The 60948-nt window shown below is 44.1% G+C and overlaps 2 protein-coding genes across 2 annotated transcripts in view; both read left to right on the top strand.

Annotated features, from left to right (window-relative positions):
• The window catches only part of XPNPEP2 (X-prolyl aminopeptidase 2), a 35175-nt gene extending 20158 nt beyond the window's left edge, over window positions 1-15017 (top strand). The window contains exons 15-21 of the mRNA XM_040405527.1: window positions 1782-1842; window positions 3749-3818; window positions 6525-6629; window positions 6923-6982; window positions 7668-7744; window positions 13651-13749; window positions 14314-15017. Coding sequence (XP_040261461.1) covers window positions 1782-1842; window positions 3749-3818; window positions 6525-6629; window positions 6923-6982; window positions 7668-7744; window positions 13651-13749; window positions 14314-14505 — 664 coding nt within the window. The 3' untranslated portion in view covers window positions 14506-15017. The remainder of the gene's footprint in view (window positions 1-1781; window positions 1843-3748; window positions 3819-6524; window positions 6630-6922; window positions 6983-7667; window positions 7745-13650; window positions 13750-14313) is intronic.
• Window positions 15018-21785: 6768 nt separating this feature from the next.
• SASH3 (SAM and SH3 domain containing 3) lies at window positions 21786-59500 on the top strand. Its single transcript, XM_040405387.1, has 8 exons — window positions 21786-21955; window positions 37621-37716; window positions 48344-48496; window positions 49287-49416; window positions 51652-51809; window positions 52090-52296; window positions 52664-52814; window positions 57379-59500. Exons 1-8 carry the CDS (start codon window positions 21908-21910, stop codon window positions 57597-57599), a joined length of 1164 nt encoding a protein of 387 aa, XP_040261321.1. The 5' UTR covers window positions 21786-21907; the 3' UTR covers window positions 57600-59500.
• The last annotated feature ends 1448 nt before the right edge of the window (window positions 59501-60948 follow it).

The following is a 60948-nucleotide window of genomic DNA, read 5'->3' on the forward strand; positions in this document are numbered from 1 at the left end:
TAATAGAAATAACAGCTGTAGTCTTAGTATCAGTTGAATTAGAAGAAGGGGTAGTAATATCAATTGTAGAAGTGGTAGTAAAAGTAAAAGTGGTAATAATAATAGTAGTAGTAACAGTAGTAGTAGTAAAATAATTATTAATATTATTAGTAGTAATATTATTATTATTATTATTATTATCAGTAGTTGTAGTAACAGTATTTTTTTTAGTTTTACTATTAGTAGTAGTAATAGTAGTAGTAGTATTTATTATTAATAGTGGTAGTATTAGTATTAGTAGTAGTAGCATTTATTATTAATATTAGTAGTAGTATTAGTAGTAGGAGGAGTTGGAGTAGTGGTAGTAATATTAGTAGTAGTAGTAGTAATATTAGTATTAGTAGTAGAAGTAGTAGTAACAGTATTTTTAGTATTACTATTAGTAGTAGTAATAGTAGTAGTAGTATTTATTTTTAGTAGTAGTATTAGTAGTAGGAGGAGTTGGAGTAGTAGTAGTAATATTAGTATTATTAGTAGTAGAAGTAGTAGTAACAGTATTTTTAGTATTACTATTAGTGGTATTAGTAACATTAATAGTAGTATTTATTAATAGTAGTAGTAGGGGAAGGAGTTGTAGTAGTAGTAATATTATTATTAGCAGTAGTAGCATTAGTAGTAGTAACAGTATTATTGGTATTACTATTAGTAGTAATAGTATTATTATTACTAGTAGTATGAGGAGTTGCAGTATTAGGGCTCACGCACACGAACGTATTTTCTTTCCATGTCCATTCCGTTTTTTTAGCGGACTGTATGCGGATCCATTTACTACAATGGGTCCGCAAAAAAAATGGAAGTTACTCCGTGTGCATTCTGTGTCCGCATTTCCATTCCCCAAAAATATATAACACGTCCTATTATTGTCTGCATTACGGACAAGGATAGGACTGTTCTACTAGGGGCCGGCTGTTCCGTTCTACAAAATACGGAATACACACAGATGTCATAATACACACGGTCGTGTGCATGAGCCCTTAGTAGTAGTAACATTAGTATTAGTGGTAGTAGTAGTAGTAGTAGTTGTAGTAGTAGTAATAGGAGCATTTGTAGTAGTAGTAGTAGTAGGAGCATTTGTAGTAGTAGTAGGAGCATTTGTAGTAGTAGTAACAGTATTATTAGTATTACTATTAGTAGTGGTAACATTAGCATTAGTAATAGTATTATCAGTACTTTTAGTATTACTATTAGTGGTATTAGTAACATTAGTAGTAGTATTTATTAATAGCAGTAGTAGGGGAAGGAGTTGTTGTAGTAGTAATATTATTGTTATTATTACTGTTATTATTATTATTAGTAGTAGTAGTAACATTATTATTGGTATTACTATTAGTAGTATTAGTAGTAACATTAATAGTAATAATAGTATTAGTAGTAGTAGTAGTAGTAGTAGTAGTAGTAGTAGGAGGAGTTGTAGTATTAGTAGTAGAAACATTAGTATTAGTAGTAGTAGTAACAGTATTATTAGTATTACTATTAGTAGTGGTAACATTAGCAGTAGTAATAGTATAATCAGTAGTAGTAGGAGTAGTTGTAGTATTTAGTAGTAGCACTACTAGTAGTATCACTAGTAGTATTAGTAGTAGTAGTAGGGGGAGGAGGAGGAGTGGTTGTAGTAGTAGTAGTAGTAGTAGTAGTAGTAGTTGTAACACTAGTAGTAGTCGTAGTAATAGTAGCAATTTATACAAAAAACGATAACCTGTAATAATATTGTATCCACATCTTTTTATTTCAATGTTTCTCAGCGATGGAACCACAGACATCACGAGGACGGTTCACTGGGGGACGCCGACGGACTTTGAAAAGGTTAAACGTCAAATGTCTGTTATTTGTGGGGACATGAAAAATGTGAGAACGGTGGCAGTTATATCCGAGGAGTCCTCTGTGTACACAGTGGTGTCATGGAGAACGCTGGGGTCAGGGTGTTGTCATTTCCAGTAAATTTACCCCTTATCCCAGTTCATATATACAGTTGCAAGAAAAAGTATGTGAACCCTTTGGAATGATATGGATTTCTGCACAAATTGGTCATAAAATGTGATCTGATCTTCATCTAAGTCACAACAATAGACAATCACAGTCTGCTTAAACTAATAACACACAAAGAATTAAATGTTACCATGTTTTTATTGAACACACCATGTAAACATTCACAGTGCAGGTGGAAAAAGTATGTGAACCCTTGGATTTAATAACTGGTTGAACCTCCTTTGGCAGCAATAACTTCCACCAAACGTTTCCTGTAGTTGCAGATCAGACGTCCACAAAGGTCAGGAGTAATTCTTGACCATTCCTCTTTACAGAACTGTTTCATTTCAGCAATATTCTTGGGATGTCTGGTGTGAATCGCTTTCTTGAGGTCATGCCACAGCATCTCAATCGGGTTGAGGTCAGGACTCTGACTGGGCCACTCCAGAAGGCGGATTTTCTTCTGTTTAAGCCATTCTGTTGTTGATTTACTTCTATGCTTTGGGTCGTTGTCCTGTTGCAACACCCATCTTCTGTTGAGCTTCAGCTGGTGGACAGATGGCCTTAAGTTCTCCTGCAAAATGTCTTGATAAACTTGGGAATTTATTTTTCCTTCAATCCGTCCAGGCCCTGACGCAGCAAAAGTAGCCCCAAACCATGATGCCCCCACCACCATACTTCACAGTTGGGATGAGGTTTTGAGGTTGGTGTGCTGTGCCTCTTTTTCTCCACACACAGTGTTGTGTGTTTCTTCCAAATAACTCAACTTTGGTTTCATCTGTCCACAGAATATTTTGCCAGTACTGCTGTGGAACATCCAGGTGCTCTTGTGCAAACTGTAAACGTGCAGCAATGTTTTTTTGGACAGCAGTGGCTTCCTCTGTGGTATCCTCCCATGAAATCCATTCTTGTTTAGTGTTTTACGTATTGTAGAATTGCTAACAGGGATGTTAACATATGCCAGAGACTTTTGTAAGTCTTTAGCTGACACTCTAGGATTCTTCTTCACCTCATTAAGCAGTCTGCGCTGTGCTCTTGCAGTCATCTGTACAGGACGGCCACTCCTAGGGAGAGTAGCAGCAGTGCTGAACTTTCTCCATTTATAGACAATTTGTCTTACCGTGGACTGATGAACAGCAAGGCTTTTGGAGATATTTTTATAACCCTTTCCAGCTTTATGCAAGTCAACAATTCTTAATCTTAGGTCTTCTGAGAGCTCTTTTGTGCGAGGCATCATTCACATCAGGCAATGCTTCTTGTGAAAAGAAAACCCAGAACTGGTGTGTGTTTTTATAGGGCAGCGCAGCTGTAACTAACACCTCCAATCTCATCTCATTGATTGGACTCCAGTTGGCCGACACCTCACTCCAATTAGCTCTTAGAGATGTCATTAGTCTAGGGGTTCACATACTTTTTCCACCTGCACTGTGAATGTTTACATGGTGTGTTCAATAAAAACATGGTAACAATTAATTCTTTGTCTGTTATTAGTTTAAGCCGACTGTGATTGTCTATTGTTGTGACTAAGATGAAGATCAGATCACATTTTATGACCAATTTGTGCAGAAATCCATATCATTCCAAAGGGTTCACATACTTTTTCTTGCAACTGTAAGCAGGATCTACTCGTATGAAAGGTGGAAGGTGGGAACCTGCTTTACCATGAGAACAAAGCATTCTAGTTAAAGGATAACCCCGACCACTAAAATCTTCCTTTTCCCGTTGTGTCTCTATCATCCTATAGGAGGCGTACACGCGGGTCCTAATGGGGAATCTCGAGCTGAGCAGACTGGTGTTTCCACCTCGCACTCCCGGTATCTTCCGACTGTTACTTTCTACGAGTTATATTCCCTGAAGAGCTCCTCCTACTCAGCTTATAACTCACAATCTAAAGGAAAGGGGCGATAATATTATATAAAATGTATCAAAAGATATGAAACAAAAAGTGTCAATATTCACGGCCACCAATAAGAGTGACACCCGCACATATCCCCAGGGAAGCGCAGAGCCGGCAATGACACTTATATTACCAGGGATCTGTCTGACCTACAGGAGACCTAAATAGCAGAGACATCGCCTGCAAACAGTGGCGTCCCTTCAATGGAGGCCGACAGCGCATCTTACAGTGCCCGGGGTGGGGAGCTGCACTGGAATACTTTGCTGTCACCTATCAGATCTGTGTACCCCCTGGCCAGCAACCACTCCCCTATGGTCTCTATGATATTGATTATGTGTTCAAATACAAGTTCCCTTTAATTACTCTTCATTAGAGATGAGCGAATTTATGAAAAGCTCGATTTGGCTGATTCACCGAAGTTTACAAAAAAAGCTAATTTTTTGTAAGTAGCGGGTGCAATAACAGGGAGCTGCGATAGCGCCACCCCCGTCATTGTACCCCTCAGATGCCGCGTTCATAGCTGATCGCGGCATCTGAATGTAAAAACAGTGTAAAATGAACATAAAAAAAAAATAATTCATCAAACTTACCGCCTCCATTTGCTCGTGACGGGTCTGCGCATCCATCTTGCTTGAAGATCTGGGGCGAAATCTTGCGCGGCACGAGATTACATCATCACGCCAGCCAGCGTGGTGACGTCATCCATCACCACGCACGGGATTTCGGCTGAGATCTTCAGTCAAGATGGAGGCTGGTGGCCCGTCGCAAGCAAATGGAGGAGGTAAGTATGAATTTTTTTGTTTTGACACTACAGACAGGTCCATAAATATTGGGACATCGACACGATTCTAACATTTTTGGCTCTATACACCACCACAATGGATGTGAAATGAAACGGACAAGATGTGCTTTACCTGCAGACTGTCAGCTTTAATCTGAGGGGATTTACATCCAAATCAGGTGAACGGTGCAGGAATTACAGCAGTTTGCATATGTGCCTCCAACTTATTAAGGGACCAAAAGCAATGGGACAATTGGCTTCTCGGCTGTTCCATGGCCAGGTGTGTGTTATGCCCTCATTATCACAATTACAATGAGCAGATAAAAGGTCCAGAGGTCATTTCCAGTCTGCTATTTGCATTTGGAATCTGATGCTGTCAACTCTCAAGATGAGATCCAAAGAGCTGTCACCATCAGTGAAGCCATCATTAGGCTGAAAAACACAACAAACCCATCAGAGAGATAGCAAAAACATTAGGCGCGGCCAAAACAACTGTTTAGAACATTCTTAAAAAGAAGGAACGCATCGGTGATCTCGGCAACACCAAAAGACTCGGAAGACCACGGAAAACAACTGTGGAGGATGACCGAAGAATTATTTCCCTGGTGAAGAAAACACCCTTCACAACAGTTGACCAGATGAAGAACACTCTCCAGGAGGTAGGTGTATGTGTGTCAAAGTCAACAATCAAGAGACGACTTCACCAGAGTGAATACAGAGGGTTCACCACAAGATGTAAACCATTGGTGAGCCTCAAAAACAGGAAGGCCAGATTAGAGTTTGCCAAACGACATCTAAAAAAGCCTTCACAGTTCTGGAACAACATCCTATGGACAGATGAGACCAAGATCAACTTGTACCAGAGTGATGGGAAGAGAAGAGTATGGAGAAGGAAAGGAACTGCTCACGATCCTAAGCATACCACCTCATCAGTGAAGCATGGTGGTGGTAGTGTCCTGGCGTGGGCATGTATGGCTGCCAATGGAACTGCTTCTCTTGTATTTATTGATGATGTGACTGCTGACAAAAGCAGCAGGATGAATTCTGAAGTGTTTCGGGCAATATTATCTGCTCCTATTCAGCCAAATGCTTCAGAACTCATTGGATGGCGCTTCACAGTGCAGATGGACAATGACCCAAAGCATACTGCAAAAGCAACCAGAGAGTTTATTAAGGGAAAGAAGTGTAATGTTCTGCAATGGCCGAGTCAATCACCAGACCTGAATCCGATTGAGCATTTCACTTGCTGAAGACAAAACTGAAGGGAAAATGCCCCAAGAACAAGCAGGAACTGAAGACAGTTGCAGTAGAGGCCTGGCAGAGCATCACCAGGGATGAAACCCAGCGTCTGGTGATGTCTATGCGTTCCAGACTTCAGGCTGTAATTGACTGCAAAGGATTTGCAACCAAGTATTAAAAAGTGAAAGTTTGATTTATGATTATTATTCTGTCCCATTACTTTTGGTCCCTTAACAAGTAGGAGGCACATATGCAAACTGCTGTAATTCCTGCACCGTTCACCTGATTTGGATGTAAATCCCCTCAAATTACAGCTGACAGTCTGCAGGTAAAGCACATCTTGTTCGTTTCATTTCACATCCATTGTGGTGGTGTATAGAGCTAAAAATGTTAGAATTGTGTCCATGTCCTGTTATTTATGGACCTGGCTGTGTTTCAGGTTAAATCCTGAAATTTGGATCGAAATCCACTTGGTGGGATTCGATTCGCTCATCTCTACTCTTCATGTTTTCTTTTAATTCTATTAAAAAAAAAAAAAACGTGATAACGATTCAATGCAACATCCTGAGTCCGGTGACTGATGTCTGGATTTTTGGATTGTAGGTAGAGCCATTGAATCGATAGCCAGACAAGCGCTGTGGGAGGTGGGACTGAACTTCGGCCACGGAACTGGACACGGCATCGGAAACTTCTTTGCTGTTCATGAATGTAAGTCAGCGGCTGAGAGAACAGAGTAAGAGGAGGCTTATTATTAGTAGTAGTATTTATTAATACTATGTATAACATTTATATTGATACTAGGAGCAGTAATAATATGAATTATGATCACTTTGTGTAATATTTATATTGTTACTATCATTACTATTATTATAACACTGCAGTCTCTACCCTCAATACTTGGGCTGTAGTTTGGAAGCAGGTGGAGCCCATTCTTCTCACATACATTTGCTTCTGTCTTCTTCTGCACTTTTCCTATTTCACAATATTTCTGAATATTTTAGGGCCGGTGGGATTGCAGAGCAACAATATCGGTTTTACAAAAGGAATGTTCACCTCCATCGGTAAGGCCGTCTTCTCCTGACTGGATCTATTACTGAGACACTGGGACTGGCACTATTACTTTGCGGTACTATCTCGGCCTGAGGAGACTTATGAGCCATAAATGCTCCTCTGGAATTCTGGGAAGAAAGGGATGCAAATGAGCTCTTAACAAGCTCTTCCTTTGATGCCGCCAGATGTAAGGCAGCTATCCTACAAGCCAATGTTCAACCCTGTAAACAGGCCTTGAGACATGACTCGGATATTAAATAAGCCAGCATCTCATCTGCAGACAGCTGTTTCGGGGTGATTGCCCCTCATCAGTGCAGAGCAGAGAGTATTGGCTGGACTGGTTGAGGGGCCTAGGTCAGGATTTTGGGGGTACTATCTCTCCTTGAGCTTTCTAAGAGCTCATCCCTTTCTTCCCAGAATTCCAGAGGCGCATGTATGGCCTATAAGTCTCCTCAAGCCGATTAAAGCACTCTATCCCCCAAAACCTGACTTAGACCTCTTACCCAGTTAAGCCAGTTCTCTCTACTCTGCACCGATGAGGGGCAATCACCCCAAAACAGCTGTCTGCAGATGAGGCGCTGGCTTATTTAATATCCGAGTGTGGTCTGAACTGTTATTCAAACAATAGTGTGGAGGTGAGACTGCAGCCTTTGCACCCTCATACCTTCACAATATCCCTTTAATTTTTCCTCCTAGAACCCGGATACTATCATGATGGATATTTTGGAATTCGGATTGAGGATATCGCGGTGGTGGTGGAAGCAGACACCAAGGTATCTTACTTTAGGATTTACAGGAATTGTCACCGATGCTTTAGTCATTTGCGTCTTGCATACATAATCCGAGGGTCAATGGCGTATAGCGTGTAAAGAGACAGCTCTGACGAAGCCTCATTCTGGTTAATCTTAGACCGTCCACAGTGGATTAAAGGGATTGTCTGAAGGTTTACATTATAAAATGAAAAGGTTCTTCATGCAATAAATAATTAAATAAATCAACAGTCATGTTACCGACCCCCGACTCTGCCATTCTGATGCTTCATGGCCCCCCCCCCCCCCCACCGGTCTCTTCTCTTGTAATGTAGAAAATGCCTACTCAGTCACATACGGGCTGAAGCTCCAGAACAGGCTACTCAAACACAGACCCCCAACTAAACTAATAAGGTGTCATGGATGAGATTTGCAGATAGCTGGAACTTATAAATAAACGAGCGACTGGCTTGATCCCAAACTAAGGAGCTATTAGGTGAGCCCTATAAAACCCTAAGAGCTCTCCCTGACTGCTATGCACATACAAGGGTCTCGATGGTAGACAATTGCATGCCCACATACCTAAGCCTGTGTGACACCTGAAAACCCTATAATAGTGAGGGGACACGACCACCGGCTCCCTGCACTTAATACGGAGGGAGTCAGGGTCACCTAGAATCAAGCCAGCAAGCAAACACAATAAAGTAAAGGACTTATCTGAGCAAACAGCAGACGCAGCCTCCAGCAGTGAACACCTCATCCAGGAAGTAGTATAAACCGCAAAATGAGGCAGTATGGGAGGGATTATAAAGGAAGACGATTATGTCTAAATAAGTGACACCTGGCAGAAGGAAAGGAGATGAGAAAGTGAAACCAAAACAAAGAACATCATACAAGAGGTAGAGAAGAACGTCTGCCAGACCTTCTCACAGAAGTGGCGGTGACATAAGGACTCCTAAACTATTACAGTCCCTATATTAAGATTCCCCTAAACCAATACAGACCACAGACCAGTTCCCCTGAATAAATGTTAGGCTGGTGGTCTGTATCTGCCCTGCGTTCCTGGGAAGGTGCCTCCATGGCTTCACTCTCCCTGTGTGCATTGTGACTAACGCTCGGTGAACTTCTCTTCAGCACTGCTACATTTAATCCTTTCCTCTTGCTCCCTGTTCAGCTGCTGACTAAGATGCTGATCAGTCCCCCTATTTAGCTGGGCAATGGTTTCACCTCCTTGCCTGAGCTTTGGGTTTTCTAGTGTCTTGTAATCAGCAAAGGTGATTAATGATTCTGCGCTATGCTGCCGCCCATACTTTGGGAATGCAACAGTATTCTAATTACACACGTACTCAACCTGACCTGACCATGGACTGCATTCAAACTAATATTGGTGCCTGATCACTTGGTGCTTTACACCAGTGTCTCTGACCCCCATGAGTCAGCTGCCAACTATACTAAGACTACGTCAGGAGGTAGCCGGCTGGTTGGTTCCCTGCAACGAAGTCCAGATCACTGTACAGGGGTTAAATAGTGAATACCAGGGGCAGCGCCCTTAGATTTAGCTCAAAGTAAAACTGATTAGTTGGCACCGTGGGGCACATTTATTAAGACTGGTGTTTTAGACTTAATAAGCCCTAAAGCTGATGGTGGATCGCTGAAGTTATGAATTGGCGCCGGCCTCTACATAACTTTGGCGCATCCAGCGCAGATTCTAAATGTAAGCCAGCTTCCTTGCTGTCTTAAATTTAGACCATTTTCTATGCCTGAACCAGGTGTAGAAAACCGTAAATGATAAGAGTCTACTGGCCGGTCCCCACCCGCACCCGACCCACGCACACTTTTTTTTTTAGAAAAGTCGCAAATTCCGTTGCACCATGGTGTGCGACAGAATCTGCGACAGATATATACGCCACAAATGTGGCATATATCTGTTCATAAATGACTCCTTGTAGGTCCACACCCACTTCCCTTTACAAAAAATACAGATCCTCTAATTAAATACAGACCCCAGATTCCCTGAATACATACAGATCCTCTAATAAATTCAGACTCTAGACCAGACCCCTAAATACAGACCACATACAATCTTAATGCAGCCCCCCCAAAACTAATGCCCCTAAACAAATACAGACCCCCTCCCCCTTAAGCTATTGCAGTTGCCAAATCAGACCCCTAAGCAAATACAGACCTCAAACCAGATCCCCTTAGAAAAATCAGACCCCAGACAAAGCCCCTAAATAGGGAACCCAGATCAGACCCCTGACGACTCTGTACAGACCCCATAACTGTACACAGCAATGCACACTCTCCTCCTCTGCAGATTCTCCTTGCTGCCCTCTGGCTTCAGGACCTGCAGGTGACCTTTTCTGTCAGGGTCCTTGTGCCCATCCTGCACACGTTTATGTCTGGGATTGGGCATTTTTGTTGTAACTTTGCCTCAATTTCAGCAAAAGCCGCAAGACAACCACAAAGTTCATTGAAAATTTGGGTACCATGGGTGGTCATGAGCCACAGCGCCCATATTTTAGGAAGATTATCCACTAGTGGGAGTTAACAATAAAGTACCAGAAAGGATCCAATATGGAGACTGTAGATGGAGATCAGATCTTACCAGAGTTCAACAGAAACAGTTGTTTTTATAACAACGGATTTTATAACATCTGATCATAAAACTGCTCCACGTTCACACCAAGGATAATAATAAAAAGGTGTGAAGCCAAGATTTGCTCAGCGTTTTCCCAATTTCAACAACATGATGACACTTCCCTAATTTATCTCAAATCTATCTACAAGATGATGAAATGCGTCACTTCTCCATCCTTTACTATAAAAACTTCCGTAAAATCCGACATCGATATGGTGGTAATTATTGCACAGTAGAAATACGCCAATTAAAAAGCATTAATCAGACAACGATCTGTCAGGTTCTGATAAATTCTAGTGAGCGGCATTTAGATATATCTGTTACACCTTGCTGACAACCAATATGGCCACTGTTATAGCCCCTTCAGAGGTTGTCACCTCATAGCAGCCATATCGTGTATTACTTTTGAAAAACATGGCTGGCGGAGAGTTTAGATCGGATTCAGGACATTGGTTCATAGGACATTGATTATTTGACACAGTGAACTTGATCAGAGGAGGACAGATCATACAAATTTGGAAATTTCCTGCTGATACCTAACTATTTGGTTTATGATTTTGTAAGGGGAAGGGGAGAAGTCTAAAATAAATTATATATATATATATCTCTTATCTCTTATATTATAAAAATGAGTTTCTGTCTGTCCCGACGTCTGTCCGTCTGTTCTTCATGCGCGACCAAACGACTGGAGCGAAATTCACCAAATTTGGCACACAGGTACATCAGGTGACTAGGAAGGTTTTAGACCAGGTCTCAGCTCTCTAGGACGTACCGTTCCTGAGGTATTCCCTAATAATTACCTGCATTAGCAAATAGAAGTCAGCAAGTCTTTCTCTTCATATCCCAACTGCCATGCACATGGTCACATGTCCCTTATCAGCCAATAGAAGCTTGCAGGCCCTTAGTCTTCACATACACACAGTTTTACTCCATAACAACCCAGCCATTTTTCTTCACTGCTGTAGGTCAGCTTTAGGCTAGGGCTACACGACGACATGTGTCGTATGACAATTTTCATAATGATAGTCTATGGTGTTGCACTGCATCTTGGATGGATTTTTTGCGACTGTCGTGTCGCAGTCGCAGCATGTCGCAGTGCAACACCATAGACTATCATTATAAAAATTGTTGCGTGACATTGGTGCGACAAAATGTTACGCGGCACATGCCGTCGTGTAGCCCTAGCCTTAAAGGGGCATGGCGCTGTGGAGGTCACTGTTAAGGGGGCAGGGGTCACTATTAAAAGAGCAGCTGCTGTGGAGCTCAATGTTAAAGGGGCGGTCACTGTGGATGTTGCTGTTAAGGGGCAGGCCACTGTGGAGGTCACTGTTAAAGGGGCGGTCACTGTGGATGTTACTGTTAAAGGGGCAGGCCGCTGTGGAGGTCACTGTTAAAGGGGCGGTCACTGTGGATGTTACTGTTAAAGGGGCAGGCCGCTGTGGAGGTCACTATTAAAGGGGCAGTCACTGTGGATGTTACTGTTAAAGGGGCAGGCCGCTGTGGAGGTCACTGTTAAAGGGGCGGTCACTGTGGATGTTACTGTTAAGGGGCAGGCCGCTGTGGAGGTCACTGTTAAAGGGGCGGCCACTGCGGAGGTCACTGTTAAGGGGGCAGGGTACTGTGAGGTCACTGCTAAGGAAGCAGGGTATTGTGGAGGTCACTGTTAAGGGAACGGGGTACTGTGGCAGTCACTGTTAAAGGGATGGGTGCTATGGAGGTCTCTGTTAAGGGGGCAGGGAACAGTGGAGGTCACAGATAAGGGGACGGTACCCTATGGAGGTCCGTGTTAAGGGGTGGGATGCTGTATAGGTCACTGTTGGGGGGCGAGCCCCTGAGGAGGTCACTGTCAAGGGAGTGGGGTCCTGTGAAACTCACTGTTAAAGGGGCGGGCTTAGGGTGACCATGGCATCACCCAAAAAATCTGGACCTCACCGGCCACGCCCCAAGCCACGCCTACATCAATGAAGCCACAACCTTGCATCCGTGAAGACACGCCCCCATCGCCGGCCACGAAAAAAAAGGGGGGAGGAGAGGGAAGAAATGAGGTGAGCTGGGGGCAGCCGGGGTGCTTCTCTCCCCCTCAGTCAGCCACAGCTACTGAAAGGGTGGACATCCCTGTGTCCGTCCAGGCCCTGCAACGGACGGAGGACAGGGAGCCTGAAAAAGGGACTGTCCGGCCTAAAATCAGACATCTGGCCACCGTAGACGGGCTGCTGTGAAGGTCGAAGTTAAGGGGATAGGCTGCTGTGGAGATGCCATTTTAAGCAGGCGGGGCACTGTGGGGGTCAGTGTTAAGGGGTGGGGGGCTGTGGAGTTAACTGTTAAGGGGGTGGGGTGCTGTAGAGGTCACTGTTATGGGGGATACTATCGATATCTTTTAACGACACACATAAACATTAAATGAAATAGATGAAGCTTCTGCTAGTAAATATATATATATATAAAACAATAAAAGACAAAACAAATAAATAAATGAAATACAAAACACTAAACAGACTAAAAAAATCCATAAATTGCATAATTTTCAAAAATTATTTAAATAAGGCCTCATGCACACAACCGTTGTTTGGGTCCACATCCGAGCCCCCGTTTTGGCGGCTCGGATACGGACCCATTCACTTCAATGGGGCCGCAAAAGATGCGGACAGCACTCCGTGTGCTGTCCGCATCCGTTGCTCCGTTCCGCGGCCCCGCTAAAAAAATATAACATGTCCTATTCTTGTCTGCGCTTTGCGGACAAGAATAGGCATTTATATTGACGGCCGCCCTTTCCGTTCCGCAAATTGCGGAAGGCCACAGGCGGCTTCCGTTTTTTGCGGATCCGCGGTTTGCGAACCGCAAAAACCGGCACGGTCGTGTGCAAAAGCTGAATGTACTAAAATATGTCAGGAAGGAGGAGGTAAACTGCGCGGTCTTGAACTGATTAAATATGCACCAAATGCATAGCCCCAAAGCAAGCGACAGTGCGCCATACATCACCGATTAAATCACTTAAAAATATCTGATCACACCTCATGGTACATAGGGGACCTCACCTACACTTTTCAATACAGTGCAAAAAAAAGTGATGGGAAATACCTTCACATTGCTTCCTGCTGATTGCGATGATGGCCACTAGAGGGCAGACTGCTTACATACTGTGGATGACTATATCTTCAATTCTTGGCAACTGCCATCCTTTTAGTTATATAGTTGTCTCTGTGGCACATACCTATAGTAACAATTAGTGTATGGAACACTGATTAACCCTTTTTATGCTTCCCTCCCTCTTTTTACTCTCTGCCCGCAGAACACATTTGGAGGGGAGAAGTATCTCACGTTTGAGACTGTGACCTTAGTCCCATATGACAGAAAGTTAATAGACACCAGCCTGATGACAGACGTGCAGGTGAGTGGTGAGCGCAGACAGACACGTCTCATGGAGAACTAGAGATCATAAGGGATCAATTACCTATAATAGAATCCAGACAAATGCATTAATGCTACAACTTGTTGTGTGTAATTCCCATTTATTGCCTGACCAAGATTGGGGGCAGTGATCACGACAAAGAGGTAGTGGTCATTTCACTGCGGCATAGGTCATATTGTTGGGGCACAGATCAAATGGTCGAGGGCATTGAGTTGAGTTATTGGTTATATGCAAGAGTGTTGATCGTTCCACTGGGACATAGATCTGATAACTGAGGACATTGTGCTGGGGCCCTGATCATATTATTGGGGGCATAGATCAGATTATTGAGGAGATTGAGCTGGGGTACTGATCATACTATTGGGGGCTACATCAGATATTTGAGAAGATTGGGATCATACTATTGGGGGCATAGATCATGTGATTGAGGACATTGGGTTGAGGCAATGGACATCCTATTGTAAGTAAAGCTCAGAGGGTTGAAGGCATTGTTCATAGAAACAAGACTTACAGCATGTATCTTCTTACTATGTTTGTCCTTAGATTAAACATGTAGACAAACACTACGAGAAAATCCGAAAAACTCTGGGACCTGAATTACAAAAACAAAATCTTAATGAGGCGTTCAAATGGCTGGAGGAAAACACAAAGCCATTATTGTCCCACGGAAACTTCATCACAGCCTCTATTGGTATCCTCATCGGAACCTTCATCACCAACCTAGGTCTGCAGTAGACTCTATCATAAGAGCTCCTTCACATCTGCATTGAAAGCTCTGTCAAGATTCCGTCAAAAATACTGGACAAAAAAGTCCTGCATGCAGGACTTTTTCGTCCAGTAATAAAAATCATCCCATACGAAAACCGAACGGGCATTGTAGTCTATGCAGCAAGTTCAGCTGTGTTCATCAGTTATGTGCCAGATCTGGCACTTCTCCTATTTTTGTTATTCTCCTTCTCTAAATCAAGAACGGTGATGTGAAGGAGCCCTAAGAGAGATCTGCAGATAAGATGGTTGTCATCCTGTGTACATACCACAATGGGGCAGTTACTGTGAATATTGCAGATGTAAAGATGCAGTTGAGACAGAATGGACATAGACATCCTGTGGGCTGAAGAAGTATTCATGAGAATGTATTTCATTACACTGTACTGAGGTATGAGGCGCCTTGTGCATCATACCTCATGTTATCAATGGTTCCTGTAACTGAGAGACTTTAAGACAAGTTTTAAATAAAAAATGGTGGACAAAAATAATGGTGTGACCTGTCATTTATGTCTATTATATTATTGTACTAGCTGATGACTCGGCGTTGCTCAGGTATTTATTTATTGCAATTTTATAGTAAATATCAGTGACTTTCACAATGGCCGCCCCTTTAACAGTGACTTTCACAGTGACCGCCCCTTTAACAGTGACTTTCACAGTGGCCGCCCCTTTAACAGTGACTTTCACAGTGGCCATCCTTTAACATTGACCACCCCTTTAGCAGTGACTTTTACAGTGACCGCCCCTTTAACAGTGACCACCCCTTAAACAGTGACCTCCACGGTGACCGCCCTTTTAACAGTGACTTTCACAGCGACCACCCCTTTAAAAGTGACTTTCACAGTGGCCGCCCCTTTAGCAGTGACTTTCACAGTAACCACCCTTTTAACAGTGACTTTCACAGTGACCGCCCCTTTAACAGTGACTTTCACAGTGACCGCCCCTTTAACAGTGACTTTCACAGTGGCCGCCCCTTTAACACTGACTGCCCCTTTAACAGGGACTTTCACAGTGGCCGCCCCTTTAACAGTGACTTTCACAGTGACCACCCTTTTAACAGTGATTTTCACAGTGACCGCCCCTTTAACAGTGACTTTCACAGTGGCCGCCCCTTTAACAGTGACTTTCAAAGTGACTGCCCCTTTAACAGTGACTTTCAAAGTGACTGCCCCTTTAACAGTGACCACCCCTTAAACAGTGACTTTCACAGTGACCGCCCCTTTAACAGTGACTTTCACAGTGACTGTCCCTTTAACATTGACCGCCCATTTAACAGTGACTTTCACAGTGACCGCCCCTTTAACAGTGACTTTCACAGTGACTGTCCCTTTAACAGTGACCACCCCTTTAACAGTGACTTTCACAGTGGCCGCCCCTTTAACAGTGACCGCCCTTTCAATAGTGGCCCCTGCCCCCCATGCATGCAGCAGTGTAGTTGTGCCGTCATACGTCATATGACTGAATATTTAAGGACCTGCGAACTGCTAAAACCTGTGATCAGTTGTTATGGCAACCTGGAGTAGGACCTGCAAGCTTCTATTGGCTGATAGGATTTCTTTCCAGGTAGCAAGGGACGTGTATACCAAGTTTTGTTGAAATAGATAGTTGCGTTTTTGAGTTTTCGCGGAACATACAAACATACATACGTCCTTTTTATATATATATAGATAAATCAATGTGTTGCTATCCGCCATAGCCTTCAGTGAGAGGGTCGCACACATTGTAGCCACCTCTCTAGTGTGTATTAAGTTCTTTGCATTTCCTTCTAAATGTTGATAATGATACATTTCCTACCATTTTTCCGCTGCAGAGTATGTGTGAGTCCTTCATCGAGCTGCTGGTGCTGCTGAATCTGAGATAAATCTGTCCATTTCTAATGGTTCTTTCTGCTCTTCCCCACCTTATATTCAATGCGAAAGATGTCAGCAGGGAGGGGGAGGGATTGTATATGATACATCAGAGTGTGGAGAGCAGGGAAAGCATCCATCAAGGGCAGCTCACATAGACTGCAGAGAAGGAGGATAGTACATACAGGACTGTGGGGGGGGGAAGACAGCAGCATCCTGGACACACAGATCCAGCATGTCTAACTGGGAGGGGCCCAGAGATCCAGCATGTCTAACTGGGAGGGGCCCAGAGATCCAGCGTGAATTACTGGAAGGGACCCACAGATCCAGCATGTCTTACTGGGAGAGGCACACTGATCTGGCATGTCTTATTTGGGGGGAGGGGGGGGGGAGCACAGATCCAGCATGTATTACTGGGAGGACTGGCAGGCCCCTAAGCCAGGGGGGCACACAGGGACCCTTTGCCAGTGGCGCACAGCCACATATTTTTCGCTTTATAAGACGTAGCGCGTCTTATAAAGCAAAACTGAGCATGTGCAGCCATCTCAGTGAGCGAACAAAGAAATAAGAAAGAAAACAAACAGGAGGTGGCGCTATACAGATACATTTTATTGAACAACTCAGTGGCTATGGTAATTTTTTAATTACATGCAATTATAAAAGCAATCACATCCAGATACTGGCTTGAAAACTGTAGAATATTTTTCGTGGGAGAGCCCCTTTAACTGAAAACCGTTTTGAATTCATGAGAAAGAAGTCGTGGTTTAAGATGCAATTGTGACACAAGGTAAGCCGACCAAGTGTCTGTCCCCGGTGCAGGTCTAGACAGCCGGTGTAAGGTGACTCCACTGTTACAATGTAGTGGGCTGTGGTGACACAATATTATTATGGGGACTAAGAATAATGGGGATCAGGAACCTTACAGGGTGTGACAGACAAGTGGAATTTTTTGGGTAATATTGGGTAAAATTGCCACCTGCAGAGAAGTGTCAGAGTCAGACACTTCCTGTAAATCTGTAGAAATAGACATCATCTGATTAGAAACAGAAGCAAATAATGTCTGTAACAGAAGGAAGACAAATGTACAGGAAACAATGAGCTACATTACCCAGAATGCAACACTGTGCTCCAGACACAGCCAAAGACACACCGCAAAATGTTCACAAGCAAATAAATTAAGAGGTTCAGCTGCTAAGAAAAGTAGTAAAAATTACATATTATTTTCCTGAACATACAGGGCAGTATTATAGAAGTTACTGAATATTCCTACAGATAGAAGGTAGCATTATAGTAACTGTATCCTTACATATAGGAGCAGTATTATAGTAGATATATTCTTGTACATAGGAGGCAGTATTATTGTAGTTATATTCTTGTACATATGAGGCAGTATTATTGTAGTTATATTCTTGTACATAGGAGCAGTATTATAGTAGTTATATTCTTGTACATAGGAGGCAGTATTATAGTAGTTATATTCTTGTACATAGGAGCAGTATTATTGTAGTTATATTCTTGTACATATGAGGCAGTATTATTGTAGTTATATTCTTGTACATAAGAGCAGTATTATAGTAGTTATATTCTTGTACATAGGAGGCAGTATTATTGTAGTTATATTCTTGTACATAGGAGCAGTATTATAGTAGTTATATTCTTGTACATAGGAGGCAGTATTATTGTAGTTATATTCTTGTACATAGGAGCAGTATTATAGTAGTTATATTCTTGTACATAGGAGCAGTATTATAGTAGTTATATTCTTGTACATAGGAGCAGTATTATAGTAGTTATATTCTTGTACATAGGAGCAGTATTATAGTAGTTATATTCTTGTACTTAGGAGCAGTATTATAGTAGTTATATTCTTGTACATAGGAGTAGTATTATAGTAGTTATATTCTTGTACATAGGAGCAGTATTATAGTAGTTATATTCTTGTACATAGGAGGCAGTATTATTGTAGTTATATTCTTGTACATAGGAGCAGTATTATAGTAGTTATATTCTTGTACATAGGAGCAGTATTATAGTAGTTATATTCTTGTACATAGGAGCAGTATTATAGTAGTTATATTCTTGTACATAGGAGCAGTATTATAGTAGTTATATTCTTGTATATAGGAGGCAGTATTATAGTAGTTATATTCTTGTACATAGGAGCAGTATTATAGTAGTTATATTCTTATACATAGGGGGCAGTATTATAGTAGTTATATTCTTGTACATAGAGGCAGTATTATAGTAGTTATATTCTTGTACATAGGAGCAGTATTATAGTAGTTATATTCTTGTACATAGGAGCAGTATTATAGTAGTTATATTCTTGTACATAGGAGCAGTATTATAGTAGTTATATTCTTGTACATAGGAGCAGTATTATAGTAGTTATATTCTTGTACATAGGAGCAGTATTATAGTAGTTATATTCTTGTACATAGGAGCAGTATTATAGTAGTTATATTCTTGTACATAGGAGCAGTATTATAGTAGTTATATTCATGTACATAGGAGCAGTATTATAGTAGTTATATTCTTGTACATAGGAGCAGTATTATAGTAGTTATATTCTTGTACATAGGAGCAGTATTATAGTAGTTATATTCATGTACATAGGAGGCAGTATTATAGTAGTTATATTCTTGTACATAGGATCAGTATTATAGTAGTTATATTCTTGTACATAGGAGCAGTATTATAGTAGTTATATTCTTGTACATAGGAGCAGTATTATAGTAGTTATATTCTTGTACATAGGAGCAGTATTATAGTAGTTATATTCTTGTACATAGGAGCAGTATTATAGTAGTTATATTCATGTACATAGGAGCAGTATTATAGTAGTTATATTCTTGTACATAGGAGCAGTATTATAGTAGATATATTCTTGTACATAGGAGGCAGTATTATTGTAGTTATATTCTTGTACATAGGAGCAGTATTATAGTAGTTATATTCTTGTACATAGGAGCAGTATTATAGTAGTTATATTCTTGTACATAGGAGCAGTATTATAGTAGTTATATTCTTGTACATAGGAGCAGTATTATAGTAGTTATATTCTTGTATATAGGAGGCAGTATTATAGTAGTTATATTCTTGTACATAGGAGCAGTATTATAGTAGTTATATTCTTATACATAGGGGGCAGTATTATAGTAGTTATATTCTTGTACATAGAGGCAGTATTATAGTAGTTATATTCTTGTACATAGGAGCAGTATTATAGTAGTTATATTCTTGTACATAGGAGCAGTATTATAGTAGTTATATTCTTGTACATAGGAGCAGTATTATAGTAGTTATATTCTTGTACATAGGAGCAGTATTATAGTAGTTATATTCATGTACATAGGAGCAGTATTATAGTAGTTATATTCTTGTACATAGGAGCAGTATTATAGTAGTTATATTCTTGTACATAGGAGCAGTATTATAGTAGTTATATTCATGTACATAGGAGGCAGTATTATAGTAGTTATATTCTTGTACATAGGAGCAGTATTATAGTAGTTATATTCTTGTACATAGGAGCAGTATTATAGTAGTTATATTCTTGTACATAGGAGCAGTATTATAGTAGTTATATTCTTGTACATAGGAGCAGTATTATAGTAGTTATATTCTTGTACATAGGAGCAGTATTATAGTAGTTATATTCTTGTACATAGGAGCAGTATTATAGAAGTGATATTCTTGTACATAGGAGGCAGTATTATTGTAGTTATATTCTTGTACATAGGAGCAGTATTATAGTAGTTATATTCTTGTACATAGGAGCAGTATTATAGTAGTTATATTCTTGTACATAGGAGCAGTATTATTGTAGTTATATTCTTGTACATAGGAGCAGTATTATAGTAGTTATATTCTTGTACATAGGAGCAGTATTATAGTAGTTATATTCTTGTACATAGGAGCAGTATTATAGTAGTTATATTCTTGTACATAGGAGCAGTATTATTGTAGTTATATTCTTGTACATAGGATCAGTATTATAGTAGTTATATTCTTGTACATAGGAGCAGTATTATAGTAGTTATATTCTTGTACATAGGAGCAGTATTATAGTAGTTATATTCTTGTACATAGGAGGCAGTATTATAGTAGTTATATTCTTGTACATAGTAGCAGTATTATAGTAGTTATATTCTTGTACATAGGAGCAGTATTATAGTAGTTATATTCATGTACATAGGAGCAGTATTATAGTAGTTATATTCTTGTACATACGAGCAGTATTATTGTAGTTATATTCTTGTACATAGGATCAGTATTATAGTAGTTATATTCTTGTACATAGGAGCAGTATTATGTAGTTATATTCTTGTTTATAGGAGCAGTATTATAGTAGTTATATTCTTGTACATAGGAGGCAGTATAATAGTAGTTATATTCTTGTACATAGGAGACAATATTATAGTACTTATATTCTTGTACATAGGAGCAGTATTATAGTAGTTATATTCTTGTACATAGGAGGCAATATTATAGTACTTATATTCTTGTACATAGGAGCAGTATTATAGTGGTTATATTCTTGTACATAGCAGCAGTATTATAGTAGTTATATTCTTGTACATAGGAGCAGTATTATAGTAGTTATATTCTTATACATAGGAGCAGTATTATAGTAATTATATTCTGGTACATAGGAGCAGTATTATAGTAGTTATATTCTTGTACATAGGAGCAGTATTATAGTAGTTATATTCTTGTACATAGGAGGCAGTATTATAGTAGTTATATTCTTGTACATAGGAGCAGTATTATAGTAGTTATATTCTTGTACATAGGAGCAGTATTATAGCAGTTATATTCTTGTACATAGGAGCAGTATTATAGTAGTTATATTCTTGTACATAGGAGCAGTATTATAGTAGTTATATTCTTGTACATAGGAGCAGTATTATAGCAGTTATATTCTTGTACATAGGAGCAGTATTATAGTAGTTATATTCTTGTACATAGGAGCAGTATTATAGTAGTTATATTCTTCTACATAGGAGCAGTATTATAGTGGTTATATTCTTGTACAGAGGAGCAGTATTATAGTAGTTATATTCTTGTACATAGGAGGCAGTATTATAGTAGTTATATTCTTGTACATAGGAGGCAGTATTATAGTAGTTATATTCTTGTACATAGGAGCAGTATTATAGTAGTTATATTCTTGTACATAGGAGCAGTATTATAGTAGTTATATACTTGTACATAGGAAAAGTCCCTATTGTTGACCAGTGTAGATCACTTTGGGCTCATTAAGGTAAGTGATGAGTGTGATATTAGGGTAATCTGCTGCTGCTGTCTCTTCGGGGGGTGTCGTGACTGCTGCGGTTTCCTTCCTCATTTACAGGTCTTCTTAGGCCCGCGGTGACGCTCTAAAGTGACTTTTTGGAAGATCACGTGATCTGGCTTCCTGTAATGTGCTGCCTCATTTCACAGCAGAGAGAAGGAGCCCAATTCTGTGCCAGTCCTGATATATCCACTTATCATATCTACTAGAAGAATCACAATCCGAGATGTTACGGCGGAAACCGTCCAACGCCTCGGACAAGGAGAAGAAGAAGGTAGGAGGGTACATGGTGTTCCTCATCACAATGTATGAATGCCGCACATGTGCATTATGTAACCCCACAATGCAGATAAAAAAAAATAATGATTCCCCCTTTTAAATAGATATAGCAAAGTTGTGTTGGCCCTATGGTACATAGCATGGTGATTTCTCAGTCTGCTGGCCATGGTTTGCATCATCACGAGGTTCAGGCTACACAACAACAAATTCATGTAGCCAGTATCCAAAGTATACAGAGCGCTAGAGCACCTCATCAGCATGTACCTCCGCACGGTGCTGGACGGCATAATATGTAGCTAATAGACTGAGCTGCTGCATCTAATCCTATCATGTGTGATACTGTCCGCTGAGCGGTGTATCTAATCCTATGCTGTGTGATACTGTCTGCTGAGCGGTGTATCTAATCCTATCATGTGTGATACTGTCTGCTGAGCGGTGTATCTAATCCTATCATGTGTGATACTGTCTGCTGAGCTGCTGTATCTAATCCTATCATGTGTGATACTGTCCGCTGAGCTGCTGTATCTAATCCCATCCTGTGTGATACTGTCTGCTGAGCTGCTGTATCTAATCCTATCCTGTGTGATACTGTCTGCTGAGCTGTGTATCTAATCCTATCATGTGTGATACTGTCTGCTGAGCTGCTGTATCTAATCCTATCCTGTGTGATACTGTCTGCTGAGCTGTGTATCTAATCCTATCATGTGTGATACTGTCTACTGAGCTGCTGTATCTAATCCTATCATGTGTGATACTGTCTGCTGAGCTGCTGTATCTAATCCTATCATGTGTGATACTGTCTGCTGAGCTGCTGTATCTAATCCTATCATGTGTGATACTGTCCGCTGAGCTGCTGTATCTAATCCTATCATGTGTGATACTGTCTGCTGAGCTGCTGTATCTAATCCTATCATGTGTGATACTGTCTGCTGAGCTGCTGTATCTAATCCTATCATGTGTGATACTGTCCGCTGAGCTGCTGTATCTAATCCCATCCTGTGTGATACTGTCTGCTGAGCTGCTGTATCTAATCCTATCATGTGTGATACTGTCTGCTGAGCTGCTGTATCTAATCCTATCATGTGTGATACTGTCTGCTGAGCTGCTGTATCTAATCCTATCATGTGTGATACTGTCCGCTGAGCTGCTGTATCTAATCCCATCCTGTGTGATACTGTCTGCTGAGCTGCTGTATCTAATCCTATCCTGTGTGATACTGTCTGCTGAGCTGTGTATCTAATCCTATCATGTGTGATACTGTCTGCTGAGCTGTGTATCTAATCCTATCATGTGTGATACTGTCTATTGCAATGCTGTATTTTATGCTTTCATGTGTGATACCGTCTTCTGAGTTGAGTATCTAATCCTATCATGTATGATGCTGTCTGCTGAGCCACTGTATCTAAGCCTATCATGTGAGATACAAGCAGAAAACTAACAACACTACATGTAATAGATAAATAGGTAAAGGATAAATGGGTTGTCCAAGTTACCGATGGCAAGTCATAATAGGGTCAATTAGGGCGGCCACCCGAGATTGTGGCCCCTGAGAAGTTCGGCCATGGACCCCCAAACTGCACATCACCACAGTGATCGGGGGTGAAGCTGCAGCACTGGTGCCCAGAGGATCTTTGGGACGGTGCAGCGTGGTGACATCACAGGACCACGCTGGGGGCGCCAGGAGGAGGACGTGCAGACCGCCAGTGTGGGGCAAAGTCCTATAATAGGCTTCCTCCAACTCTGCGCGCAAACGAGATTCCAGTGCATCCAGGAAAGTTGGGTGCAGACCCCAGTCTAGGTCCAGACTGCCTGGTATGTATATTGTGCCTGCTGGTCACTGTAGTTCAGCTGTGTCTGTGCCTTCCACCTGCACCTGCACCGTAAATATATGACAGAAGTCCAGGGTTTAAACCTGTCCTCTCAGAAGCTGTGTGGGCACGGCAGCTGTGGCATGTCTGCTGTTTTACACACCCGGACACATTGTCCATGATCGGCGATAAAGCCAATCACAGACACTTAACTCTTTAATTATGTTTAATTACGTCTCTCCCTGGGAGTGCTGCAGTCCTGGAGCCCGCGCAGAGATTGATGTAGTCGTTTGGTAGAGAGGGGGCCCAAGTTGGTATTTTCAGCACCTCCCTACAGCCATGGCCCCCAGGTATTGGCTTGGACCCCCCCCCCCCCCCCCATTGATGGAGATAAAGCATAAATGATAACGTTTTTATACATCAAGCACCTCTTTATAAGCCAGGGAAGGGACCTCATCACAATCATTGTGACATTTTCCAGTATTTTTCAGAATTTTCTGCCCACAGAGCGCTCGTAAAACCGCAATTGTCTGATTTTCAGGTCCGGACGTTGACTACCTGTCATCTAACGGGAAATTGCGACAGTCATCAAAACTGCAGAAATCCAACCTGAACATGAGCATCGCTCTGATTTACAGACTTCTCTATTAAAGAAAAACGACCATGTGGTACAGACACATAAATGCACAAAGCTTTGCTTCACTAGTCACATCCAGAGCTGCATTCACAATTCTGCTGGTTCATGCAATGGAAATTCAAATGGCAGTTACATAGGTAAGGTAGTAGGTCCCATGTTAGTAGAGTGTAGCTAAGCTGCAGGAGCAACCAGCAGAACCCTGGATGCAGATCTGGATGCGACTAGAGTATAAGTTGTGCTATAAGTCAAAATCAAGACAAAGAGGGGAATTTAACCAAGCCCTGCACTGGCTTCAAAAAGTCATAAATAGGGAGTTTTTGACTTTTTGGAGAGGAATTACCCTTTAATTAACTGTAGTTAAACATCCCCATAAAGACATAATACAAAAATGATACGGATGTATCCAAGTCTATAGGACACCATGACGGGACTAATTATCGTGAGAAGGCAGCATTCTGGTTATTTTTTTTTTTTTCTTGTGTGTTTTCTTGACTTTAACTTGTTCCATTCCTCTGTTATTCCTGCTAGAAGTTTATGAATAAAGGTCCTTCTGGCGGTTACCCGTTGGGGGTATATCTCTACACTATGACAACTATCCAATCAGTGCTGTATCCCATCCATTAGATATGCCATGAACGTCTGGTATTGGGGGTCCGAGGGCCAGAACCCCCCCTGACACCCTGTGTATTCTGGTTCCCATAAAGCTCACTCCTGGCAATCAATTATCATCGCTACTAAGCAAGTCTGTGACATGTGGAGGGAGTCTCCTGTACGGCAGGTAGAACGTCCTGCACCTATATGGACTGTAATGGTGGTCACCCAGGCAGGAGGACTGACACATTGTAACACATTGACAGCATAGGAGAGACAGCTGGCAACAATGTAACCAGGAGTGTGCACTTCAATCAGCCCCTCTTTTTCTGATTTGGCATCTGGAGGATTCCGACCCCTTAGTGTGTTTTTTAATTTTTTTTATAGTTTTTGCAGTTTTCAGCTGTTTCAGGATGAGATGTGGCATTTGCCATCATTAGTCATCTCATAGGATTCCTGTAAAGCTGCAGTCGGTGCATATAATGTGGACGATGCAGCTAATCGTGGAGGTGCAGCCAATAGTATCAGGTCAAAAGTCTCCAGGGGAAAAGGAATTTTAATTTGAGTTTTTTATGACATTAGGAGCACACTGGAAGGCAACCTGACTACTAGACAGTTATTATTGCCAACGGTGGTAGTCAGGAGATGAGGACAATTGAACGACTAGACAGCAGCCTCATGGATGTAGACGATGCTACTGCTATGGCAGCCAGCCGGGGGCCCCCGCAGCCAACTTCTCCCCCGTCTCATTTTGCCTATAGCCACCTCTAGGGAAAACAAATCACTTCTGATGGATATTCACTAAGACTGGTGGGAGGTCCATGTGCCAGGGGCTGAAATCTACGCCAGTTAGGAGTTAGGTTTATCAAATTCCAGTTTTCAGTCAAGTTATCTTAAATTTGTCTCTGCATACAACTTGCATCCGATCCGCCCATACCCCCGACCACCTTTTAAAGAGTGGCGAGTGAGGCGTAAAAGAGATGTCACCATTTATTTATTTTTTTTGCAAAATGGGCTTTGCAGCTTTTTTACGCCTGAAAACATAGAATCAATTCACCCCATTGAGCCCAGTACTATCTGCGTCATAGGAGCTCCCCCATTGACCTCGATGGCTGTGCAAAAAGGAAGACGGGGATTTGGTGAGTCAGTAACAATAAGCTCTGACTGGGGAGTACTGAGTACATCCCAGATGAGTACTGAGCAGGGCACCTCATCTGGGATGCCCATATTATAAATAGGGGTTCTACAGTCCAAGTGGGCACTGACACCCAGGCCAGGGACTGTGCTTCCTGTCCAGTGCACTAACCCAAGTGCTTCTCTAACCTGCATGTTGGCTCCTTCTCCTCCCATCAGCCCCTCCACATCAGCTTGTCACTAGTCAATAAAGTTGTCTCATCGGCAAACATTTCTTCTCCAGGTCATCTTCTAAAGGGGTTGACACCCTCACATCACAGACTTGCAGGGAAGGAGACTCCCTCTTCCTCTCCCACTCTACTTTTGGCCTGCACTTAACCTCTTTGGCTGTCAACGGATCATTACAGTTAAACTGATGGCCACTCCTAATCCCTAGCCAAGGACTACTGTTCAGGTCTCAAGCCCCAAGGTCCCATTTACTGTCTGGTCCTCTTCTTCTGTGCATAATATTCAGAGCTACCATGCCACATTCAGGAGGTACATTCATGTTATTCACCTGCTTCAGCAGGCCTTTCTCAGAGCTCACCCCCAGCATGTCTCTCCAGAGATTATGCCCCATGATGCTTTTAACAGGGCCCCGTTGGCTGCTCTTGAGGGGCGGGTGACGCACTAGCCATGTCAACTTCTTTTCATTGCAAGGGGCCAGCACGTCCTTCCACTGAGCAGGTCCTAATCAGAACATGAGTCCTATGGGTAACTTAAAGGAGCCATGCTGCCAATTGCACCTCTTTTCTCTTCGGATGGACATTCTGTTAAGGTGGATTCAGCTTCCTGCGCTTGAAGTGCAATATAAGTGGATCCCATATTTTATATTTGGGTTTCACACTGTGCGCACTTGTTTTCAAGACTTAGAAGATCAATGAGGGGGAGATTCTTGGTTCTTCTGGTAACATCTCTCTGTAAAAACTAGAGGAACCATCAAACCAACGAAGAAGGAACATCTATTAGAACTTGTTTTATGTTGCATTTGAATTTAAGCAATAAGTAAGAGGACATAACTTCCTTCCATCTGTCTAGACGGCGCCATTTACATGTCAGGTGTGGAAAGTGTATTCCCTTTATAGAAAATGCAGGAACCCAGAACATCTTGTCACTTCTCTGCCCTATACGACTTGGCTGGCGTCACTTCTCTGCAGCTTGCTCAGGTGTAAATGTGCTTCCTGCCAAGCTGTGCATGTGCAGGCGGCGTGCAGGCGCTTCAGGGAGGCAAGGGGTTAATATCTCATATCTGCAAACGGCATCTACAGAAGTGAGAATATGAGACTTCAGCATCTGTCCCTAAGGGTGAAGAAGAAGAAACCGCATGCTATACACAGGAGGAAACCAGAGGTTCAGCCTCGTTACAATGTGTCATTTCTCTCATTATCATCCGTATTATGTATTGTACATGCAGAAGGCTCTGCGGGCAGCACAGTGACTACACACTGATCAGCCATAACACTATTGTGCAGGTCCCCGCCTGAAGACATGGACTCCACAGAACCTCCTGTGGGATCTGGTACCTTAGCAGCAGATCCTGTACGTTTTTTTTTATGCAGTCTCCAACATCGGACTTGTTTTGCAGCACAGATGACAATCAGATTGAGATCATCACCTTCTTCCTTTTGTCATGTTCCTCATTCCGAGAGATTTTTTAAATGTAGTCAGGGCTGATAGATTGCACTGACACTAGGGGGAGCCACTGCTATGAAGGAGGTACTTGCTGTACAGTGGTTAGGTCGGTGGCATGTATCAAATCCATAAGATTACCAGAAGAACATTGTCCAGAACGTCACATGGCTTGTCCTCCGCCCATAGTGCTCCTGGTGCCATCTGCTGCCCAGGTAAATGATGCCCACACCTGGCCGTCCACATGATGTAACGCGATTCATCAGCCCGGGCCACCTTCTTCCCAGAGTGTACCTGGTGCCACCTCTTAGACAGCTTTTACATCTGCTTTTTTACTGTAGGATCTAGCATGGGGTCTCAAAACCACAGCAAAATGCATCTTCCATTGCTCTGTGGTCCAGTTTAAATGTTCTTGTGCCCATTTTAAGTGCTTTCAACGGTGGGCAGGGGTCAACATGGACTCTCTGACTGGCCTATGGCTACACAGCCTCATACAGGAAAGATGCAATGCTCTCTGCACTCTGACGTGTTTATGTCATTGCCAGCAGTAACATTGTCAGCAAAACTTTGCACCAATTACACCAGCAGAATAGTGAGTGCAGCTCTGGAGTATAATACAAGATGTAACTCAGGATCAGTAGAGGATAAGTAATGTATGTACACAGTGACACCACCAGCAGAATAGTGAGTGCAGCTCTGGAGTATAATACAGGATGTAACTCAGGATCAGTACAGGATAAGTAATGTATGCACACAGTGACTGCACCAGCAGAATAGTGAGTTCAGCTCTGGAGTATAATACAGGATGTAACTCAGGATCAGTACAGGATATGTAATGTATGTACACAGTGACTGCACCAGCAGAATAGTGAGTGCAGCTCTGGAGTATAATACAGGATGTAACTCAGGATCAGTACAGGATAAGTAATGTATGTACACAGTGACTGCACCAGCAGAATAGTGAGTGCAGCTCTGGAGTATAATACAGGATGTAACTCAGGATCAGTACAGGATAAGTAATGTATGTACACAGTGACTGCAGCAGCAGAATAGTGAGTGCAGCTCTGGAGTATAATACAGGATGCAACTCAGGATCAGTAGAGGATAAGTAATGTATGTACACAGTGACTGCAGCAGCAGAATAGTGAGTGCAGCTCTGGAGTATAATACAGGATGTAACTCAGGATCAGTACAGGATAAGTAATATATGTACACAGTGACTGCACCAGCAGAATAGTGAGTGCAGCTCTGGAGTATAATACAGGATGTAACTCAGGATCAGTACATAATAAGTAATGTATGTACACAGTGACTGCACCAGCAGAATAGTGAGTGCAGCTCTGGAGTATAATACAGGATGCAACTCAGGATCAGTAGAGGATAAGTAATGTATGTACACAGTGACTGCACCAGCAGAATAGTGAGTGCAGCTCTGGAGTATAATACAGGATGTAACTCAGGATCAGTACAGGATAAGTAATGTATGTACACAGCGACTGCACCAGCAGAATAGTGAGTGCAGCTTTGGAGTATAATACAGGATGCAACTCAGGATCAGTACAGGATAAGTAATGTATGTACACAGTGACTGTACAAGCAGAATAGTGAGTGCAGCTCTGGAGTATAATACAGGATGTAACTCAGGATCAGTACAGGATAAGTAATATATGTACACAGTGACTGCACCAGCAGAATAGTGAGTGCAGCTCTGGAGTATAATACAGGATGTAACTCAGGATCAGTACATAATAAGTAATGTATGTACACAGTGACTGCACCAGCAGAATAGTGAGTGCAGCTCTGGAGTATAATACAGGATGCAACTCAGGATCAGTAGAGGATAAGTAATGTATGTACACAGTGACTGCACCAGCAGAATAGTGAGTGCAGCTCTGGAGTATAATACAGGATGTAACTCAGGATCAGTACAGGATAAGTAATGTATGTACACAGCGACTGCACCAGCAGAATAGTGAGTGCAGCTTTGGAGTATAATACAGGATGTAACTCAGGATCAGTACAGGATAAGTAATGTATGTACACAGTGACTGTACAAGCAGAATAGTGAGTGCAGCTCTGGAGTATAATACAGGATGTAACTCAGGATCAGTACAGGATAAGTAATGTATGTACACAGTGACTGCAGCAGCAGAATAGTGAGTGCAGCTCTGGAGTATAATACAGGATGTAACTCAGGATCAGTACAGGATAAGTAATATATGTACACAGTGACTGCACCAGCAGAATAGTGAGTGCAGCTCTGGAGTATAATAAAGGGTGTAACTCAGGATCAGTACAGGATAAGTAATGTATGTACACAGTGACTGCACCAGCAGAATAGTGAGTGCAGCTCTGGAGTATAATACAGGATGTAACTCAGGATCAGTACAGGATAAGTAATATATGTACACAGTGACTGCACCAGCAGAATAGTGAGTGCAGCTCTGGAGTATAATACAGGATGTAACTCAGGATCAGTACAGGGTAAGTAATGTATGTACACAGTGACTGCACCAGCAGAATAGTGAGTGCAGCTCTGGAGTATAATACAGGATGTAACGCAGGATCGGTACAGGATAAGTAATGTATGTACACAGTGACTGCACCAGCAGAATAGTGAGTGCAGCTCTGGAGTATAATACAGGATGCAACTCAGGATCAGTAGAGGATAAGTAATGTATGTACACAGTGACTGCACCAGCAGAATAGTGAGTACAGCTCTGGAGTATAATAAAGGATGTAACTCAGGATCAGTACAGGATAAGTAATGTATGTACACAGTGACTGCACCAGCAGAATAGTGAGTGCAGCTCCGGAGTATAATACAGGATGTAACTCAGGATCAGTACAGGATAAGTAATGTATGTACACAGTGACTGCACCAGCAGAATAGTGAGTACAGCTCTGGAGTATAATACAGGATGTAACTCAGGATCAGTACAGGATAAGTAATGTATGTACACAGTTACTGCACCAGCAGAATAGTGAGTGCAGCTCTGGAGTATAATACAGGATGTAACTCAGGATCAGTACAGGGTAAGTAATGTATGTACACAGTGACTGCACCAGCAGAATAGTGAGTGCAGCTCTGGAGTATAATACAGGATGTAACTCAGGATCAGTACAGGGTAAGTAATGTATGTACACTGTGACTGCACCAGCAGAATAGTGAGTGCAGCTCTGGAGTATAATACAGGATGTAACTCAGGATCAGTACATGATAAGTAATGTATGTACACAGTGACTGCACCAGCAGAATAGTGAGTGCAGCTCTGGAGTATAATTCAGGATGTAACTGAGGATCAGTACAGGATAAGTAATGCATGTACACAGTGACTGCACCAGCAGAATAGTGAGTGCAGCTCTGGAGTATAATACAGGATGTAACTCAGGATCAGTACAGGATAAGTAATGTATGTACACAGTGACTGCACCAGCAGAATAGTGAGTGCAGCTCTGGAGTATAATACAGGATGCAACTCAGGATCAGTAGAGGATAAGTAATGTATGTACACAGTGACTGCACCAGCAGAATAGTGAGTACAGCTCTGGAGTATAATAAAGGATGTAACTCAGGATCAGTACAGGATAAGTAATGTATGTACACAGTGACTGCACCAGCTGAATAGTGAGTGCAGCTCTGGAGTATAATACAGGATGTAACGCAGGATCGGTACAGGATAAGTAATGTATGTACACAGTGACTGCACCAGCAGAATAGTGAGTGCAGCTCTGGAGTATAATACAGGATGCAACTCAGGATCAGTAGAGGATAAGTAATGTATGTACACAGTGACTGCACCAGCAGAATAGTGAGTACAGCTCTGGAGTATAATAAAGGATGTAACTCAGGATCAGTACAGGATAAGTAATGTATGTACACAGTGACTGCACCAGCAGAATAGTGAGTGCAGCTCCGGAGTATAATACAGGATGTAACTCAGGATCAGTACAGGATAAGTAATGTATGTACACAGTGACTGCACCAGCAGAATAGTGAGTGCAGCTCTGGAGTATAATACAGGATGTAACTCAGGATCAGTACAGGATAAGTAATGTATGTACACAGTTACTGCACCAGCAGAATAGTGAGTGCAGCTCTGGAGTATAATACAGGATGTAACTCAGGATCAGTACAGGGTAAGTAATGTATGTACACAGTGACTGCACCAGCAGAATAGTGAGTGCAGCTCTGGAGTATAATACAGGATGTAACTCAGGATCAGTACAGGGTAAGTAATGTATGTACACTGTGACTGCACCAGCAGAATAGTGAGTGCAGCTCTGGAGTATAATACAGGATGTAACTCAGGATCAGTACAGGATAAGTAATGTATGTACACAGTGACTGCACCAGCAGAATAGTGAGTACAGCTCTAGAGTATAATACAGGATGTAACTCAGGATCAGTACAGGATAAGTAATGTATGTACACAGTTACTGCACCAGCAGAATAGTGAGTGCAGCTCTGGAGTATAATACAGGATATAACTCAGGATCAGTACAGGGTAAGTAATGTATGTACACTGTGACTGCACCAGCAGAATAGTGAGTGCAGCTCTGAAGTATAATACAGGATATAACTCAGGATCAGTACAGGATAACTCATGTAATGTATGTACGCAGTGGGGGAGATATAACAAGACAAGCGGATCCATCCTCCAGTCTTGATCTCCCTGCATTGGGGTGAGATGCGCATGAATTGGTAAGAAGGAGTAGCCTCTTAACAAATCAGGCGCATCTCTGCCTAGCTGTGTGCCAGAAACTGAAGTCTACGTCAGCTACAGGCTGGTGTAGACTCCAGCTATAACTGCCGCCATTTTCTAGCGAAAGATATAGTAAATGCAGCGGTGGTACGAAGCCACGCCTCCTTTTTCTCAGCACTTTTCTGAAGATCCAGTGCGCCATAATGTGCGACTTTTTTACGCTACAATTGTGGCATAAAGTGATTGAGAAAAGTCCCGCAGTAACTCCACCAGCAGAATAATGAGTGCAGCTCTGGAGAATTATACAGGATGTTACTTGGGTCAGCAAAATATAGGTAATTTCATGCATTTAAAAAAATAGTATTTTTTAATGTAGATAATATCCAAATATTCATAAAATTATTTTAAAAATGGGTTTTTATCAAATTAGCAACCTTTTAGAAAATTTCAACAAAGATATCTGTGTTTTTCTCTGTTAAATTTTTTTCTTTTTGCATTTTTTGGTTCTTTCTTATTGAACCCATTTAATTATTATGTATAATACAGGTTTTACTAAGAAGGAAATAACACTTCACTGAATATATCTTCATGTTATAACACACTGGCATAAGTAAAAAAGAAAAGCAAATCTCTGGCTGCTGCTTCACATAAACCATCAGCTTTTCATAAAGTAAAAACTGTAAAATTCTTTAACTATAACTTTCTATGGGAAGAAAATAATGTTCACATACATTAGCTTTCTGTCAAATTTATTACAACATTTCTAATCTGATGATCGAGGAAACATGAAGACATTTTATACAGAAGATTATTCAATCGAGAAACTTAGAAATATAGCCAACAAAAAGAAACTAAATGAGATTTTTTTTTTAATCTAAGCTGTGTGAAAAATGAATTCTCCTTTGGTTTCATGTGGGAGGAAAGGTTTCGCTAAAACAAATATATTATAGATTCCATCCTTGTTTCTCCACCACAGAAATGCAGATACAGTGGAAAGAAAAAAAGAAACAATTTTAATTCTGAGTGATATTTATCATTATAATTCTGTGAATAGCATAGACATAAAAAAAAAAATTCTGGTTTCAGTTTAATCCCTTGATGAAACACCTGTGTACAGTAACTTAACAGCTAGAATGTGGCCTCCCATGTAGAAGAATATAACTACTATAATACTGCTCTATGTACAAGAATATAACTACTATAATACTGCTACTATGTACAAGAATATAACTACTATAATACTGCTCCTCTGTACAAGAATATAACTACTATAATACTGCTCCTATGTAGAAGAATATAACTACTATAATACTGCCTCCTATGTATAAGAATATAACTACTATAATACTGCTCCTATGTACAAGAATATAACTACTATAATACTGCCTTCTATGTACAAGAATATAACTACTATAATACTGCCTCCTATGTACAAGAATATAACTACTATAATACTGCCCCTATGTACAGGAATATAACTACTATAATACTGCTCCTATGTACAAGAATATAACTACTATAATACTGCTCCTATGTACAAAAATATAACTACTATAATACTGCTCCTATGTGCAGGAATATAACTACTATAATACTGCCTCCTATGTACAAGAATATAACTACTATAATACTGCTCCTAAGTACAAGAATATAACTACTATAATACTGCTCCTATGTGCAAGAATATAATTACTATAATACTGCTCCTATGTGCAAGAATATAACTACTATAATACTGCTCCTATGTACAAGGATATAACTACTATAATACTGCTCCTATGTACAAGAATATAACTACTATAATACTGCTCCTATGTACAAGAATATAACTACTATATTACTGCTCCTATGTACAAGAATATAACTACTATAATACTGCTCCTATGCAGGGCCGCTGATAGAAATCATGGGGCCCCGTACAGCATACATGACGGGGCCCCCTTCAGCTCCACCCCCTGATCCCTCCTTCAGCCACACCCCTGGCCCCGCCCTTGGCCCCTCCCCAGACGCCGCCTTGAAACAACATGCAGATTTGTCTACAAGTGATATTTATGGCGCTGGGGGGTCGTCTGTGAATGGCGCTGTTATGGAGGGGATCTGTGAATGGCACTGTTATGGAGGGGATCTGTGAATGGCACTTTTATGGAGGGGATCTGTGGATGGCACTGTTATGGAGGGGATCTGTGGATGGCACTGTTATGGAGGGGATCTGTGGATGGCACTGTTATGGAGGGGATCTGTGGATGGCACTGTTATGGAGGGGATCTGTGGATGGCACTGTTATGGAGGGGATCTGTGGATGGCACTGTTATGGAGAGGATCTGTGGATGGCACTGTTATGGAGGGGATCTGTGGATGGCACTGTTATGGGGGGATCTGTGGATGGCACTGTTATGGGGGGATCTGTGGATGGCACTGTTATAGAGGGGGATCTGTGGATGACACATACCATATATAGCATCTTATGCTATGTGTCATCCACAGATCCCCTCCATAACAGTGCCATTCACAGATACCCTCCATAACAGTGCCATCCACAGATCCCCCCCATAACAGTGTCATCCACAGATCCCCCTCCATAATGGTGCCATCCACAGATCCCCCCCATAAGTGTCATCCACAGACCCCCCGGCCCCCCCCATAAGTGTCATCCACATGACAGACCCCCCCCCCCCCATAACAGTGCCATCCACGGATCCCCCGCCCTCCCTATAACAGTGCCGTCATGACGTCATCCATATAGATCCCCCCCCGCCACTCACAGTAGTATACATTAATAAATCGGTGCAGCCGTGCAGGCTGCAGACAGTAACTTTAATTTTAGCACAGGCACAGCGCTCATCTCTTTACTAAAATACTACCTTACATTCAGCTCCTGCCTCCTCCCTCCACCCTCCAGCCTCCAGTAACAAGTGCGGGCGGCAGCGCTCACTCACTGACGTCACGCGCCTGCGCCGCCTAGTGGGAGGAGCAGGCGTGTGACGTCAGTGAGTGAGCGCCGCCCCCACACTGCCTGCTGTTACTGGAGCCAGCCCACTGACAGCAAAAAAATTAAAATGGCTCGGGAGTCGGCAGCCCGGGCCCCCCTGCCAGCCGGGCCCGGTACAACTGGGCCAGCTGTACTGGCCTATCAGCGGCCCTGCTCCTATGTACAAGAATATAACTACTATAATACTGCTCCTATGTACAGTAATATAACTACTATAATACTGCTCCTATCTACAAGAATATAACTACTATAATACTGCTCCTATGTACTAGAATATAACTACTATAATACTGCTCCTATGTACAAGAATATAACTACTATAATACTGCCTCCTATGTACAAGAATATAATTACTATAATACTGCTCCTATATACAAGAATATAACTACTATAATACTGCTCCTATGTACAAGAATATAACTACTATAATTCTGCTCCTATGTACAGGAATATAACTACTATAATACTGCTCCTATGTACAGTAATATAACTACTATAATACTGCTCCTATCTACAAGAATATAACTACTATAATACTGCTCCTATGTACTAGAATATAACTACTATAATACTGCTCCTATGTACAAGAATATAACTACTATAATACTGCTCCTATGTACAAGAATATAACTACTATAATACTGCCTCCTATGTACAAGAATATAACTACTATAATACTGCTCCTATGTACAAGAATATAACTACTATAATTCTGCTCCTATGTCAAGAATATAACTACTATAATACTGCTCCTATGTACAAGAATATAACTACTATAATACTGCTCCTATGTACAAGAATATAACTACTATAATACTGCTCCTATGTACAAGAATATAACTACTATAATACTGCTCCTATGTACAAGAATATAACTACTATAATACTGCTCCTATGTACAAGAATATAACTACTATAATACTGCCTCCTATGTACAAGAATATAACTACTATAAAACTGCTCCTATGTACAATAATATAACTACTATAAAACTGCTCCTATGTACAATAATATAACTACTATAATACTGCCTCCTTTCTGGTTTTTGGGCAGTCTTCTCTTTTGCTTCAAGGGGAAGTACTGATGAGTGCGGTCCTGGGATCATGGAATAATCATGGTGGGGGATGGCAGCTCCTTTGTTTTTATTGCCATTCTGACCTCTTTTCAGAAATAAGTAAATACGTTTTATATGGAGGAATATTTTCTACGTCACATTTTTCCATTGTTGGTAATTAAGTAACTTAAGTCGACTTTGAAAAATGATAATATGATTTCAGGAATTCTCGGGACATCCCATACATAAGGCTCCATGTTAGATGTTCGCTGCCTTCTCCTAGACTCTTGTTGTTTAGTGTTTTTGTCCATGAGGAACTAGTTGGTTTGCGGCATTCGTTTTTATTACACCAAAACAAGATCATTTTAGAGTCCCTGCACATTTCTCTGGTATTTCAAAAATGTCACATTCTAAGGAGGAACTTAGAAGGAGTTTGTGACCAGGCTAGACTGCTAACAGCTCTAGATAGGATCTGGGGAGAGCAGTCCAAATATTTTGTTTGTGGTAGTTTTATTTTCATGAGTAGTGTGAATGTGAAGTTTCATTCTGCTAGGTTCTGCAAGCCCCTTCCGTCTGCCAGCGGTGGGTTATACTAAAACACGGTCTTTGAGTTTTTAATGTGAAGTCCCTCTTCAGGAGCCTCTCACTGCCTATGGATTTTTAGGGTCACTCCACAGTCTGTCTTTGCTCTAACAGAAACCACTTCTCAATGTACCAACTGCTTGGAGACCCTTACATACATCAGCCAATCAGAAGAGGCTGAGCTGCAGGGAGGCGGGAGGGAGCAGCAGCAGGAACCAATGATGAGGCAGGAGGTGTGTCTCAGACTACCTAAGACTCACTGTAGGCCCTGTAGCTGAAGTGTAGTCACAGCTTTGACATAATGGAGATGAGTTAAGAAACAGGCAAGGCGAGTGGGGGGGGGGGGGGGGGGATTTTGTGGATCCTGAGCGTTCTTATGTAATATTTTGTAACACTGTTTTTTTCTGGATCATCACAAGTTATGCTGTGATGCTTTGATGCTACTTTAAAGTTTTTTCTCGGCCTCTCATTCAGCGTTCCTTCTTTTCCAGCTCTCGTTACAACGTTCCAGCAGTTTTAAGGACTTTGGGAAATCAAAGATCAGCTCTCCAGGAGTATGCGACAAGGAGTTCAGCCTGGAGACGGAGGTGAGTCCTCAGCTGCTGGCCACTTACCTATTCTTTATAGTGCATCCCTGTGTCCCCAACCAGGAAACAAGACAACATGAAGCCAAGTCTAAAGCCTTTCTTTTAGGCCTCTTTCCCACGGGCGTGTGCGCCTCGTGGTCATGCTGCGGGCCGCAATGCACAAGCACAGTCCGTGGGGCAGCCGCAGCGGATCGCGGACCTATTCACTTGAATGGGTCCGCGATCCGGCCGTTCCGCAAAAAGATAGGACATGTTCTATCTTTTTGTGGAACGGAAGTACGGGGGACAAAACCCCACGGAAGCACTCTGTAGTGCTTCCGTAGGATTCCGTTCCGTGCTTTCGTTCCGCACCATTCCGCATCTCCAGATTTGCAGACCCATTGAAGTGAATGGGTCCGCATCCGTGATGCGGAATGCCCACGGAACGGCACCCGTGTATTGCGGATCCCCAAATGCGCTCCGCAATAAGGCAATGGGGCACAACACGCCCGTGGGAAAGAGGCCTTAAAGGGATTTTTATTGGATTTCAAATTTTAAGGAGAGATACACATAGGAATATTATCAATCATATTTCAAATATGTAATCTGATATGATGTGTTGTAACAAAGCAAACAAATAAAGAGATGTTGCATGTATGGGTATTAGCATTCATATCGTAAACATTTGGACAATCATTAATGTTATCACTATTGTTGTATGTAAGAGAATCATGTGACTATGCTATAGATACGAGATTAGGTTCATTATCTAGACTCAGAGATGTAACATGTATAACAACTCATAACAAGAAGAGTCAACAAAAGAGAATGTGACGAGAGTTTCCATTTGTTAGTCAACTCTTGTCTCTTGACCAATCCTTGACACAGAACGCAATTCACTGTCTGGGGAAATGTATCAGCCATGCATTCCACAACAAGAGTACTTTGTCATTCCTGCCTGAGCACCTTGCATAAATCTGTTCATTGATGTAATTTTTGGATACAATGTTTATGATATCTTTAATATCCGGTATGGCTGCCGTCTTCCAGAGTTTCGCAATCAATATCCTGTATGCAATGAGGATAAGGGTTGTCGGGAATAGGACCAGAAGGTTCAGTTTATCTATTCCCATATTTAGTAATGCTGATTCATGAGGAACAGCTATTGGTTTTCCTACTATCATGATGACCAATGTGTTTAAGTCATTTCTTAGCTTTCTCAACTCAGGGCAGTTCCAGAAAATATGCGTTAAAGCCCCCCTCTGACCGCACCCTCTCCAGCACTCGTCCGAACAAGATTCATGGGAGCAATGCTCCCATGAATCTTGTCATCTGGCATAATTGTTCCCTGTGATTGGTGCATATAGTGGCCTTCTTAAATGCGAACAGAGGATTGTGCCAATTGTCCAGGGTTAATATCTTGTTCAGATCAGTTTCCCATTTCTTGTGGTGAGGGAGCAAATCTGGGCACAATTGGTGAGTTCATAGAGTCATTTAAAACTTTTTTGCACTATTTTACTCAAAGATGTGATGCCTTTATTTATTCTCTTCCCATGACCTGCCCCCTAGATCTGCCTCTGTGCCCCCACCCTGTATAGATTTCACTGTTCCTCTTCTGCTACGGGTATCTTGTCTCTGCCCACTGTCCTGTTTCCCCTGACTTGTCTCTGCCCTCCCTGGTTTTACCTCCATCACTTCTGTCCATCTGTCTATATTCTTTTGCCCATCTTGTTTCCCTGTCCAGTTCCTTTGCCCTTCTTGTGATTCCACTACCCTGCTGACCCTTCCTCTTCTCCCTCCTTTTCCTCTCCATTCCCTTTTGACTTCTATAAGACTACCTTGTACGATAGATAGATAGATAGATAGATAGATAGATAGATAGATAGATAGTGTGGGGTTTCGATTTGGTAGATAGGTTAAGCGGACACAGTAGAGAGGCAAAATACAAGTTCTTAACTCAAAGTTCAGTGTTTATTCACACTTGAGTTAATTGCACAAAAAAACACGTCCCTTTGCAGTCTTTGGTGTTAATTCACAAACATAATGTAAAGTTCATATTGCACAAGTCACCTTGTTGGCCGTTCTGCCTTCAGTAGTCCACAGCAGGATTAGGGGACCTTTTCCCCCTGCACATGGGGCTCAGCCCTCCAGTCCGGCACAAAACCTCAGATCCCAACACAGAGACTCGGCTGCTGAGCCCAGCTGCCTATTTAAGGACAGCCAGGTACTGCCAAAACCCATACCAGCACTTAAACTTCGGTCCAGTATTTGACCTCACCTGGCTGGAAACCAGCCGCACATGTTGGGAGGAAAATTTCTGCCTTACCAGACACAACGCCTCACTGTGTCACATACCCCCCCTCCTTTGTTCAACCCTGAGGGTACTCGGGACAGGGCATCCACTTTAAGTTTTGTCCTTGGCCTGGCTCATCCACTTGAGAGGGGAGTGGTCAGTCACCCGGCGGAACTTTCTCCCTAACAAATAATAGCAGAGAGACTTGGGTTCCCACTTGATGGCCAGGCACTCTCTCTCCACTATACTATACCTGGTCTCGGCTGGGGTGAGCTTACGGCTGAGGAAGATAACGGGATGCTCCTCCCCGTTGACTTCCTGAGACAGTACAGCACCGAGGCCTACTTAAGAGGCATCGGTCTGTACTATAAACTCCCTTTTGAAGTCCGGCGTCACCAAAACCGGGGACCCACACAGGGCCGACTTCAAAGCAGAGAAAGCCTTTTCCGCCCAATCCTCCCAGCAAACCATCACTGACTTGTGTCCCTTCAAGTGGGGAACAAACCTCATGTAATAGCCCACCATTCCCAGGAATGACTTTATTTGCCTAGTGGTGACAGGTCGGCCCAATTTCTTATCTCCTCTATTTTGTTCACTTGGGGTTTGATGACTCCGCGCCCAAAGAAATACCCCAGGTACTTAGTCTCTTCTAACCCTATCGCACATTTTTTGGGTTAGCGGTTAGTCCAGCCTTCCGAAGGGAGTCCACTACAGCCTGCACTTTGGGTAGGTGACTTTCCCAGTCGGTACTGTGGATGACAATATCGTCCAGGTAAGCTGAAGCGCACCGACGATGTGGACGAAGCACAATGTCCATTAGTCGCTGAAAAGTGGCGGGGGTGACACCTTATATTGATACAGCCCCTCAGATGTGACGAAGGCAGTTTTCTCTTTGGCAGCCTCCGTTAAGGACACCTGCCAGTACCCTTTCGTGAGGTCCAAAACAGAAAAGTACCGTGCTTGTCGACTAGCTCATCACCCCGGGGCATGGGATACACGTCGAACTTAGAAATATTGTTAAGTTTCCGAAAGTCGTTACAAAACCGCAATGTCCCGTCTAGCTTGGGTATCAATACTGTAGGACTGGCTCACTCACTTTTTGACTCCTCAATGACGTCTAGCTGCAACATTAGCTGCACCTCCTCCGATATGGCTTGTCGCCGAACCCGGTATGGTTTTAATCAGACTTTTGCCTAAGGCTCAGTGACAATGTCATGCTGGATTATGGAAGTGCGTCCAGGGAGGTCCGAGAACACATTCGCGTTCCGACTAACGAACTCCCTGGCCTCTTGAGTCTGTATAGAGGCGAGGCTGTCAGCAATGTTTACTGTGGCACCCGCCTCTTTTGGTTCAGACAAAGGGGTCGGTACCTCTTCTCCTAGAAAACCCGGCCTTCTGTACAGGTTTCCCTATCTTTCCACGGTTTGAGTAAATTCATATGGCTTTCGCCGCCCTGGCTGGTGTACCTTGTAGTTTACATCTCCAATTTTCTCGAGTACCTCGTGGGCCCCCGCCACCTAGCCAGGAACTTACTGTTCACAGTCGGCAACAGAATCGAAACACGGGTTAAAGATACGGACCCGAGCCTGCCGATTATAGACCCGACTCTGGGCTCGCTGAGCGGCCTCCATATGCTCCCTAACAAGAGGCAACACTGTCTCTATCCGATCTAGCATCTGGGTAACTTACTCAATGACACTTTTATGTGGAGTGGGTTGTTGTTCCCACACCTCTTTGGCCACATCCAAGAGACCCCGAGGGTGTCTGCCATATAGCAGTTCGAAGGGCAAGAACCCAGTAGAGGCCTAGGGTACCTCTCGCACTGCGAACATGAGATAGGGCAGAAGGAGGTCCCAGTCCTTCCCATCTTTAGACACTACCCTTTTCAACATATTTTTTAATGTTTGGTTAAACCATTCTACCAGACCGCCCGTTTGCGGATGGTAAACGGACGTCCGTAGTTGTTTTATGTGCAGCAACTTACAGAGTTCCCTCATCACCTTGGACATAAAAGTGGTCCCTTGGTCGGTCAGAACCTCTTTAGGTAGTCCTACTCAAGAAAACATCTCAGTTTGGCCGAGGTATGTCGCAGTGGCACCGCCTCCGGGTACCGAGTGGCGTAGTCTAGATTGACTAAGATTTGTTGATGCCCTCTGGCGGACTTCGGTACTGGGCCTATGAGATCCATAGCTATTCGGTCAAACAGTACTTCGATAATCGGGAGAGGTACTAGGGGACTACGGAAATGTGGCTGAGAGCTAGTTATCTGGTAGGTCGGGCAAGACTTACAAAACTCTTCCACTTCTTTGAATATGCTGGGACAGTAAAACCGCTGTAGAATATGATCCTGAGTTTTCTGCGGCCCCAGGTGACCCCCGATAATGTGTTGGTGGGCTAGATCTAACACGAGTTTGCGATAAGCCTTGGGGACCACCAACTGTTCAATAGGCTCACCCAGTAGGCTTTACCCGATACAACATATCCTGATAAACCACAAAATGGGGAAACACTGACTCTGCCCCAGGTTGTTGTGGTTCACCATCTACTATTAAGACATTTTCCCAGGCTCAGGATAGGGTTGGGTCCCGACATTGGGTGGTACCAAAATTATCCCCAGAGACATTGAGGTCTGTCAATTCAGGACCCGGCGGAAAGTCCTCCACATCTACCACTGTCACACTTAGTGGGGCTGTCTCCCCCTCTTCCACCGAAGTGGCGGTCACCCCTACTTCTGGCCCTTCGGTCTCGGGTTCCCAGGGTTCTGGTCTCCCCCCTGAGCAGGGCCACTCTGCTAGGGTTACCCCTGTCTCATGGGTATCGGTATTTCTTTTAGAAGGCCACAGTACCCGGAAGTCTCTCCCTATTATTAGTTTATAGTGTAGATTGGTGGTGACAGTCACCTCGTGGGTCCACCTGCTGGCAACCGTGGATAGAGACACCATTGCGATGGGGTAGTCTTTTAAGTCTCCATGAATACACATTACTCTGACTTTCCGGCCAGTATACTCAGCGTTCCGTACCAGTGTAGCCCTTACCAGGGACACCAGACTCCCTGAGTCCAGCAACTCCACCGCCAGAGTGTTTCCTACTTCCACCTGGCACAAGTGGTTGTTGTCTATAGTCTCTGGGGTACCGGAGGCAGACAGCTTCCTGGCATATAATGAGTGGCGGTAACCATACTTAGTGCCCATTGGCTCACCTCGACGGAGACAGTCAGTCAGCCCTTACGGAGCCGGGTCTTTAGGGGGTACATCCCGGGAAGGTTTTGTTTGCACAAGTCGCCGGGCCTGGGGTGGAGATTTCCGGGGTTTGACTGCCCCCCTCCCAAAAGCGATCTGGGATGCTCCTGCCGCCTGTAAAGCCATCACATGTTGTAACAGCAGCTGGTTTGTTTCTTGCTGCTGCTCATCAGCCTCCCGCTGCTGCAGGTTAGCCTCCACGAGGCCACTTTCACGACAGCTTCCATTTTGTCGAGGGACACAGGTTGTAATCTTGTTGGTTTGATGTAAGACATATAACCACACCTGCCCGCATCCTCCACCAATTGTGGGGTTTCACTCTGGTAGATAGGGTAAGCGGACGCAGTACAGAGGAAAAATAAAAGTTCTTAACCCAAACTTCAGCGTTTATTCACACTTGCGGCAGTTGCACAAAACAACATGTCACTTTGCAGTATTTGGTGTTAATTCACACACAATGGAAAGTTCATATTGCACAAGTCACCTTGTTGGCAGTTCTGCCTCCAGTAGTCGACAGCAGGCTTTAGGGGGCCTTTTCCCCCTGCACATAGGTCTCAGCCCTCCAGTCCGGCACAAAACCTCAGATTCCAACACAGAGACTCAGCTGCTGAGCCCAGCTGCCTGTTTAAGGACAACCAGGTTCTGCCAAAACCCGGACTGGCACTTAAACTCCGGTCTGGTATTTGACCTCACCTGATAGATAGATAGATAGATAGATAGATAGATAGATAGATAGATAGATAGATAGATAGATAGATAGATACAGCTAATCCCCTTGTATAAAATCAGATGAGTAAATATTCCGCAGTCCGTATCTCTTGATTCATCAGTAATAGCTTTACTTCCTCTTTTCTATATAAATATCATATATGAAGACGATGCTGCAGACCCATTTATAGACCTTCTGACTCACAATCAGAACTCCACCGCTCACCTACTTCCTGGATGTCACACTTGTAATTGATTTTTGTTTTATGTAGGCTACATGCACACAACAGTGGAAAAAAAACAGACACACAGACAGTTTTTAATGCCCATTTTTCAAACATTTGTTCTTCCGTTTTCTGTCCATCTGTCCGTTTTCAATGCTGTTTTGCATCTGCTTTTCATTGTTGTTAAACATGGATGAATTTCATTGGCTTTTTTCCCCCAACCCCTGCAGTGCCCTCAGTATACATAATGGCCCCCAGCAGTAATAATGTCTCCTATAGTGGCCCCCAATGACATAATGACACCCATAGTGGTGCTCAGCTTAAATGTTTGTTTTTAGCAAAAAAATAAATAAAATAATCACCTCATCCACTTGCACGCGCAGAGGCAGTCACTCCACTCTTGATTTTGAAGGACCTGCCATAAGCGTGATGATGTCACCGCGTGCTCCCAGCATGATCATGTGGTGACATCATCACGCTCAGCACAGGTCCTTCAGCAGGTCCTGCACAATCAAGACTGGAGCAACTGCCTCTGCGCGTACAAGTGGATGGAGTGAGCGATTTTTTTTTTTTAACCCCTAAAAGGCCATATAAAACTAGCACAATCAATGTTCTCATTGATTTTCATGAAAACAGGCAAAAATAGGACATCATTTTTTTTTTTTTGCCCCCTGTTAACTGGCTGTTAAAAAAACGGCCATGTGAATAGCCCCATAGACTGCAATGGTTCTGAAAACGGCCGTGTGATGGCCGCCAAGAAAACAGTGTTGTGTGCATGCATGTAGTCTTATAGAAAAGTTTTAGAAATTGATACAAATATTTGTATAATAAACAATGTTACAATAATGAATAGTAATGTGATACAAATACAAATAATGTGATACAATGTTTTTCCAATCCTTAAAGGGGATGTCCGAGTGTTTAGCACTAATTTCCTCAGGATGAAGCATCAATATCTCATTGGTGGGAGTCCGACTGTCGGATCCTTATCGTTTGAAGAGACTGTGGTGCTCTGTGAATGCCAGGGTCTCTTCCTAGGGTGCTGCACTAGCACTGCTTCATGTGAACTCTCTCCTGCACTTCACTGCTTCATGTGAGCTCTCTGCTGCACTAGCACTGCTTCATGTGAGCTCTCTCCTGCACTTCACTGCTTCATGTGAGCTCTCTGCTGCACTAGCACTGCTACATGTGAGCTCTCTGCTGCACTAGCACTGCTACATGTGAACTCTCTACTGCATTACCACTGCTACATGTGAGCTCTCTGCTGCACTAGCACTGCTTCATGTGAACTCTCTATTGCACTACCACTGCTACATGTGAGCTCTCTGCTGCACTAGCACTGCTACATGTGAGCTCTCTGCTGCACTAGCACTGCTTCATGTGAGCTCTCTCCTGCACTTCACTGCTTCATGTGAGCTCTCTGCTGCACTTCACTGCTACATGTGAGCTCTCTGCTGCACTTCACTATTACATGTGAGCTCTCTACTGCATTACCACTGCTACATGTGAGCTCTCTGCTGCACTAGCACTGCTACATGTGAGCTCTCTGCTGCACTAGCACTACTACATGTGAGCTCTCTGCTGCACTAGCACTGCTACATGTGAACTCTCTACTGCATTACCACTGCTACATGTGAGCTCTCTGCTGCACTAGCACTGCTTCATGTGAGCTCTCTCCTGCACTTCACTGCTTCATGTGAGCTCTCTCCTGCACTTCACTGCTTCATGTGAGCTCTCTGCTGCACTAGCACCACTACATGTGAGCTCTCTGCTGCACTAGCACTACTACATGTGAGCTCTCTGCTGCACTAGCACTACTACATGTGAGCTCTTTGCTGCACTAGCACTACTACATGTGAGCTCTCTGCTGCACTAGCACTGCTACATGTGAACTCTCTACTGCATTACCACTGCTACATGTGAGCTCTTTGCTGCACTAGCACTACTACATGTGAGCTCTCTGCTGCATTACCACTGCTACATGTGAGCTCTCTGCTGCACTAGCACTGCTACATGTGAGCTCTCTCCTAAACTTCACTGCTTCATGCGAGCTCTCTGCTGCACTAGCACTGCTACATGTGAGCTCTCTACTGCATTACTACTGCTACATGTGAGCTCTTTGCTGCACTAGCACTGCTTCATGTGAGCTCTCTCCTGCACTTCACTGCTTCATGTGAGCTCTCTGCTGCACTAGCACCACTACATGTGAGCTCTTTGCTGCACTAGCACTACTACATGTGAGCCCTCTGCTGCACTAGCACTACTACATGTGAGCCCTCTGCTGCACTAGCACTACTACATGTGAGCCCTCTGCTGCACTAGCACTATTACATGTGAGCTCTCTGCTGCACTAGCACTACTACATGTGAGCTCTCTGCTGCACTAGCACTACTACATGTGAGCCCTCTGCTGCACTAGCACTACTACATGTAAACTCTCTACTGCATTACCACTGCTACATGTGAGCTCTCTGCTGCACTAGCACTGCTACATGTAAACTCTCTACTGCATTACCACTGCTACATGTGAGCTCTCTGCTGCACTAGCACTGCTACATGTGAGCTCTCTGCTGCACTAGCACTGCTACATGTGAGCTCTCTGCTGCACTAGCACTACTACATGTGAGCCCTCTGCTGCACTAGCACTACTACATGTAAACTCTCTACTGCATTACCACTGCTACATGTGAGCTCTCTGCTGCACTAGCACTGCTACATGTGAGCTCTCTGCTGCACTAGCACTACTACATGTGAGCTCTCTGCTGCACTAGCACTACTACATGTGAGCTCTCTGCTGCACTAGCACTGCTACATGTGAGCTCTCTGCTGCACTAGCACTACTACATGTGAGCCCTCTGCTGCACTAGCACTACTACATGTAAACTCTCTACTGCATTACCACTGCTACATGTGAGCTCTCTGCTGCACTAGCACTGCTACATGTGAGCTCTCTGCTGCACTAGCACTGCTACATGTAAACTCTCTGCTGCACTAGCACTGCTACATGTGAGCTCTCTGCTGCACTAGCACTACTACATGTGAGCTCTCTGCTGCACTAGCACTGCTACATGTGAGCTCTCTCCTGCACTTCACTACTACATGTGAGCCCTCTGCTGCACTAGCACTACTACATGTGAGCCCTCTGCTGCACTAGCACTGCTACATGTAAACTCTCTACTGCATTACCACTGCTACATGTGAGCTCTCTGCTGCACTAGCACTGCTACATGTAAACTCTCTACTGCATTACCACGGCTACATGTGAGCTCTCTGCTGCACTAGCACTACTACATGTGAGCTCTCTGCTGCACTAGCACTACTACATGTAAACTCTCTGCTGCACTAGCACTGCTACATGTAAACTCTCTACTGCATTACCACGGCTACATGTGAGCCCTCTGCTGCACTAGCACTACTACATGTGAGCTCTCTGCTGCACTAGCACTACTACATGTAAACTCTCTACTGCATTACCACGGCTACATGTGAGCTCTCTGCTGCACTAGCACTGCTACATGTAAACTCTCTACTGCATTACCACTGCTACATGTGAGCTCTCTGCTGCACTAGCACTGCTACATGTGAGCTATCGTCTGCATCACTGTTGCTGCTTGTTTTGAGGACAGATGCAATGGTTTCTCAAAAGTCTGCGCCTCTGGCAGTTGCACAATGGCGATGAACCATCAAGATTACACAAGGGTGCAGAGTGTTACTAAAGTCACTTCCAATGAAACTGCGCATGAACTCGTCAGTATAAAGAGCTGCATCTACTTCAAAGGCCCCGAGCAGAGGTGGCAGGAATCAGTGGGCAGAAGGGGCAGGATGGAGCGGCTTACTGATAGCAAGTTACAATGTTGCAAAGTTTTAACCCGTCTGTGTTTCTACAATTGCAGCAGACTTGTAATTTTAATAGTGGGTTCTTTACTGTAGACGTCTTCACCCCCACCTGTGACCACCTGAGGCCCCAAAGGAGGCTGAGAAAAAGGGCCTCCACTGAGCACAATAATAATTCTGCATGCAGCAAGCTCCCCCTAGTGGTGGCTGTAGGCAGGCACCATTTTATCAAGTAACTATTGCTGTACCACAAAGGGTCTTTCATGGTCCATTTTCACTCAATTATATGATCTGATCGTCTCCTGTTTATTTTGTTAATATTTTTGAGTTTCTGATGTTTTCTTTCTATAGATCCCTGAAAATGAGACTCCATCTGACGCCCAAGGAGCAGAAGAAGGGAAACACAGCGGAGGCAAGTTCAGCAAGAAATGGCGAGCTGTTATATCTCGGACGATGAATAGGAAGTCAGGGAAGATGATGATGAAGGCGATGGCTGATGAAATGGTGAGAAGATAAGGGTATGGGGCAATGAGAACCCTCAGCTTTTATGATATAAAGATCAGAGAGTTAAATGATAACATTATTTCTACTAACAGCCACCACTAGAGGGAGCTAAGAAGCCTACAGCATACAATTATACATTGAACGCCCTCTAGTGGTGGCTACAGGTAGGAAGATTTTATTATTTTAAGAGTCTCTTATTAAACCTGGCATAATGCTTAGTAGGATTGATCCTGCTGATTATAAGCAGATATGTGTTATACCGGTCGGTTGCTTCATCCGGAACACAAAGTACCTTTAATCCATATGCAAACAGGAAGTTAAGTGCACTGCTGAAGGCGGGCCTATGTCTCTCTGTGCACCCTTGCTTGCATTGACACTAATCTCACCTGCTCAGTACTAAGGAAATCCTGAAAACATGACCTGTAGGTGGCCCTGATGACGGGAGATAAGGAAAGCTTCTCTACAGCGATGAGAGAATGTGACACGTGAGCCCTTCTCTCCCCTTGTTCTAGTCATCGGTGGGGGTCTCAGCGCTAAGACCATCATCAATCAAAACTTTTGATATGTCTCGGACATCAAAAGTTTTACCAAAACTCAGTGACCCTTTAAGATTCTTCAGCACATAACACTCAACCCCAACTCAGCTGAGGGGAGTGCAGAGGGAATGCAGAATAAACCATGTAGCGATATTTTCCAGCTCCATCTACATCTAATTGGTTTTACTTCTTTATGAGTTGTATACATCTTTATACATTTTACACATTTCTGTATCCATCCCTTTGCATCCTAGGGAGAACATGGAGAGCAAGGCTCTATGTCGCCAATTTCCCTGGATGGAAGCATGGATGGCAGCTTTCCAAGAAAATTCTCAGATCCCGAGGACAACCAGCACACAGCAGTCAGCAGACAGACCTCTAGCGGTGGGTCCATTACTGCACCCTGCAGTCTCATTCATTGTCAGTATTATCATGGAACATGCATTTTCTTCTTTACTCTTGGAGGAGCTTTATGTTATGCTCAGTGTCGCCCCCTGATGACTAATGCACTGTATGTAAACTGAATAAATAGGAAAGACACCGCGCACTCCTTTCCCTAAACCAGTAAGATGCCCCTGCTGAAAGCAGATCGCAGTCACTTATAACCAATTGTAACAAAAGTTACCTTACTAGTGGTTCTCGTTACGTTCTATCTTTCTCTCTATGCAGTATGGGGATCAAGCTGGGTATGGGTCTGGTTTCGAAGATGCGTCCGGTGGCGCGATACTGTGCATATAAGTTGTACCTCGCGCTCTAAAGGAGCGAATAGTGACGTCCCGATACAAACTACGGATAGTTGCGAGCACCGAACTTCCTGCCAACGCGTTTGGGACACCCATTATCACGGCACTACGAAGAAAAACATGATGGGAAATTTACTGGGTCCATTTTCTGTGGGATAGAGGCGGTGAGGCCAAATAAAAGGGGAGGTGGTTTTATTAAAAACATGTCCAGAATAGAAACCAAATGGATTTCTAACATGAATACATTGGCACCTGGGGGTTTAGAATTCTGAAATAGAACTATTTGCATTTGAATAAGTGTATAATAACGTATTACAAGAGGGGAAGTAAAGGGTTAAAGTGTAGTCATTCAGAGAAAGTGCATCTATACAAGGAATCCAGCAGCACTATCGTATTCCATTTCCCTGACGAAGGACAGCGTACTGTCTGAAGCGCGTTGGAAGGAAGTTCGGTGCTCGCAACTCTCCGTAGTTTGTATTGTGACGTCACTATTCGCTCCTTGAGAGCGCGAGGTACAACTTATATGCACGGTATCGCGCCACCGGCCGCATCTTAGAACCCAGACCCATGCCCAGCTTGATCCCCATACTGCATAGAGAGGAAGATAGAACGTAACGAGAACAACTAGCAAGGTAACTTATGTTACAATTGGTTATAAGTGACAGCGATCTACTTTCAGCAGGGGCATCTTACTGGTTCATATTTATTCAGTTTTACTTGCAGTGTGCATTTGTTTGTGCGTTCCTGCTGCGATACCGCAGCCAAGTGACTCTATGGCATATTAGTGCAATGTATATAAGCTATATATTCAGCCATTGTCTTTGCAGGCGAATCTAAACATCTAGATTGCACGTTCACTCTCTGCTGTGATGCCGCCTCCTATGGACATGTACATGGATCTAAATCTGCAGATTCTGAATGCAGTTGGTCCATTTCTTGGTCCTGGTTCTGGTTCACAGTCTGTTTTGTCTCCTGCCTTTGGTAGTCTTCTTCTTATGTCTCCTCTTGACATGGCTTGGATTTATCCCTTGGTTCAAGCTCTATTGGTTTCGGTTCCTGCAATTGAGCCTGAGGCTGTCCCAACTCTTCCAGTAAACCCCTGCAGTTCTCCTGTATTTGGCCTCAATCATAACCTGAAGATCACTGGTAATGTCCATGTAGCTAAGACCACTCTTCATTTTGGAGGTTAGAGGGGTGAAAACTATGGGTTCATTGGACTTCACTCCTCAGTCTAGCTTGCACCAATTCAATCCCTTATCCCAGTAATAACAGTAGAACCTTGATACCATGAGAGGTGCTCCTGGGAGCACTGTCACAAATGGTTCCACCTTTAGAGTTTCATTAAGGGCTTACATTTTTCATCATTAATAGTCAATATATGATCTGGACATGCTAGCAAAACCTTTGATGAGGCTGCAATGCACGTCACAACCACTGGGAGGCCGCATATAGACACATATAGCATAAACAACTCCCAACAGAGTATACCGAAATCATGTTTTCTTTCAAAACTCGTCATATTGTGCCGCTGATCTTAGGATATGTTGAGGAAAGGTAAGAAGGGAGATGTCTGTACATTGTCCGGGCTGCCTGATCCTAAGCAGCGTTTCCATGATAGGCTGTGTGTACACCGGCCTTTATAGTTAGAGATATCCTCGACAGATGTAATCATACATCACAATCCGTCTCTAAGATCATTTATCAGGCCAAACTAATACAGGATGAAGTTGAGAGACCCCTACTCAGTTTATTTCAACACATTAACAAGAAGCTGAGGAACCCCCCCCAAAACTGCACCTCAAATATAAAAAGTAGGCTGACCCAAGTGTCTGGTTTATAATGGGCAACTCATCTCTTCCATTGTATTTCCTTCCAGGCAGTGAGCTGTGCAGTCCTTCCTATATGTTCAGTAACAGAGACAGCGTCAACTTGGAGAACCTCGCCCCTCCATATACTGGTCCCTTCTGTGGAAAGGCCAAGGTCCACACCGACTTCACACCAAGTCCATACGAAAAAGACTCCCTCAAGCTCAGAGTAAGAATGCCGCCCCATACAATTCATGGAGAGAAACTGCCATTAGATATAATGTACAGCTTGAAATATACATTAGATTATAGGGTTGCTTGCTAGTATCTAGATACTTCCTACAAATTCCAGCAAAGTGACAGAACTATGTCGGAATGAGCTAGATTCTAATGACAAGTCAGTTACTGCTGGAGACTAGATAAGCAGGACACACACATGCATGACAATAGCAAAAAGGCACCAAGCCCAGATGAAAAGCCAACACTAATGCGTCTTCTGTGGTCTTCAGGTGGGAGACCTCATTGACATCATTGAGAAGCCACCGGATGGCACCTGGACAGGAATGCTTAAGAACAAGGTTGGATCATTCAAGTTCATCTACGTTGATATTCTTCCAGAGGAGATTGAGAACCCAAGAAAAGTCCGGAGACATGGACGGAGCAAAAAATTCCAGCCGAAGAGTTTACAGGAACTACTGGAACGGCTAAATATGCAGGTCAGACATTCATTTCCTTCAGATTAAGAGACCCATAACAGGAATTAAAATGGGGCCCCCCTGCTGGCTACAACCCCACACTAACATGATATACAATATATGAAAAACAGGCAGAAATATTTGTTTTCTACACAAAATTAAAGGGATTGTCCAGAAGAAGCTTCATCCAGCCATATGTCTGCTGTTGCACGTCAGTGACATTCACTTGAATGCTGAAAATCCAAAAGCAGCCCATGGAAGGAGTGGGGCTGGATACAGCCTAATATATTACTGGGCGACCCCTTTAACACCAATGATAAAAGAGAAAGAGGAGGAGGATGAAACGATAAGCCAGGTCATTCTCATCTCATTACATTCCTATCAACAGGAACATATTGCAACCCTAATGCTCAATGGCTACGAGACGATCGAAGACTTTAAAGATCTGAAGGAGAGTCATCTACTGGAACTGAATATAACTGACCCTCAGCACGTTGTGAAGCTCCTCACCGCGGCGGAAGTCTTGCTGGATTATGACAGTAAGGAAACTATGTGCAACATGTAGGAAAGCTACAAGAGAGGTTGTGAAGGTTCAGAAAAATGGGATGGAAGAAAATGGTAGAAGAAAGAGAGGACATAGGACTATTGGGAGTCTAGAGGAGGGATGGGATGAAGGGTCTATTATAGCAATTACCAAAAACACTCAATCAAGCTAGTGAAAGAGTGATGTGACACACAGAGATGTAGCTGTAACATCTAACTTCATTAGAGGGGTCCAGATCCATGGTCAGGAGGGAGATTCAACCTAAACAGGAAGTGCAATGGTAAAGTTACTATTTCTGCAGTGAAGCAGTGTGTGGAGAAGTGAATTGTGGAGAAGCAGTGTGCGGAGGAGCCGTGTGCGGAGAAGCAAAGTATAGAGAAGCAGTGTGTGGAGAAGTGAATTGAGGAGGAGCAGTGTGCGGAGAAGCTATGTGCAGAGGAGCAGTGTGCGGAGAAGCTATGTGCAGAGGAGCAGTGTGCGGAGGAGCAGTGTGGAGAGGAGCAGTGTGGAGAGGAGCAGTGTGGGGAGGAGCAGTGTGGGGAGGAGCAGTGTGGGGAGGAGCAGTGTGGGGAGGAGCAGTGTGCGGAGGAGCAGTGTGCGGAGGAGCAGTGTGCGGAGGAGCAGTGTGCGGAGGAGCAGTGTGCGGAGGAGCAGTGTGCGGAGGAGCAGTGTGCGGAGGAGCAGTGTGCGGAGGAGCAGTGTGCGGAGGAGCCGTGTGCGGAGAAGCAAAGTATAGAGAAGCAGTGTGTGGAGAAGTGAATTGAGGAGGAGCAGTGTGCGGAGAAGCTATGTGCAGAGGAGCAGTGTGCGGAGAAGCTATGTGCAGAGGAGCAGTGTGCGGAGGAGCAGTGTGGAGAGGAGCAGTGTGGAGAGGAGCAGTGTGGAGAGGAGCAGTGTGGAGAGGAGCAGTGTGGGGAGGAGCAGTGTGGGGAGGAGCAGTGTGCGGAGGAGCAGTGTGCGGAGGAGCAGTGTGGGAGGAGCAGTGTGCGGAGGAGCAGTGTGCGGAGGAGCAGTGTGCGGAGGAGCAGTGTGCGGAGGAGCAGTGTGCGGAGGAGCAGTGTGCGGAGGAGCCGTGTGCGGAGAAGCAAAGTATAGAGAAGCAGTGTGTGGAGAAGTGAATTGAGGAGGAGCAGTGTGCGGAGAAGCTATGTGCAGAGGAGCAGTGTGCGGAGAAGCTATGTGCAGAGGAGCAGTGTGCGGAGGAGCAGTGTGGAGAGGAGCAGTGTGGAGAGGAGCAGTGTGGAGAGGAGCAGTGTGGAGAGGAGCAGTGTGGAGAGGAGCAGTGTGGGGAGGAGCAGTGTGGGGAGGAGCAGTGTGGGGAGGAGCAGTGTGGGGAGGAGCAGTGTGGGGAGGAGCAGTGTGGGGAGGAGCAGTGTGCGGAGGAGCAGTGTGCGGAGGAGCAGTGTGCGGAGGAGCAGTGTGCGGAGGAGCAGTGTGCGGAGGAGCAGTGTGCGGAGGAGCAGTGTGCGGAGGAGCAGTGTGCGGAGGAGCAGTGTGCGGAGGAGCAGTGTGCGGAGGAGCAGTGTGCGGAGGAGCTGTGTGCGGAGGAGCAGTGTGCGGAGGAGCAGTGTGCGGAGAAGCAGTGTGCGGAGAAGCTGTGTGCAGAGGAGCAGTGTGCAGAGGAGCAGTGTGGAGAGGAGCAGTGTGCGGAGGAGCAGTGTGCGGAGGAGCAGTGTGCGGAGAAGCAGTGTGCGGAGAAGCAGTGTGCGGAGGAGCAGTGTGCGGAGGAGCAGTGTGCGGAGGAGCAGTGTGGAGAGGAGCAGTGTGGGGAGGAGCAGTGTGCGGAGAAGCAGTGTGCGGAGGAGCAGTGTGCGGAGGAGCAGTGTGCGGAGGAGCAGTGTGCGGAGGAGCTATGTGCGGAGGAGCAGTGTGCGGAGAAGCTATGTGCGGAGGAGCAGTGTGCGGAGGAGCAGTGTGCGGAGGAGCAGTGTGCGGAGGAGCAGTGTGCGGAGGAGCAGTGTGGAGAGGAGCAGTGTGCGGAGGAGCAGTGTGCGGAGGAGCAGTGTGGGGAGGAGCAGTGTGCGGAGGAGCAGTGTGCGGAGGAGCAGTGTGGAGAGAAGCAGTGTGCGGAGGAGCAGTGTGGAGAGGAGCAGTGTGCGGAGGAGCAGTGTGGAGAGGAGCAGTGTGCGGAGGAGCAGTGTGCGGAGGAGCAGTGTGGAGAGGAGCAGTGTGCGGAGGAGCAGTGTGCGGAGGAGCAGTGTGCGGAGAAGCAGTGTGCGGAGGAGCAGTGTGCAGAGGAGCAGTGTGCAGAGGAGCAGTGTGGAGAGGAGCAGTGTGCGGAGGAGCAGTGTGCGGAGGAGCAGTGTGCGGAGGAGCAGTGTGCGGAGAAGCAGTGTGCGGAGAAGCAGTGTGCGGAGGAGCAGTGTGCGGAGGAGCAGTGTGGAGAGGAGCAGTGTGGAGAGGAGCAGTGTGGGGAGGAGCAGTGTGCGGAGGAGCAGTGTGCGGAGGAGCAGTGTGGGGAGGAGCAGTGTGCGGAGGAGCAGTGTGCGGAGGAGCAGTGTGCGGAGGAGCAGTGTGGAGAGAAGCAGTGTGCGGAGGAGCAGTGTGGAGAGGAGCAGTGTGCGGAGGAGCAGTGTGCGGAGGAGCAGTGTGGGGAGGAGCAGTGTGCGGAGGAGCAGTGTGCGGAGGAGCAGTGTGCGGAGGAGCAGTGTGGAGAGAAGCAGTGTGCGGAGGAGCAGTGTGGAGAGGAGCAGTGTGCGGAGGAGCAGTGTGGAGAGGAGCAGTGTGCGGAGGAGCAGTGTGCGGAGGAGCAGTGTGCGGAGGAGCAGTGTGCGGAGAAGCTATGTGCAGAGGAGCAGTGTGCAGAGGAGCAGTGTGGAGAGGAGCAGTGTGCGGAGGAGCAGTGTGCGGAGAAGCAGTGTGCGGAGAAGCAGTGTGCGGAGGAGCAGTGTGCGGAGGAGCAGTGTGCGGAGGAGCAGTGTGGAGAGGAGCAGTGTGGGGAGGAGCAGTGTGCGGAGGAGCAGTGTGCGGAGAAGCAGTGTGCGGAGGAGCAGTGTGCGGAGGAGCAGTGTGCGGAGGAGCAGTGTGGAGAGGAGCAGTGTGGGGAGGAGCAGTGTGGGGAGGAGCAGTGTGCGGAGGAGCAGTGTGGGGAGGAGCAGTGTGCGGAGGAGCAGTGTGCGGAGGAGCAGTGTGGAGAGAAGCAGTGTGCGGAGGAGCAGTGTGGAGAGGAGCAGTGTGCGGAGGAGCAGTGTGGAGAGGAGCAGTGTGCGGAGGAGCAGTGTGCAGAGAAGCAATGTAGAGAGAAGCAGTGTGCAGAGAAGCAGTGTGCAGAGAAGCAGTGTGCAGAGCAGCAGTGTGCAGAGCAGCAGTGTGCAGAGAAGCAGTGTGCAGAGAAGCAGTGTGCAGAGAAGCAATGTATAGAGCAGCAGTGTGCAGAGCAGCAGTGTGCAGAGAAGCAGTGTGCAGAGAAGCAATGTATAGAGCAGCAGTGTGCAGAGCAGCAGTGTGCAGAGCAGCAGTGTGCAGAGAAGCAATTCATAGAGAAGCTATTTGCATAGAAATTGTGTGCTAGTAAGCAATCTGCAGTGAAGCTGTCAGCAGAGATGAAGGGTGTAGTTAGGCTGTGTGGAGAGAAGCAGTGCAGAGAAGCAGTGCAGAGAAGCAGTGCAGAGAAGCTCTCTGCAGAGATCAAGGGTGCAGTGAGGCTGTGTGCAGTGACGCAGTGTATAGAAAAGCTATTCTCAGAGAAGTGGTGTGCACTGGAGCTGTGTACAGTCATGGCCAAAAGTTTTGAGACTGACACAAATTTTGGTTTTCACACAGTTTGCTGTTCCAGTGTTTTTGTCAGACATTTCTATGGTATACTGAGGTATAATTATAAGCATTTATTTTTCTTGTAATGTGCAGGGGCAGTGATAATACCATATTTGTAATCTACTTTAATGACTGAAATTGTACTTTTCTATTAGATAAATAGCTCTAGAGCAGCCCATTTATTGCATTACAAGTGCTCCCCATCTTCTATTTACTGAACTGTGGAGATGCGCCCAGGCCGACGGCTGTTGTCCCGACTCCTCACTGCCTCGGTCCTACATAGTCCTAAAACTGGCCATCAGGGGTGTAGCTATAGGGGAAGCGGCTTCTTTGGGGCCCTGACCTAGAAAGGGCCCATCCAGGAGGAGGACTAAAAAAAATTTGTCAGGGCCCCCTCAACAGTATTACACAATGAAATTATATACAGGGGCAGCATAAACGGATGGAACAGCTGCCGGGCCTGGTCTGAGAGAGCGGTCTTTACTAGCCACAGGAATGTAGGCGGCGTGAAGGGAAGGGGTTGCGAAAAAATTACTGGGGAAGGGGGCCCCATTCAAATAGATGCTGTGGGGCCCAGTCATTTCTAGCTACGCCACTGCTGGCCATGTATGTATAGATAGAGGCAGCTGTATATAGTGTAGAACAGCTGTTACGTGTCAGCTGTTCCTTCTCAATAGCGAGCACTCAGCATTCATTTAGCTGCTTACACAGGAACAATTATAGAGACAGCAGCCAGGCAGGGAAAATCTTATATATCATGGACAGTTTTATGGCGGTCATCTTGACTAATAATTTTATTCTTGCAGCCGGCAGTGATCATGAGGAGGGGGCCGAGACGTCATCCTTGAGTCTAAATTGTCACCTTCCCCGAGATTCCGGCTGTTACGAGGGACCCGAGAACCTGGAGAACAGTAGAGATGAGTTGGACATCAACAACGTCAAGGAAAACTTTCAAACATTGTCCTTAGATGACTCTATTATCAAGAAACATTCAGAAAGTGAGCGGCCTGAAGACGTAACCAGCTAAGATGGGGGCGATATCCGTGGGTTCACTGACCGGAAGAGTTAACGACTCGGATAAGTCCAGGAATGTTTTTGTAAAATGACGAAACATTCAGCTGGGACCGGGCAAAGCTCTCAGATATGAAGACCAAATAGTTTTCAAAAATATGAGTCCATTTTTATGTCTACTTTTTATCTTGTTTTAAATGTTTTTGTATCCAGATCATTCTTGGCACTGTGGTTCTGCTGTCGGTGTGAACGGCAAACACAAAGTAGAACCTTCTCAATAGGACAGTCTTTTAGAGGGGTGGTCCTCTCCAAAAGTGGTGGGGCTGGTCTTCTGATAGAAGCTGTCTTTTTGGAGAAGTTTCAGTATATCTGCCATACAGGAGACTGCCTCTCCGTGCTACACAGACTTGTATTATGTCCCACACTGGAAAGAAGGACACATGAGAAGATTGAGCAAGAATTCACACTGAATAAATACAGGCAAGAGGGTGGAAAGTGCAGAGATATGGGGTTACCAAGACGTTCGTGTATTACCTTTTGTCAGAAGACAACAAGAGCAGCCATAGTTTATGGGGTCAAGAGGAGATCAAGGGTGGGAAGGTCCAGATACAGTAGAAAGTTCTGCTCTTGACGTATCTCAAGAAAAGCAATAGTAATTAGCCCAAAAAAAACTCAACAAAATATCCTCCAGAGATTAGTCACACAGGTGTCTGATGGAGACCATGGTCCACTTCTACCAAAATTGGCTGAATTAGAGGAAAGTCATCCAGCGACTAGGAATGGGTTTACAGTTTGGGTCAACGTTCTTTCTCTTGATTGGTTATTAGGACAAAGATCTCAAAGCCAAAAGACGTTGACGAATCCTGTCTATTATTTAAACAGTGTGAACTAAGACCAGACAGTCTAAAGATCTCAAGATCTGTGAGATCTATCCAAGCGGCTGATGCCTGATGATAAATGTGGGGCTTCTTGCTAACTTGTACAACTTTACACCAAATATTCGTTGGATTACTTTGTGCCAAAAGTTTGGCGCAGGTTGTGACAGTTTAAGCCACACCCCTTCCCAGTGGGCCACACCTTTTTTAATAGTGCAAAAAGTGTCTAAAGCACAAAATAAATATAGTGCAGGGATGGATGAACCAATATTCCAGCACGATTTAGTAAATCTTCCCCATGATGTCCTCATACTAAGGGCATAGGTGTAAAACCTGAAAAGCAAAGGCAGACCACAGAGGGCCCCAGTGCAAATAAGGTATATGGGCCCTTTTCTCTCCACCAGGTCATCACAGACCCCTCATGTCTCTCTAATAATCCACTAGTAATAGCGCCATGAAATCCATTAGATGTAAACTGATAAACAGTATGAAGCATTTTAAGGGTAAATGCACATGTTCAGGATTTATGTGCGGACAATCTGCAGGTGTTCGCAGGGAAATCCGTGCGGTCAATCAAATTTGGTGCGGATTTACCTGTCCCCTTTTTAAAATCTGCATCGTGTGCATGAGAATTTAAAATTCTCATAGAATACAATGTACATGACCTACGGTGAGGGTTTTCCACATGCAAATCCGTGCAGAAAATCCGCACGCAAACCTGATCGTGTGCATTTAGCCCCATTACCATCTGGTGCCTTGTGCAGGTGCCTCCTACGGTACGTCTACCCCGGCCTGACAGGACAAAAGACTTTCACCCTCTGTACAGAATATAGCTGTGAATACTTGACATTGCAAGAGAAGAATTTCTGATGAAAAATGACCCTTAGACTTCGTTCCATTCTTATCAAACACATCTTCCGTCTTATAGATACATTGTATTGCTACAAACAATAGAAAACCAATAACATTGTACATAGTTAGTAAACTGTTACTTTTTCTACTTTCACGTAAAAATAAAAGGTGGCGGAGAACTACTGCAAGATTCATTATGGGGACTAGCGATATTTGAATATGATTGGAGGGGGATGGAGGTCAGATCACCTCTGAAGTTCATGTTTAGATTTATATTGGACATTATCTTCATCTTATGGGGGCCAATCACAGTGTCCTGCCCCTCGGTGGGGGGGGGGGGATCATATTTACCTGGTCCCCACCACTGGGTTCCGGCTGCATCGCTCCACGGCCACCCCTGCAGGTCCTGGGTCTATTGAAATCAACATCCTCCTGATATTGATCACATGGAGCTGGAACCCAGTGGCGTGGACCAGATAAGTATGATCCCCATCAAGGGTCCGGCTACTCTGTGAGGTCTGTTAAAGAAAGTTTAAAGATAGACAACCCCTTAAAAGCTGTCTTCTAGCTTCTTAGATCTGAGGTCACCTCCTGCTGGTTCAATGTCTGTTCTCAGCATCTTCGGGAGACCTTCTAATTGAGGATAGAAGCTTCACAGCCACCACTGTGCGGTAATTTGATGTAGAGAGTGCTTCACCTCCCATAAAACGGTGAACTAAGCTATGAGGCATCATAGGACCTCAGCTGGAGGTGTGTTCCATACAGCCGAGAGGAAAGATCAACACTTTTCTAATCCATTTTGATCCATTTTTGGCACAGTGGCACAAATTGGGAACGATGCAAATGTAATAAGCGAGGAGCTCACGCCTTCTCCGATTTCCACACTTCGGGAGCATGATAAGAAAAGCCAATAGAAACGCCATCCTCCTGGCAGAATTTGCTGGCACGCAGCGCCCCCCCTACCGAGCTCCTTGTCAGGACGATGACATGTCAGCGGCAGGAAACGTCTCCGTTCTGAAAAATAAAAATAACAGCGAAACAATTTCCAGTAAAACAAAGAGAAGAAAAGAGGAATTATATTACCTCTTACAGGACATAGAGCATGCCGCAGTTCTGCTTCCTAGACCCGATGTCATAATGGACTCCACCCAAAGTACAAAGTGGGAGGGTGGGCTTATTATTAGTACCCTAAAGACACAACCAAATGGGCAGAAACCGCACCAAAACTATCACAATGGTGCACGCTGTTTTCTAAAATTTCACATAAAAATGTGCCATTTGTTCGAGCGTGCTTTGTAGGTTTCTTTTTTGTGGCAAAAACCTTCACAGCCACTTACTGTTGGTCAACATGAAGTGAAGAAATGCAGGTTTTTTTTTGTTTTGTTTTTAAGTCCACTGCATTTTTTTCATAGTGCACCATGTACAGAAGTGTGTATAAAGGAACCCTAAGAGGTTTTAAAAACACTTTTTGTAAAACCACCTTAAACACATAATTTGGTACAACATTTACATTTTGGGTGCCAGGAACATTTTTCTTAGCTCTATTTTTTTAATTTCTTTAGATATAGACAACGCTCTGAAAATGTGCCACCCAGGGGTGTAGAGGAGCTGGGGAGGAGCCCTGGCAGTTTTTTTTCA

Source organism: Bufo bufo, chromosome 8 (genome assembly GCF_905171765.1).
Source record: "Bufo bufo chromosome 8, aBufBuf1.1, whole genome shotgun sequence".
Taxonomy (NCBI): domain Eukaryota; kingdom Metazoa; phylum Chordata; class Amphibia; order Anura; family Bufonidae; genus Bufo; species Bufo bufo.

Coding starts and splice junctions, on each gene's coding strand:
- SASH3 (XM_040405387.1), top strand. CDS start 21,908: ATGTTACGGCGGAAACCGTCCAACGCCTCGGACAAGGAGAAGAAGAAG. Junction 37,717..48,343: donor AGTTCAGCCTGGAGACGGAG/GTGAGTCCTCAG, acceptor TTCTTTCTATAG/ATCCCTGAAAATGAGACTCC. Junction 49,417..51,651: donor CAGCAGACAGACCTCTAGCG/GTGGGTCCATTA, acceptor ATTTCCTTCCAG/GCAGTGAGCTGTGCAGTCCT.